The 71,079-nt window shown below is 48.4% G+C and overlaps 1 protein-coding gene across 2 annotated transcripts; it reads left to right on the top strand.

Moving 5' to 3' along the window:
- The first annotated feature begins 28,361 nt into the window (after window positions 1-28,361).
- On the top strand, window positions 28,362-68,130 carry MARCO (macrophage receptor with collagenous structure). 2 transcript variants are annotated; one of them, XM_030327664.1, is made up of 16 exons: window positions 28,362-28,582; window positions 41,958-42,051; window positions 43,141-43,362; window positions 44,693-44,728; window positions 49,752-49,796; window positions 50,119-50,163; window positions 50,444-50,551; window positions 53,964-54,062; window positions 54,159-54,194; window positions 54,682-54,780; window positions 54,873-54,935; window positions 63,258-63,302; window positions 64,285-64,383; window positions 64,981-65,025; window positions 65,526-65,702; window positions 67,857-68,130. In XM_030327664.1, exons 1-16 carry the CDS (start codon window positions 28,469-28,471, stop codon window positions 67,985-67,987), a joined length of 1,458 nt encoding a protein of 485 aa, XP_030183524.1. In that variant the 5' UTR covers window positions 28,362-28,468; the 3' UTR covers window positions 67,988-68,130. The 2 variants fall into 2 exon arrangements, with proteins under 2 accessions (XP_030183524.1, XP_030183523.1); XM_030327663.1 differs by having other exon boundaries at window positions 28,364-28,577; window positions 41,951-42,051.
- Window positions 68,131-71,079: the final 2,949 nt, after the last annotated feature.

The following is a 71,079-nucleotide window of genomic DNA, read 5'->3' as shown; positions in this document are numbered from 1 at the left end:
CCGGGGTTGGGGGGTGGGGGTGGGCAGAGTCAAAGTCATTTCCCCACCTTGGCCTGGCAACTCCTGGAGGAAGGCGCTTGCTTTTTGAGAGCACCACACAATGGATAGCCATTGTAACTTTTTATCATTGTTGCAATGACCATATTTCCCTCCGAGGGAAGGGGCTGGAGGACACTGAGTAGCAATTCTAGAGCTTCCTGGAACAGTTGCAGAGCACCCAGCAAAACCCCATCTGGTGGTGTTACTTCTCTGCCTGACTCCCTGCCTCCTCCCTGGCTGGACTAGGCCAGGGACCGAGTGGGATACATCCCCACCATCTCTCGGTGGAGATGATGAATGAGTGCTTGTTGAATGAGAGCGGAGGCCTCTGGGCGCCCAAGGGAGAGGGGCCTTGACTCTCTCTCCCAGGAGCTTCAGAGGACAGGACACTATGCAGATTATTTAGAAATAGTGACCATATGATTTATCATCGAAACCAGGACACTTTTAAGAGTAAAGGGGGATATTATGGCACAACAGGCATAAATCAGACTCTCCTTTCTACATGGCTGGTGAGGTCCACCTGTGGGGCTGCCTTTTCAGCCATCGCTCAGTCCCCATCCAGCTCACACAGCCCAAGTTTGCTAAGGTCTGGGAGGAGATGGTTAGTGGCCTGAGGGGTATGACTCAGTGAGGTCACCACCAAGTTCTTGACAGACACAATCAGGAAGCCCCCAGACCCAACACTTCCTGGGGAACGCATATTTATTTCTTGCCTTCACAGAGCCCCAGTCTGATGGGGGGGACAATGACCTTGAGCTAAGTGAGTCCCGAGTCTAATGGGGGCAACACTGACCCTTGCTTTGGGGAGTTCACATCTGCCCTGAGTCCGCACAGACCTTGACCGACCTTCAATCTTGTAAGCTCCTTCCCCAGGTCTAACCACTGGAATCAGTTTCTTGTGCCTCATCCTGTAAGTAGACATCGCAAATGCAAGGTTACCCAATTTTACACTTTTGGGGTTGTATCGTTGTAGGATTGTTTGCCTCAGTACCCGGGATTCATTGTCTCGTGGCTTTGACGAATGAAGAGGTAGACACAAAATACAATGGGTGGCAGGCAAAACTTGATTAGAGCGTAAGACCAGAAAGCAAGAATAGCGGGAAAGCTCTCCTTACAGTGAATGCCCGTGACTATAGGCAAGGGACTTTGTTTCATAGGGTTTTGGTTGGTCCCCCACACCTGTTGCTTCTCAGGCTCTACTCTCACTGGTTAGGTAACTCTAAACGCCTAGTCATTCCCTTTTGATTGGCTCGTTTCCATTGTATTAGGGGTGGTCTCTATCGATCCTTGTGGGTCATATGTCTTATGGTCTACTGTTTATTTTTAGTTAGGTCTTCTTGTCAATTTCCTCAGGGGAACCTAGGGGGGAGTAGGTAGTATCTGGTACATTCTTAGAGGAACCTTACACCCCAGGGGGGTTTGCTGTGGTCAGAAGCTCCCAGCATTGTTCCAAAATATGGGTTTTTCCCCACCTGGGACCTCGGGTCCTAACCTTTCCCTCTCTGCCTATTTTATCCTACCTTTCTCCCTATGACAGTATCTCCTGCAGAGTGATCAGCTCCCGGCCCTGAGCACCCCCACTGGTATTCTTTGAGATTGGCTGGCCCACAAAGGGCCGGCACCTTCTGTGTCTGTGCTCCAGAGATTGCCAATGCCTTCAGAATCAAGGTCTGGCTTTTTGTCTTAAGCCCAAGCATTTCTGTGTCCAGGTCTGATCTAGGGCTACTTCCAGAGCTCCTTGGGGTCTCTTGGGTGCTTTCTCCACATCACACTGGGATTTTGGGGTCTGAGGACTGCCCTCAGGTTTACCTACCCCTCAGGTATGGCCTCCAGTCATTCCCAAACCAAAGGGGGCATGACATTATGCTAACATCTTGTCACGTCCATAGGACTATCTTGGAAAAGCAGGACAAGAGCCCCAAGATGATGATCAGATTTCCCTCCCTCACCCTCCATCTTATCTTCGTGCTCCCTTCATGAAAGGGGAGCCGGACTTACCCCTTGAATGATGAGGGAGCATAAGGCAAGGTGAAACCCTGCAACCCCACCCCCACGCCCACCCCCAGGTGGGATACGTGTGACATTCCTCAGGCACTCTTGGCTGCCCTAAAGCTAAGAGAAGCTAACAAACTGTTAGCTGACAGAGGTCACAGTTATGCAGGACCTGAGTCTCCATCAGTTTCCAAATATTTGTCATAGTAAATGAATGACAAGGAAAAGGCAATCTTATCAATGGCCTCATCTCCAGAGACCCACAGACTCGGTTTTCTGGAGCCCCAACATCACCCTCTCCTCCATAGTGATGTGGGAACAAAGGCAAGAAGAAAATGGCAGGTAAAGTTAAATTTCCTTCTAACCTGCAGCCCGTTGACAAATACCTGAGGTAAATACAGAGTAGAACATTTCTCAAGGAACCCCCTACCGTCCTGTCCTAATGTTAATGCCTTCCTAGAGGGAAAACAACCTCAGCTAGATGATAGCAAGCCCTCAGGTATCTTCGGCGTCCTCTTTAGCACATCAAAGTCCTTCAGGAGGCCCCCCTTTTGTGTTACCTCCCCCAACTCCATAGTATACAACCACAAGCCCAGTGCAGCTCTTTCTGCCCACGGGTCGTGTCCTTGTGCTTTAATAAAATCACCTTTTTGCACCAAAGACGTCTTTAAGAATTCTTTCTTGGCTGGGGACTCTGGACCTCCATCCAGCCCACCCCCACCCCCCACCCCGCCACCAGCTACTCCGAACGCCATCACCCTACCCAGTTACTCCCTCCTCCTACCCAGCACCTTCTTTGTGGCTGCTTGGTTGCTGGCCGTGTCACCCCTCAGTCATTCCTTTTATGTCATTTCACTGTCTTTTACTCTGTGTCCTATCTTCCAAACTTTTGTTCAGGAAATATGAGAATCCGGCTCTGGGAGCTCTGAGAAGTCCCTTTTCTATTTCAGGAATGGCGAACTTTCAAGAGCATGGCTTCACCCTGAACCTTATTAAGGTCCAGAAGTCAAAGCTGAAAAATGACTTCTGTGCTCTAGGTTGTATTAGCCTTCCCTACCCTTAGGCAGTATAAGCTCCTCTCACACGAGCCCTCCCGGCCTCACCTTAATGGCCCAAGCACAGAGAAAGGAAAAAAGGAAAAGAAAAAAAAAAATTAGCAAACAGGAAAATAAATACACTGGGTGATATTCCAAAATCATTATTGTGCTACAGTAGGGCTCCCCCGTATGAATGGATCATAATTTATTTAACCGACTCCTTAATGAGGGACATTCAGGTTGTTTTGAGTCTTTTACTTACAAACGTGGTTTCCATGAATATCCTTGTGCATATGTGCAAGAATATCTGTGAAATAAATACTTAGAAGTGGCTTTACTGAGTCAAAACAGAGCTATCTTAATAGAAATTGCATTTGCTTCTGGAAGAAGGGGCAGTGACTTACACGCCCATCAATTTTGCATGAGAGTGATGATAACGACACTACTTTTCATAATAATGTTTCTTCAAATTTATTGATATTTGCCAATGTGACATTTTAAAAATGGAAGGATGACTTGCATTATCATTTGTTTATGACTCATTTTCCACCTACAAAGTGCTTGTTCATGTGCTTTGTCCTTTCGCCTATTAGTATATTTTATTTATTTGTAGACTCTTTACGTATTTAGGAAACTAACTCTTTGTGAAATGTGCTTTAAATATTTTTCTTGACTTTATCATTTTAAAATGAAATTTTTTTTACCGTATTTTCTCCCCATGTAGCTAACTGTAACCTTTATGTGGTAAAATTTACAGTTCCTGTGTTTTGGTTTTGCTTGGAAAGTTCTTCTCTACTCTAAGAATGTTAAAAATATACTAAAACAGATCACTCTTCGTTCTGGTAACGCCAGTTTTTTTAAAAAATATTTTTTTACACTTAAATCTTTGATTTCTCAGCATTTCATTTTTTGGTAAGGAGTTGCTAGCCAGCTGTCTCAACATAATTTTTCAAATAGCTCACCGTTTTTTTTTTTTTTTTCTGATGTGAAATTACCCTTTTCTGTACCCTGAATTTTAGTGTATGTTTTCAATAGTTGTGGACTCTCTCTTCTCTTCCACTGCTATGAAGATATTTATTCAAGTCTCTTAAAAATGCACTTCAGTAGAATTTCAAAGTGTTTTTCACTCAGAGCCTCAGCATTCTTTTTTTTTTTTTTTTTGAATATTGATTCCTAGGCATTTCATCCCTTGGTTTGCCGTATGTATGAGATATTTTCTCATAATATGTTTATTTTATTTCCCCACTGAGAGTAGTTTATGTAGGGAAAGCTATGGTTGCAGGGGCCCCCGGGTAGCTTGTCGGGTTAAGCGTCTGACTCTTGGTTTCAGCTCAGGTCACGATCTCACAGTTTCATGAGTTCAAGCCCTGCGTGGGTCTCTGCGCTGATGGTGCAGAACCTGCTTAGGATCCTCTCTCTCTCTGCTTCCCCAACTCGTGCTGTCTCTGTCTCTCTCAAAATAAGTAAATAAACTTAAAAAAATAAAGGAACCCACGGCTGCACGTGCCTTTTGCTACCAGCCACCTTATCGGCTTTTTTAAACGTTTTTATTATTGTATTTGACCGGTCTGAGTTTTCCAGGGATGAAATCTTCAAATAATAGTAATGTCTGTGGAAAATTTTAATGATTTCAGACACAAGGCATCATCCAAACTGTCTTCTCCCCCGCCCCCAAATCCATCTGTAATGGCCTTGGGGCTACTTTTTCAACGTCTGTTCTCTTTTCTTCTAAGAGGTACCTCAAGTTATACTTCACCACCACCACGTCTGCGCAGTGCCTGTGCTTTCAGGGAAGTTGTTGTCCCTTGCCTTGGGTGGCCAGACATGCGGCTCACACTTAAAATAATCGATAATCCTATCCTAGGGCTGGAGACCTCTGTGCATGCAGAGGTAGACATGTGGTCCACTTTGGCATGCGAAGGGGCCCGCAGCGAGGAGTCCCCCTCTTGCGCTGAGCTGTGAGGAAAGGTAGGCAGAGCCCTCATGCAAGCCAGGAAGGACTCATGCCAGGAAACAACCGACAGCAGAGAAACTGACCTTGGTACCATCACTGAGCTGTGGTCTATGCACAACCATCAACAATCACTCAAGCTCATCACGCTAAAAGATCGTCTTGGGTGTGGGGGCACCTGGGTGGCTCAGGTGGTTGAGCATCTGACTTCGGCTCAGGTCATGATCTTGCGGTTGGTGGGTTCCAGCCCCGTATCGGGCTCACTGCTGTCAGCACAGAGGCGTCTTCAGATCCGATGCTCTCTCTCTGTTCCCCTCTCTCTCTGCCCCTCCATCCCCAGCTTGTGCTCTCTCTCTCTCTCTCTCTCTCAAAAATAAATAAGCATTGAAAAATTTTTTTAAAAAGATTGTCATGGGTATGAAGTCAGGATCACTTGAAAGGGTCCTAGGCTTCTCAATTTCTCTAAATGGATTACAGACTTTAATTCAAGATCTCAAAGCTATAAAATTTCTAAAAGAAAACATAGGAGAAAACCTTTGTGACCTAAGGTTTGGCAAAACCTTCTTATATATGATGCTGCAAACATTGTCTATAAAAGAGAAAAAGTGTATAAATTGGCCTTCATCAAAACTAAAACTTGTGCTCATCAAAAGATACTCTCAAGAAAAATGAAAAGATAAGTCATAGACTAGAAAAAAAATCTTGGACACCACGTCCAGAGAGTGAAAGAACTCTCAAAACTTGGTATTAAATAAGCAAAAGATTTGAAAAAGCATTTTATTAAATTGCAAACCCAGTACTGTCTTGATTGCTGTAACAATCACTTAAGATGAGTCAAAGTCAGATAGTGTCTAAGTCCTCTAACTCTGTTTTTCTTTTCAAGTACTTTTGGCTATTTTAGATCCTTTCCATTTCCATATAAATTTTAGAATCAGCCTATTAATTTTGATTGAGATTGCACTGAATCTTTAGATCAAATTTAAGAATTGAAGAAGAAATTTCTTCAGAGGCACCCAAGCGGCTCTGTCAGTTAAGCGTCTGACTCTTGGTTTTGGCTCAGGTGACGATCTCACGTTTCATGAGTTTGAGCCCTGCCTCGGGCTCCGTGCTGACAGTGTGGAGCTTACTTTTGATTCTCTCTCTCTCTCACTCTCTCTCTGCCCCTCCCTCCCTCACTCTCTCTGTCTCTCTGTCTCTCTCGAAATGAATAAATAAACTTAAAAAAATTTTTTTAAGAAGAAATTTCTTCAAATTTAAGAAGATATGCTATCTTAACTATGAGTTTTCTGACCCATGACCATCATATTAAGTTTGGAGTCTTACTTAATTTCTGTCAACAATAATGTGTAAATTGTAACCTATAGGTCTTGTACATCTCCTGTCAGACTTATCCCTAGTCATTTCATGTATGTGAATGCTTTACCCATTGTGTGATTAAACATTTTTTAATTATTGATTGTTTGTTTCTAGCATACAGAAATTTAATTGCTTACTTATCTTGTAATCTGCACCCTTGCTAAATTCATTTTTCAGTTCTAGTAACATTTGGGTAGATACTTTTGGGTTTTCTACATAGATGATCATATTGTTTGTGAATAAAGACAGTATTACTTTTCCCTTTCCAATCAAGCTTCCTTGATTCCCTTTCCAATCAAGGTTCCTTTTATATTTTTTTTCTTGCCTTATCGAATAGCTAGACCCTCCAGTATAGTGTTGCATAGAATCAGTGAGGACAGACATACTTGCCTTGTTCCTGATGTTAGAAGGAAAGCATTCAGTCTATTATCATTAAATATGATATTTAATTTAAAATTTTTATAGGTGCTTCCCATCAGGTCAAAAAAGTCCCCTTATATTCCGAGCAGGTTGAGAGTTTTTATCCGTAATTGATGTCACATGGTTTCAAATGCTCTTTATTTTCTGCATCTGAAATGACCGTGTGGCTTTTCTTTTATGGTTTTCCTTTTTTAACTCTTTTCTTTTTTAATTTTTTTAACGTTTTATTTATTTTTGAGACAGAGAGAGACAGAGCATGAACGGGGGAGGGGCAGAGAGAGAGGGAGACACAGAATCGGAAGCAGGCTCCAGGCTCTGAGCCATCAGCCCAGAGCCCGACGCGGGGCTCGAACTCACGGACCACGAGATCGTGACCTGAGCTGAAGTCAGATGCTTAACTGACTGAGCCACCCAGGCGCCCCCTTTTTTAACTCTTAAAAGAATGAAAAACTAGCCAAGTTTGGGAGAAAAGCTTTGCCAACCATATGTCTGATAAAAGACTTGTGGTGGTAAAATATAAAGAACTCTCAAAACTCAACAACAAGGAAACCAAACCCTCAATTTAAACATGGTGGATAGTTTGAAGAGACTCTTTACCGAAGATCTCTGGGTAGCAAATAAGCACTTTAAAAGATACTCAATATTATTAATCATTAGGGAAATGAAAATTAAAAATTTTTTTTCAACGTTTTTTATTTATTTTTGGGACAGAGAGAGACAGAGCATGAACAGGGGAGGGGCAGAGAGAGAGGGAGACACAGAATCGGAAACAGGCTCCAGGCTCTGAGCCATCAGCCCAGAGCCCGACGCGGGGCTCGAACTCACGGACCGCGAGATCGTGACCTGGCTGAAGTCGGACGCTTAACCGACTGCGCCACCCAGGCGCCCCAAGGGAAATGAAAATTTAAACTGCAATGAAATATTATAATATACCTATTAGAATGGCTAAAATCAGTGAGTGTCCATAACAAGTATGTTGGTGTATGAGTTCCGGTTCCCCAGAGAAACAGGACCACTGGGCTATATATATTACATATATGATGGTATGTATTTTAGGAATTGGCCCATGCAGTTCTGGAGGCTGGAAAGTTCTACAATCTGCCATCTGCAAGCTGGAGAATGAGGAAAGCCTGTAGTCTAATTCAGTCTGAGCCTAAAGGCCTGAGAACCAGGAGCTCCAAAGTCCAAGGGCTCAAGAATATGGATGTCCCAACTGAAGAAAAGAGAGAGAGAATTAGCCCTTCCTTCACCTCTTTGTTCCACCACCACCCCCCCCCCCCATCCTCAATGGATTGGAAACATCCTGGATTGGATTGGAATCCAATCCAATCCATTGGAATCCAATGGATTGGAAACACCTGTCCTTGGTGAGGGGAGAGCAGATCTTCTTTACTCAGTCTCCCGAATCAAATACTAATCTCTTCTGGAAACATCCTCACAGGCACACCCAGAAATTATGTTTTACCAGCTGTCTGGGCGTCTCTTGGCCCTGTCAAGTTGACACATAAAATTAACCATCACATGTACCTACTGTGTGACCCAGCTATTCCACTCCTAGATATTCACCCAGAGAAAAAGAAATATGTGTTCATACAAAGACTTGCACGCAAATGTTTATAAAAGCTTTATTTGTAATATCCCCAAGCTGAAAACAACCCAAATGAATGTCAAGAGGTGAATAGATAAACGAGTTGTGGTATATCCATACAACGGAAAACTACTAAGTTAAAAAAAAAAAGAATAAATCATGGATATATGCAATAATGTAGATGAGTTTCAAAATAAGTATGCTAAACAAAAGAAGTCAAATAAATGGTGTACCTGCCGTATGATTCCATTTATATAAACTCTAGAAAATCCAAACTAATCTATAGTGATAGAAGGTAGATCAGTTGTTGCTTGGGGATGTGGTCTACAAAGACAGGTCTACAAATGAAGGCATTACAAAGGGGTCCAAGGAGGCTTTGTGGGGTAATGGACATCTTGACTGTACTAACTGTTTCACAGATGTATACACATGCCAAATGTATCAAATTGCACACATTCAATACGTGCAGTTTATCATATGTCCGTTACACCTCAATAAAATGGCTTTAAACCCTTAGTTAGTATTTTTAATGCAATATAAGCACATGGCTTAAAAAATTCAAACAGTATAAAAAACCACTTGATTGAGACCTCCAGGAGTGAGTTCTCTCAGAAAAAATGGAATTCATAGAATATCGAATGTAGTTGATCCTGGAAAACTAGTTATGATTGTCTCTAAGCAGATCTGATGGAACATTTAGAAAAAATTAAGAATGGATTCAAGGGAAACTAAAGCAATGAAAAAAAAAAAAAAAAGCCAAGTATTAACTTAAGAAAGACCAAAAACGAAAACAACAACAAAAAACCCCAAGGCCAGGCAATTACAGCTGATGACTTAGCTAAGATGTGAACATATGCATGTGGTCATGGAGATTCAAACATTGACTATAGACTCAGTTAAATCTGGGAACAGCAGGATTGGAGGAAGTAAGGGCTAAGAGTGCTAAATCCTTATCTTCCATAAAGTCAAAAGATTAGTCTAGAATTAGTAAATCAAAAATGGCAGCACTGGGGTGCCTGGGTGGCTCAGTCGGTTAAGTGCCGGATGTGATTTCAGCTCAGGTCATGATTTTGTGGTCCGGGAGTTTGAGCCCCAGGTTGGCTCCGAGCTGAAAGCATGGAGCCTGCTTGGGAGTCTCGTTCTCTCTGCCCCTCCCCCACTTGCACATGAGCACGCAGTCTCTCTCAAAAACAAATAAATAAACTTAAAAAAGATAGCAGCATACACATAAGGGAATAATAATAAGAAGTAATAGCTAGAAAAATTTGAAAATTTTGCCCTAAAGAGGTAGTGTGGGTCAGTGGACTGCTCCTTTTTAGAAATAAGCCTTGTATCAATTTTCCTTTGTGATTGATGTGCACGTATGACACTGTTCTAGAAGGCAGTGTAGTGCTGTGGTTATGAGCCTACACTCTGGAGCCAGAGTGCCTGAGCTCAAACCCCTACTCTGTCAATTAACAGCTAGGAGGTCTTTGGGCACATTACTTAACTTCTCTGAACCAGATTTCCTTATGTACAAAACGGGCTGGTGATACCAATTTCGTGGCGTTATTATCACGTGGATCAAACACCTTAAAATACATGAAGAGCTTAGGACAGTGTAAGGAGGATATACACAGAGCATAAAGCTTAAGAATTTTTGTTATGAAATGATGACTAACCATGATTTAAAAATTCTATCCCTCCCACTCCCGATCTTTTTTCTCAAAGACAGGCACTGCTGAAAAGTCTTTGTGTATTGTTCTACTTCTAAAAACTTATAAATGACCGGTCATACAGTGTGCCTAAGCATGCATTTCTTCATTTGCGTCTCTGGAATCAAGCTATTCATTTGTTCTGCCCCCTTTTTTCCCCTCCTTAATGGGAAGTCTTGCAATGCCCTCCTAATTAACGTCATCAGATCTACCTCGTTCTTGTTGGTGGCCATGTTGTATTCTCTGATGTATTGCTTGTGCTCCCTACGGAAGGCCATTCAGACAACTTCCAGTTCTTTGCTATAACAGACTATGCTGTGGTGTGTTTGGATCACAGTGCATTCTGTGAGCATGTCCTTAGGATAAATTTCAGCCGAGGACACAGTCTCTTTCAGAGGGACAGCAAGCACCCTAAGCAGGGGAAAGGACATACTTCGCTCTCTTCTTGTGGGCTCACCAGCATTTGGTTCTTGGTATTTCCTACAGTGGATGGCACCAACTCCACTGTTTCAGACAAAAACCTTCTAACGAAGGCACCATTTAAAACACTCTGGCCCCCCTGAGTGCTCGGGGAGTCCAGGAATCAGTGGACGTGAGTTCCAGAGTCAGACAGCCCGATTGTGTGACCTTCGGCATGTGCTTTTATTGGCCCTGGGTCTCAGTTTCTTCATCTGTAGAAAAAGAAAACCGACATTTACAATGAAAGAGAATTGTTGTGAAGAATGAGCCTATGTAAGTGCCTGACTGTGCTAGGTCCGCAGTGGGAACTAAAATGTTCTGGGTACATTCTGGGGAAATGATTCTATGAAATCTACCATTCTGGAAGCGAGTCTACGGAAATGCAATCAATTTAACTCCTCTCCACCCAGCCCTTAAAACCTCTGCATCAGGACTTTGCTTCCCTTCTTATTGGTGTCCAGTTTGTAGAGTCACCGCTAGTTAACTCCTTTCTGTGATCAGAAATGACACAAGAGAAATAATAATAGACTGGGAATTTTGTAGACCAATAGTAGAACTCCTTGTACTTATGTTTTAGATGGTTTCACCATACCCAGCACCATGCTGAGAATCACGAGTCCCCAGATTGCAGCCTCATCTAGAGGAAAGGGCCGAGTCAGAACAAATGATGAAGGAGTCAGTGCTGTGTTGCTTTTTTGCGTACCTTCCCACGGAAAAAAGGTGAAAAGGAGGGAGGGGCAGAGTTTGGCTTCGGATGGCTAGAAATGCCTTTGTGCATACCCTTTGTTTCCCAGCGAGGACAGGGCAGAGAGGACATACAGCCTCAGCAAAAGCCCTCAGCCCCCAGTATTACCCCTGTGCAGAAATTTAACCCATTGATGTGTAGGGTCCTTGTTAAGGTGTCCAATTCTCAGAAAGACCAATACCCAGGGTCAATAGCTGACACCCAGGGACTGAGGTTAAGGACCCTAAAGAAAAAAATCTCAGACAGAATTGGCCATAAAATTCCTTACAGTCCTTGTAAGAGAAGCTTTGTGCTGGCTAAAAAGAGCCATAGGTCCCCACAAGGCCTTTCTTGATCACCATTCTTTGAGATCAAATCTAACAGAGTCTCTAGGAAAATAACAGGGGCTCTGGCCTGCTCTCTTCTCCCCTCTTTCCACCTGTCGCCGGGGGGCACAGCTCCTGGTGCCGTGGACACGCTGCATGGGCGTTGCCTCCTCAGTGTCTGGGTAGCTCCCAATCACCCTTTCACTTCTTTCTTCCTGCTCAAACTGGAGTTCAGGCGATGGTAATGTGTGGTTTCTGCTCTTGGGGAACTCACAGTTTAGGGAGGAGAGCAATAAAAAAAAAAAAAACAACCACCACTGGTGCAGTTAATTTGTGTTATTGAGGAATCAGTGTGCAGAATATACATTGAAGGCCGCCTGGGTGACTCAGTCAGTTGAGCATCCAACTCTTGATTTCAGCTCAGGTCATGATCTCATAGTTCGTGGGATTGAGCACCACGTCGGCTCACGTGGGATTGAGCGCCACATCCCTGCTTGGGATTCTCTCTCTCTTTCTCTCTCTGTCCCTCCCCCGCATGCTCTCTCTCTCTCTTGTTCTCTCAAAATAAATAAACATTAAAAAAAAAAGAACATACTTGGAAAAGGTGAGTCAGAAGTGTGAGGGATCATCAGTTCTACTTGGCAACGGTATTCATAGGGAACATGTCCCTAGATTGAGTGACAGTCATTCATCAGTGGGGATTTGGGAGTAGGAAAATCTCCTCAAACTGAAGGAACAGCCTTGATAAACTGTAGTAATTCAAGATGACCAGAGAAAGATGGGTGGGTGGAGGAGACAGCAGTAAGAACCTGGAGGGGGGGCGCCTGGGTGGCTCAATCCGCTGAGCGTCTGACTGTGGCCTGGGAAAATGCCATAGACCCCATCCCGTGAGCACGCACCTGCTGCTGCCTATGCTGCCCCTTCCCTTCTATTGGCCCACAGTCAGTCACCCCAAACTGCAATTCACTAACCCCCTACTTCCCTTTCCTGCTTCTCCCTGGGAGGAATGTGGAAGGTGTGTCCGGTTAGCCACATGCCTATGCCTCCCTGCAAGCAAGCCTGGGAACTCAAGCAACTAGACTGTCCGTCCTCACTAGCGGACACGCTTTTCCTCCCATTAAATGTCCAAAAGTGGGGAAGACCCCAAACACTGAAAGGGGCGCGAATGCAGGTCAGCCGTAACTAAACACAAAAGTGGCCTTTGGGGTCTTCTCAACTCGATACCAAGTCAGGAACTCCAAGAAGGAGAGGCCTTCCTTTGGCCTGGGCCTTTCCTGAGGGACTTTTGGGGAGGGATGGTCCACTCACTGCCAGTTGGTGATTGTTTCTGGGTCGCTGTTGTCCAACAAGTTTGTCTGTTATTTTACTATTGAAAATATTGTTTCCTCCGGAAATCGGTCACATTGAGAACTGCCAAAAAAGGATCAATAATTATTCTATCTATATCTGAACACGGGGCAGGGGGGAAGAGAGGCAAGCCAGAAAACAGACTCTTAACTATAGAGAACGAAAAGGGTTGCTGGAGAGGAGGTGGCCGGGGGGGGATCGGTTTTATGGGCGATGGATACTGAGAAGGGCACTTGTGATGAACACCGATGAATCACTAAATTCTACTCCTGAAACCAGGGTCGCCCTGTATGTTAACTGACTGGAATTTAAGTAAAAACATAAAGAAAGGAAAAAAAAAATCAGGGAGTGAATTAGGTTATTGGAGAATGAATCAACCACATCATTTCTGAAATCTGTGAGCCTACCCTCCCCTGGACTGAGTTCGAGCTCGTTGAGTCCCACAAAGCTTAGGCTGAGAAAGAAGGTACCTTACCCAAAACAGTGGGAACCCAGAATCACGGGGCACACAGACCTGAGAGGAAAGCAGAATGAGGGTCAGAAGAAGGCCTGGAAGCCCTTTGTGCAGAGCTAGGGGAGTCTGGGTTCTTTAGCTCTATGCAGTAGAAAGCAAATCTAGCCAACTTAGCAAGAGGAAACTTAGGGGAAGAAGGTAGAGGACTTCGAGATGTGACAGGAAGAACTGGGCTTAGAAAAGAGAGAAACTGAGGCAGTTTGAAAAGGGTGCAGACAGGGCAGGGCTAAGATCAGGTAGCCGTTGACCTGCTTGGGACAACACTGCTAGGAAGGAGCAGAGCCCCAACTATTTTTGAGCTATTTTCTCTCTGCTTATGAATTAAATACCAGTAGGGGATCGTGCCATTGGCTTAGCTTTGTTTGCTTGCCTACCCCTTGGCTGAGTTACTGCAGTGGACTGAATGACAATAAGGAAGAGGTGATATTGATAAAGGACGTTGGGGTGCTCGAGGAAGGGAAAATGGATGCTGGACAGCTCCAAACCCCCAAACGAATGTGCAGTTGAGCAATCCTGAGCACGTGTGTGGCCCAGCTCCAATAGTTCTGGAAGACTGGTGTCACCTCAGAAACCACCCCCCCCACCCCCCGTCCACTTGCATCTGAGCTTAGCTCGGGTCCAACAGTCAAATGAGCACCGATTTCACCCCTCCTGACTGTATTACCCTGTCCCCCGGGGGCACCTGGGCCCCGGCTGCAGCCAGCATGGAGATGGTGTGATACAGAATTCTGTTTGGATCTGTGCAACCAGCTGTCCACCATGATGCAGCAATCAGGTATCAGCTATCTGCCCATCGGTCAGTTACCTCAAACTGCAACTCACTACTCCCCTCTTTCCCAAAGCTCCTGATGTGCTCTCCGGAAGGCCATGAGGTTACCACGAAACATTCTTCACCCTGTGTCTCCAGACCACATGACCATTCAGCCCCTCTAAATGTCAGAGGTCCAAGGCTGGTGATGTCCAGAACTGAAAGTCAGAAGAAGAGAAACCTAAGCAATAATCCCAGCCCTGGAGCTTCTTTCACAAGCACCCACTTCTGTTTTTAGGTTCAGATCACTCCATTCATTCCTGCAGTCATATGACACTGAATAGCTAGCGAATAAATCGTGATTCTCCCCAAAGGCGGTGTCCCTCTGAACCCAGACTTCTTGGGGACAGTGGGGCAGGAACAAGGCTTGACGCTGGAGAGGAGGGGAAAATAGATGCCCATCCTTCAGGTTTACTGTGTGGAAGGCCTGTTATCCAGCAGGGGTGGAATTAGGCCATATAACCAATATGGCTTACATGTTTTTTTATTGTGGTAAAAATATACATAATATAACATTTCTTTTAACCATTCATAAGTGTACATAAGTTTTAGTATGCTTTGCTTTTGGTTTCATTCACCTCTAAGGGCTTTCTAATTTCCCTTCTGATTTCTTCTTTGACCCATTGGTTATTTAACGGTACGTTGTTTAATTTCTTTATACTGGGGCACCTGGGTGGCTTGGTCAGTTAAGCGTCCGACTTCGGCTCAGGTCATGATCTCACGGTCCGTGAGTTCGAGGCCCACATCGGGCTCTGTGCTGACAGCTCAGAGCCTGGAGCCTGTTTCAGATTCTGTGTCTCCCTCTCTCTCTGCCCCTCCCCTGTTCATGCTCTCTCTGTGTCTCAAAAATAAATAAAAAGTTAAAAAAATTTTAATTTCTTTGTACTTATGAATTTTTCAGTATTCGTTCTGTCATTGATTTCTTTTTTATTTTTTTGATATGAAATTTATTTTCAAGCTGGTTTCCATACAACACCCAGTGCTCATCCCAACATGTGCCCTCCTCAGTGCCCATCACCCACTTTCCCCTCCCTCCACCCCCCTGTCATTGGTTTCTAACTTCATTTCACCATGGTTGGAGAAAATGCTTTGTATGATATATATTTTTCCTATCTACTTTCTATCTATCGAGACTTGTTTAATGGCCTAGTATATGATGCATCCTCAAGAAGTTCCCACATGCACTTGAGATGAACGTTGGGTGTTGCTGTTGGATATAGTCTCTGCATATCTGTTCAATCTAATTGGTGACCATGTTGTCCAAGCCCTTACTTGTCTTTCTTCCATATGGTCTCTCCATTGTGGAAAGTGGGGCGTTGAAATCTCCAACCACTACATCTTTTTTTTTTTTAATTGTTTTTTTTCCAACGTTTTTTATTTATTTTTGGGACAGAGAGAGACAGAGCATGAACGGGGGAGGGGCAGAGAGAGAGGGAGACACAGAATCAGAAACAGGCTCCAGGCTCCGAGCCATCAGCCCAGAGCCCGACGCGGGGCTCAAACTCACGGACCACGAGATCGTGACCTGGCTGAAGTCGGACGCTTAACCGACTGCGCCACCCAGGCGCCCCAGCCAACCACTACATCTTGTAGAACTATTTCTCCCTTCAATTCTGCCACTTTTTGTCTCATACATTTTGCAAGTCTGTTATTAGGTCTGTAAATGCCTGTTACTGTTATATGTTTTTGTTGGATTGAAACTCTTATTAATATATAACGTCCTACCCTGTCTCTTGTAATTTTTTCAAAAGATTTTATTTTTAAGCATTCTCTGCACACAACGTGGGGCTTGAACTCACAACCCCAAGATCAAGAGTCAGATGGTCCACTGACAGAGCCAGCCAGACACGCCTCTTATAATCTTTTTGAATTTATAGTCTATTTTGTCTAATATTGGTATGCCCACGGCACTTCTCTCCTGGTTACTATTTACATCAAATGTCTTCTTCCAGCCTTTCACTTTCAATCTGTTTGGGTCTTTGAATCTAAAATAAGTCTCTTGTAGACAGCATATAGTGGAATTGTGGGTTTTTAAACTCCATCCTGCCAAACTCTGTCTTCTGAATGGAGACTTCAACCCGTTGGCATTTAAAGTTATTACTGATAAGGAGGAATTTATTGCTGCCAATTTGCTATTTGTTTTCTACATGAGTTATAGCCTTTGGTTGCCCCTCATTTCCTCCATTACTGCTTGCTTTGCATTTAGTTGATTTTTTGTAGTGAAACATTTTGATTCTTTCATTATTTCCTACTGTGTAAATTTTATTGATATTTCTTTCGTGGTTACTGTGGGGATTACATTTAACATCCTAAAGTTATAACAACGTAATTTGAATTTACACTAACTTCACTTCAATAGCACACAAAAGCTCTATTCCTGTGATGCGCTGTCCCCTCTTTCTGTTATCAGTGTCACAGATTACGTCTCTCACGTTGTGTGCTCAACAACAGAGTTTACTCAATTTTATGCCTTTGTCATTACATAGAAAATGTAAAGTGGAGATATAAAGTAAAACTACAACAATACTAATTTAAAAAAATTTTTTTTCAATGTTTATTTATTTTTGGGACAGAGAGAGACAGAGCATGAACGGGGGAGGGGCAGAGAGAGGGAGACACAGAATCAGAAACAGGCTCCAGGCTCTGAGCCATCAGCCCAGAGCCTGACGCGGGGCTCGAACTCACGGACCGTGAGATCGTGACCTGGCTGAAGTCGGACGCTTAACCGACTGCGCCACCCAGGCGCCCCCAACAATACTAATTTTTATAATAGCCCCTGTATTTACTGTATTGGAGATCTTCATCTCTTCATATGGCTTCAAGTTACTGTCTAGCTTCATTTCAACCTGAAGAACTAACTCCCTTTAACGTTTCTTGCAGGACAGGTCTAGTGGCAAAAACATAAACAAAAACAAAAACATCCTCCAGCTTTTGTTTGTCTGTCTATCTGTGAATGTCTTGATTCCTCCCTCATTTCTGCAGTTCAGTTTTGCTGGATGTTGAATTCCCAGTTGATAGTACTTTGAATATACCAACCCACTGCCTTCTAGCATCCAAGGTTTCTGATGAGAAATCAGGTGAAATCTTATTGAGGGTCCCTTGTATGTGACAAGTCACTTCTGCCTTGTTGCCCTTAAGATTCTCTGTCACTTGACAACTTGATTATAATGTTCATCACTATGGGTCTCTTTTGAGTTTATCCCACTTGTTTGTTGACCTTCTTGGATTTGCAGATTCATGAATTTCACCAAATTTGGGAAGTTTTCAGCCATTATTTCTTCAAATATTCTTTCTGTTGTTCCTCTCCTCCTTCTGGGGATTCCCACAATGTGTATATTCATCCACTTGATGGTACCCCACAGATTCCTAAAATGCTGTTTATTTTCTTCCTTCTGTTTTTCTTTCTGTTGAGATTCACTCATCTCAATGATCAGATCTTCAAGTGTTCGGATTCTTTCTTCAGCTTGTTCAAATCTGCTTTTGAACCCTTATAGTGTATTTTTTACTTCATTTATTGTACTCTTCCACTCCAGAATTTATTTTTGGTCTGTTTTTATATTTTCTATCTACTGATATTCACATTTTGTCCATACATTTCTCTCCTATATTTATTTCTGTCTTCCTTCAGCTCTTTGAGCATCTTTAAGACAATTGTTTTAAAGTCTTTCTAGGGGCGCCTGGGTGGCGCAGTCGGTTAAGCGTCCGACTTCAGCCAGGTCACGATCTCGCGGTCCGTGAGTTCGAGCCCCGCGTCGGGCTCTGGGCTGATGGCTCAGAGCCTGGAGCCTGTTTCTGATTCTGTGTCTCCCTCTCTCTCTGCCCCTCCCCCGTTCATGCTCTGTCTCTCTCTGTCCCAAAAATAAAATAAACGTTGAAAAAAAAAATTTAAAAAAATAAAGTCTTTCTATACTAAATTCAACATCTGAACTTCCTCAAGTACATTTTCTGTCCATTTAATTTGTTTCTTTGAAGGACCATTCTTTCCTATTTCACCATATGCCTTGTGATTTTTTGTTGTTGAAAGATAGATATTTGAATCTTATAAGTGGGCAATCTATAAATCAAATTCTCCATCTTCCACAAAATTTTCTGAGTTTTTGTTTATTTGTTTGTTTGTTATTGTCGTAGAGTGTCTCTGTGCTGGAAATCAGCCTAAGGTAAAAGCTAATGTTTTCTCAATTCTTTTCTGAACCTGCCTTTTCCCCTTAGTCCCTTAGTGTGAGTTAATAGGAGATAGATGATAGATAGATAGATAGATAGATAGATGATAGATAGATAGATAGGTAGATAGATAGATAGATAGATAGATATAAAATGGTCTTTGTCCCTGGTTCCTGGCACAGAGCCCCCCAAATCCTTGTAATTTCCTAAGTGATGAGAATGCTAAGAACATCTTTGGTTCTAATATTCGTATTTGATCCCATCCTTGACACAAGACTCCTGAAACCTTTGTAAATTTCTCTTTTTTTAAGTTTTATTTATTTGTTTTAGGAGAAAGAGAGAGGGGGTGCAAGCAGGGGAGGGGCAGAGAGAGAGGGAGGAGAGAATCCCAAACAGGCTCCACGCCATCAGTGCAGAGCCCAACATAGGGCTTGAACCCACAAACCATGAGATGATGATCTGAGCTGAAGCCAAGAGTTGGATGCTCAACCAATTGAGCCACCCAGGCACCCCAAGCCTTTGTAAATTTCCAAGTGATGAGAACACTAGAAGCATCTTTTGTCCTATTGAAGTGATTCTGAAAGTGCTCCTGTATGACTCCTGGATGGGGACCGGTAACCAGAAAGACCAAGCCATGATTAGAAGCTTGGAATTTTCAGCCACAGCCCTCATCCTTCAGAGAGAGGAGTGCTAGAAACAGGCTTAATAACTGACAATGCCCATGTGAGGAAGTCTCCATAAAATACCAAAAGTATGGGGTTCAGAGAGCTTCTAGGTTGGTGAACACATCCACAGCAGAAGAATAATGCACCCCGACCCCCCAGGGATGGGAGCTCCTGTGCTTGGGACTCTCCCATACCCCACCCTATGTATCTCTTCATCTGGCTGTTCATCTGTAACCTTTATCTTTTCCTTTAATAAGCTGGTGAATATAAGTAATCATTTCCCTGGGTTCTGTGAGTTACTCTCGCAAATTAATTAAACCCAAGGAAGGGATCATTGGGTCCTCTGATCTGCCACCAGTTGGTCAGAAGCACAAGTGAGAGCCTGGCCTTGCGAATGGGATCTGAAGTGTCTGTGTGGGGACAGGGGACAGTCTTGTGAGGCTGAGTCCTAAACCTGTGGGATCTGATGTCATCTGCAGGCAGATAGTTTTGGAATGAGTTAAATTGTCGGATACCCAGCTGGTGTCAAATTGTTCAACGTGGTGAATAACCTCCATACATTTGGTGGCCAGAAATGTCATAAGCGAAGGTTTTTGTGTAAGTAGTAAAAGCAAAACATGGGGAAGAGAATGACAATTAGAAAGAATGGGGATTTCCCCTACTCCAGAGGTGGAAAACTGAATGTTTCCCTTTACGCCTGGGTTTACCTTCTAAATTCCACCATACGTAGGGTTATTTTTGAATGCCCAAAACAAGTGATACTCCTTTAAGTCTCTTGGGAGCTGAATCAGTTGGTGGGGAATGAAAAAATGGCATAGCCTCCATGCCTTCCCCTCAGTAGCCTGAAGCAGCAATGCATACTCAGAACACAGAACTCCAATGTTATTTGAAAGACGTGGTCCTTCTTGCCCACTCTGGCTCTAGCAAGTCATGTCAGAAATGTGGGCTGCTGTCCCCACATTTGTCTGCCATGGGGCCGAGAGTGGGTGGGAAATGAGTAGTTGCCACCATACTGATGGCTGAAATCAATAGAAATTAACTGCCATTTATCAACTAAGCTGTTTCCTGGAAATGACAAATATTCAAATAAACTCCACAGTTACAACATAGTCACTTCAGACGGTTTCTACCAGTATAATTGTTGTCCAGCTGGAGAGAGCCATTCCTGCTACTTTCTTCTCCACTGTTTTCCCTAACATCACTCATGATTTATATTGTAAAGTTTATTTATTTATTTTGAGGGGGACAGAGAGAGAGAAGCCCTGTAGTAGGCCTTGCTGTCAGCACAGAGTCCAACGCAGGGCTTGATCTCATAACTGTGAGATCATGACCTGAGCCCAAATCAAGAGTCAGATGCTTAACTGACTGAACCACCCAGACACCCCTCATGATTTATATTTTTAAAGGATAACTCTGGCTACCATATTGAACGTGGGCTCTGTGGTACCAAGGACAGAAGTACAGACACCATTTAAATCGACTGAAGTAATTCAGGTGAGAGATCATGGTGACTTGAATGAGAGTGGTAAAAGGGAGACACTCATAAGTTTCATAGTCTGGGTGTATTTTGAAGGTAAAGGCAAAAGATTTCCAAATAGGTTGAATGTGGCAAGAGAAAGAGGGAGACAACGGGGTGAAGGTTGACTTCAAGATTTTTTACTGAAACAATTGGAGAGACGAAGCTGCCGTCAACTAAGATGGAGGGCAGTGTCAGCAGCCAGCCTGAGATGTCTATAATGACGTATACGCAGGGATATGAGCCTGAAGTTCAAGAGAGAAGTCTGAGCTAGAAATATAAATTTGTGAGTAATCACACATAGGTGGAATTTAAAACCATGAGATGAGGCAGCATCACCAAGGAAGTGAGTGTAAGTGGAAAAGCCAACAAAGGATAGAGCCCTGAGGTGCTCAACACTGAGAGGTGGGGGAAAGAGAAGGAATCACTAAAATAAGCCAAGAGTGACCAGTGAGGCAGAAAAACTATCAGGAGAGTGTCATGTCTTAAAAAGAAAAACCTGAAGACATTTTTCATGGAGAAGAGAGTGAGCATCCCTCTGAAGTGCTTCTGATTAGTATGATAAGGACGAAAACTTGACCGTAGGATGGCACGATGTAGAGTCCATTGGTGAGGTTAACAAAGGTAGTTTTAGTTGAGCACCGGGAATAAAAGCCTCATTGGAGTGGATTTACAAGAACGTGGGAGGAGAAGGATTACAGACAGAGGGTACAGACAATAATTTTGAGGAAGTTTGCTACAAAAGAAAGCAAAAAATTGGGCAGTAGGTTGTAAGGAAGTGGGTCGAGTGCCAATGTTTTTGAAGGGGAAAAATAACAGTTTATGGGAGAAACAATGGTTACATAGGTTCAGCAGTTGAGGATAATCCAGGAGACACAATACAATCGATGCTATAAAAAGAGAAGGAAGAATGACCCCGGGGAAGGTACCCTTGAGCAGGTGAGTGGCGACCGGATTCAGTGAACAGGTTGAAGGCTTGGCTCTTGACAGGGGCTTGGAAAGTTCATTTATGTCACAGGAACACAGGCTGGATCTTGGGAGCAGATGCTAGTGATGGAAGTCTGGAGAATTTCTCTCCAGGTTGCTCACGTTTTCTTACTAAAGAGGGGAGCAAAGTCATGAGCTGAGAGTGATGATGGAGACAAAGCCAAGGTGAGTGAAGACAAGCATGGAAGAGTTGGTTGGGAGACTGGGGAATGGGAGAGGAGGTTGAATAAGGTTGAAATGGGGGTTGAATGGGAGAGGAGGTTGAAAAGTATACTGCAGACAAACAAACAAACGAACTGTACTACAATGGCCAGATGGGATTAAGGTTCATTTTCAGTGCGTGTTAAAAGATTTAAAAAAAGACCATAAGCATCCTTTTCTCCAGTCACGTTCGGTTGTGCGAAGGGTTGGATCCAATCCACATTGGGGTTTTTGTCAAGTGAGTACAGTGAAGCAAGAGTAGGTTGGGGATTGAGCATGTGGGCGAGGGGGTGCTTCTAAGGAACATAAATTTAAGTTGATTGAGTAGGAGAGAGAGGACAGGAAAGGGGTAAGGGACAATGGAAGATGGCAGAACAACAGAGCAGAAGTACTTGAGGCAAAGGATTATTGGAAGTACTCTCTTAGAGGAATGAGCTACAAAGACAGGAGGGATTCTGAAGGATTTACAATCATGAAAAATGACAAGGTAGAGATGCCCCCAGGAGCATGTGACCCTGGGAGGGTGAAGACCGAGCTCATCAGGGAAGATAGGGCTCTCTTTTCTTTTCCCACCAGCATAGAGCTTGGGACAAGTAGGCATTGAATAATCATCAGTTGAATGAATGGGGGGTGACTACCAACTGGCTTCCACAGCAGTTCTGATGTGTTTCCTACCTTCTCTGTTCCATCCCATTTGCTCTTAGCCCCGGATTGCTCGGGCACAATTTGTCTCAGATCGATGAGAATTAGCACAGGTGACCCTTGGCACAACTATGACACCAAAATTCCTAACAGTGGCTCTTCTCTTTCAGTGCATATTTAACATCTTCTTATTCAGAGACTTCCAGGGACCTGGGTGGTCCCACTGTTTCCTGTTGCTGCATCACCTCCAACCCCCAAAACCTGCTCTGGGAACAGAATAATATTGCCTGTTTATACCTCAGAATGGATAAGTAAATGTTTCCTCTCTTGGGAGGACACATTGAAGTTATTTTTAATGTTAATTTATTTATTTTGAGAGAGAGAGAGAGAGAGCATGGGCAGGGAGGGCAGAGATAGAGGGAGAGAGAGAATCCCAAATAAGCTTTATGCATCAGGACAGAGTCCAACGCGGGTCTCGATCTCATGAACTGTGAGATCATGACCCGAGCTGAAATCAAGAGTCAGACACTTAATCGACTGAGCCACCCAGGCACCCCTGGAAGGACACATTAAAAAAAAATTTTTTTAATGTTTGTTTATTTTTGAGAGAGAGACAGAGACAGTGTAAGGAGGGGAGGGGCAGAGAGAGAGGGAGACACAGAATCGGAAGCAGGCTCTAGGCTCCGAACTGTCAGCACAGAGCCCGACGCGGGGCTCGAACCCACGAGCTGTGAGATCATGACCTGAGCCAAAGTTGGACGCTTAACCGACTGAGCCACCCAGGCGCCCCTGAAAGGACACATTTTAATGGGGCAAGGGAATAAAAGATTTGGCCTCTGTGAAAACTGCAGATGTCAGGAAAGTAAACCACGGGGTCTGGGGTCAGGAGAACTCATGTTCTTGAAATCAGACCTTTGCCCTGGGTGGGCTGTGGGTGGGGGGAGTAGCATTGGGTCAGTGGGAAAATCTCACCATAGACCTGTTTACTTCACTTTTTTTTTCTTTGTTCTGAAAGCACAGGCTGCAGTCCCGACATGGCAGTCCCAAAGCGTGGGTAAGTTTCCCCACTCAGGGAGGAGAGGGTGTGGGTGGCTCAGTGAGGCCTTTAATTGCTATTTTAATTAACTTTACGGAGGTATAATTTATATACTATATCCAATTAGCTTTATTGAGGTATATTTTGGAAACTGTATACACCTTTCAAGCATGAAGTTCAGTATGTTTTGGAAGTAATGTGCCAATCAAGATACAGAATATTGCTATCACCCCAGAAATTCCTCTGTGCTCCTGTACAATCAGTTGCCCCCTAGCCCCTACCCAGGAAACCATGGTTCTGTTTTTTGACACCACAGATGAATGTTGCTTGTTATGAAGCCTAATATAAATGCAGTCCTACAAGATGTCCTCTTTCAGGTCTGGCTTCTTTTGCTCATACTTTTGCTTATTATTTTCCACTGCTGATTAATATCCCATTGAATGGGCATACCACAATCTATGTACCTATTCACCCAATGATGGCCGTTTGTGTTGCTGGGTTGTTTTTTTTTTTTTTTTTTTTTAATTAATCAGCAGTTATTTTAAAATGTTTTTTTAATGTTTTTGTTTTTTGTTTTTTTGAGAGAGAGAGAAAGAGAAAGAGAGTGTGCGTATAGGGGAAGAGAGAGAGACAGAGAATCCCAAGCAGGCTCCACGCCAGCCGCGCAGAGACCGACACGGGGCTCAAACTCATAAACCGTGAGATCATGACCTGAGCCGAAATCAAGACTCGGATGCTCACCCATTTGAGCCCCCCAGGAGCCCGATTTGCAATCAGCAGTTACCAAGCTTCACTAAGCACCAGGCGATGAGCTAGGCGGGGGGGGGGGAGGAACCCCGACCACCACCATCCCACACAGCTAGAAAGAAAAATAAAGTCAAAGAACTTTTAACATTTTTCTTTGGTATGCTTTATACATTGCCTGGATCCCCCTTTCCATTGTCTCTGCTAATGAGCTCAGGCAGACGACAGAACAAGTGGTCAAACAGCCAGGGAGGTACGACGGAAACTCTGGGACCACCACTGGAGACTGGGCTTGCCTGCTTGCTGTGGGGTTTTGTCTGCCTGTTTTGAACACTTGGGTTTGTGCTGGCGATTTTTACATCATGCATTAACATGGTTGCCCCAGGGTTCAGCTGGAACGAGGCTGCTCAGGAGTTCTTGATCTGCCGGCTGACTCACCAGCTAAACTAGTTGGGGATCCACTAGTTCATAGAAAGCCCAGCTGTACAGAGACCACCAGGCATGGGGTCCCACTTGCCTGGGACTCCAGCCGCATTACCCCTGTCTGATAAAAGCACCGTGAGCCACTTGGCTGTCACTTTGGAGAACAACAGAACTTGAGGTAACTACATCAGAGCCACTCTGAACACACATTTAAATTCTCCAATCCTTGTTAAAAAAAAAAAGGGGAGGGGCGCCTGGGTGGCTCAGTCGGTTGAGCGTCCGACTTCGGCTCAAGTCATGATCTCACGGTCTGTGAGTTCGAGCCCCGCATCGGGCTCTGTGCTGACAGCTCAGGGCCTGGAGCCTGCTTCCGATCCTGGGTCTCCCTCTCTCTCTGCCCCTCCCCTGCTCTCACTTTGTCTCACTCTGTCTCCCCAAAATAAATAAATGTAAAAAAAAAAAAAATTCTCCGATCCAATTATACGCACTGGAAAAATAAAGCCAAACCCTGCATTTCTTGAACACGGTCCCAAAGGCAAGTTAACCATTTCATCTGGTGCTCGAGAGAAAAAAACAGCCCGATCCTTGTTCCCAAAGATAAAAGTGTCTGAGTGGAAGACACTTAAGAAGAGACTGTACAGTATTTCCCAAATTGTGTGTTTTGTACTTTACGGGAGACATAAGGGATTTTTAAGGGTCATATTAACAGTGCAAGAGTTTCACATCACATGCTGGCTTGACAGGAGATGCCACTCTCCTGAGGGCCCTTCCATTGATAAACAAGCTTACGCTATTATTGTTCTGTCGGACCCTCATGCCCACCCTGTGGGCAAACAGGGCAACTACCGGTGTCCCCTTTTGCAAATGAGGTCGCCGAAACTTAAGTAAAGAGCAGTGCTGGGACCAGGGAGAGTAAGCGATGGATCATTGCAAATGCAGCGTGGGATCCTGTCTTTTTTTTTAAGATGCTGACATTTTGTTCATCACGGGCTTTTTGCATTTAAGTGACTTTTAAAATATCGTGTTAAAATGTTAACGACCTTGATTACTGAATCTCTTTGCACCTGAAGCTGGTGCCTCAATGACCTTATTCCAGGCCCCGCCCTGCAGGCCGAGAGGATTAGCTTGAATCCTATGAAGTATCCATTTACTACGTGTCAGAAAGGGCTGAATAGCAACAATTTCGTATGGGTCCCCCAATGGATGCTTCCAGGAAGGAGTCCTACGCGTCTCTGTGCTACGTGTGACTGTTTTATTTTTGGGCGTGCAAAGGTCCTCAGCCTGGCTGCACATAGATCCAGCCATGGGGCTTGTGTTATAACCAGAATCTCAGGCTGGGGGGGTGGGTGGTGGGTGGGGAGAAACGGTATGTGTGTTCCCAAAAAACTCCTCCAGCGTGGACTACTGGATTACAGCTTCTGGATCAAACTCGGTCTAGACCAGGCTAGAGAGAGAGAGAATACCCTGGATTCCAATTCTGGTGGCCTCACTTTCTAACCACAAGAGTTGAGGCTAGCTGCACGTCGTAGAGAGTGTTGAGTAACACATGTGTTTAGCGCAGTGCTGGGCCCTGAGAAGCCCTGGACACCCGTTAATGGTTCGATGCACTATTACTTGGTGCTGAGGCCCAGAGAAGTGGAAGTCACCCAAGGTCACCCGGCAAGTTCATGAAAGAGTTGGGTTTGTGGCCCAGGTCTTTCTGGCCCCGTATCTAGAGCCAAAAGAACCACGTTTGAGATCCACTAAATGCTCCCTCCAAGGATGATGCACTCGGCAACTAGCCCACCGGGAATGAGGGTTACGCCTGGCCAGAGAGGAGCTGACCAGGCAGGGGGAGCCGAAATGAGCAGGTTCCTGTCCCTGGAGGATTGCCCTCCTGCAGGGGAAACCCCCCCCCCCCAACCCCCCGCAGCCTCTACTATCTTCCGTGGCCCAGACTTCTGACTAGAGCTGACAGCTGCTTCCCTTTCCTCGCCTTTAACCTTTCCTGTGCTGGCTTCAGCTCCCCACACCTCAGCCCCAGCCAGGGACTTCCTGATTACTGAAACCGCGGGCACCACTGGGGACCTCTGCCTTGCGGGCACTGCCAGTAACTCACTTTCCTGAGTTCCTTTCCCGTTTGGCTTTCTGTCACACGCCACAGGCCAAAGAAAGTGACTCGGCGGGGCCCAGCCTCATCTCCGTACACCTCTCCTCCTCACCTCTCGGGTTCCAAGCAGCCCCAAAGTCTTGTGGCGCCTCAGCCCTGAGGCCGCCCTGCCTGTGCGCTGTACTCGCCACCCTTCTGACCTGGGAACCCCCCACCCATCTCGCTCTCCAGGCAAAGACCCGGTCAGCCCTCGAACCCTGAGCTGATCAGCAAGCTCTCTGGTGGCCCCGCTGCCTCCAGGCCATTCTGTCAGGGGCTTCAGTGACTGCCTCCTTTCACAGCAGTTTTCTAGAATTCGGTTGTATCCACTTTCTCCCCGCATACCGGACTGTGAGCTCCTTTTGAGGCAAAAGCCGTTCCCTTCATCTCCCCGGAAACCAGGAAGCTCACGTCTCTAGCGATCATAGCCATGCCCCCTGAGCACCCACTGCCTGCCAGGTGCCATCCTGGCCGTTATTCACGGTCTCATCCTTTTAGCCAACAGCCAAACGAATATCACCATCCTACTTAGTTTACGATCGAGGAAAGCGAGGCGCTCGGAGCCCGTGTGATGTCCCCGTGGTCATACAGCTCCTCTGCGGAGCAGGTGGAATTCGAGCCCGAACACTTGAACTTGTAGGGTCTGTGGCTTCACTGCCCGGCTATCCATCCAGGAAGGATGGGGAATGCCTGACAAGAGGGAGCTAGGGAAGGGGTTTCTCCCTTCTAGGAGTCCAGGTCTTACTGGGGCCAGAGCAAGCACACAGGCGGACCCACACAGAGCATGGGAAGATACGAGGGGAAGCAGAATCAAAACCCACAATGTGTGCTACAGAGAAGTGCTTCTCCAGCGTGTATGTACCTCACCCGGAAATCTAGTGAAACTGTAGATGTGGATTCACATGGGGACGGGACCTAAGACTGCATTTCTTTTTTTTTTTTAATTTTTTTTTCAACGTTTATTTATTTTTGGGACAGAGAGAGACAGAGCATGAATGGGGGAGGGGCAGAGAGAGAGGGAGACACAGAATCGGAAACAGGCTCCAGGCTCTGAGCCATCAGCCCAGAGCCTGACGCGGGGCTCGAACTCACGGACCGCGAGATCGTGACCTGGCTGAAGTCAGACGCTTAACCGACTGCGCCACCCAGGCGCCCCAAGACTGCATTTCTAACAAGTTCCCAGGTGATGCTGATGCTGCTGGTCCCGGGTCCACACTTTAAGGAGCAAAGATGAACCCTGAGGCCAAAGTAGGCCAAAGGAGGGAGATTTCAGTGTAAGCTACAGAGGTCCTGGGACAGTGTCCTGGGTCTGCGATGATGGCGGGGCTCTGGTGGGCGGAGGGAAGGGAGGGAAACACCCTCCTTGGGGTCATCGACCACCCTGCTCTCAGGAGCCTGGAGCGAGGGGTGGTTCCAAGCACCTGTGACTTATGCCCTAAAGCCACCTTGACACCCCACCCCCCCTTAACGAGCAGCTGCACGGAGCAGGAGCTCCACGTGTGAATAGCCTGTTTTTGAGAAATGTCCCATTCTGATCACGTCAGGAAACATTTTGCAGATTCAGAAGTCAGAGCCAAAGGGAAGTGCCGTGTGTCCTACAATTAGCTGCAATAATTAAATAGGAACAATCTTTCCCCCAAGTGGTTCCTCTTGAGGGGAACGTTTCTGCTGGCTCCAGGACTTTTTGGCCATCTATAAAGCTTCACAATGGAAAATAAAGAAATTCTCAAGGAGGACGAGTTCTTGGCTAGCACCGGAGAAAGAGAAACTATCAACCAAACCATGTTCCCTGCAACGGAGACCTTTGAAATCAACGGTAAAGTACTCCTTCCCAGTAATGACATTGCCTGGTGATGTACTTTTTCTGTTGGCAACATGAGAATGGACAAGGTGATAGGAAGCCTAGGTTTGTACCATCGACTCTCACTAATCCATTTCTGGAATGCTTCAATCTGGAATTTGTAGAATGCTAGTAATAGATGCTGTATCGTTAGCATATAGTCGGGGTTGCTTTTTTTAGCTTCGCAATAAATTGTATTCAAATAATTTCCCCAGATTAATGCAGTTACCATATGCTCCTCCTTTTTATTAGCGTCTTATTTGGACACACAGATTGTGCGATGAAATGGCAAAACAAAACAAGAGGGATGAAAAGTTTCCACAAAACTAAAGCCAGTGCCACGTAGTTATTTAATGTAATTCCTTTAAAATTCTTTAAGGTGACTTCCATAATAACTGATGTGTTGATCAGGGAGTGCTTTCTCCATTTCGTGTGGGCTAGGCTATGTTTGTAGCTTCATAATTAGTTTGTCTTAGATTCGCTTCAGGTTTTAAAAATTCAGGCAACTCTGTCGTCTTTATTTTCCCCCTCATTGTTATACAGGTGGTGCATTTTTTAAATCTTCTAGACTTTAAAGTCACCAGGGAGTGTTTTCCACAGGGGATCTCTGGTTTTCCATTCCAGAATATCCTTTCGGAATTGCCTTCTGAACTAATGAGTCATTCCCGCTCCCAGTCTTTTCTGGAAGTTGTATGTTCAGAGCAAGCGAAGTTCTGTCCCCTGGCCTGATTTGTCTCTCCCATCCAGCATTTGTTCGTGTGGTCACCGGCTGGGATTTAAGGGGGTACAAAGATGAGGGGTTGGGTGTTCTGACTTTAGGAATTTACAGTGTGGTAACAGAGAATGCATGCACGCAAATGCCTTTAATAATTGTTGGCTATTCAGAACTTGGGGGAATGCAGCATTGCCGATATGTGCCTTTTAAGGTACTGAAAATGTGCAAGCTAAGTCAGCTGATCAAACATATTCAGCACCTGCTGGGCACTGTTCTTGGCACCGAGGGAACAAGCAAGAGTAAATGGGGAGTCCTCAGTCACGTTGGTGGTGGCAGGAGGATGGCAGGATGAGGCCACCCGTAAACTATTTCTGAACAATTTGTCACCAGCACAGGACAGATCTATGGACAGATCCAACCTGGTCTCATGTGAAGGTCAGAGGTGGGAACTCTTCTAAAGTTTAAAGAATAAAGGGAATTAGTGACAGAAGATGCTGGCTGGAGCAGGAATAGAGGACCACAAGTTTATGATCTACTCATAGGGGATATTTAGAGAAATACAAATGGTTCCATGAGGTGGGGTCAACACTGAGTGGGGAAGTTCAGAGGGGACTGAGACTAGGACCAATTAATTTAGACTTTGTCCTGAAGGCAATGGGGAGCGTTGAACGTTTGGCATTGGGCAAAGAGGCATTGGTTTGCATTTGAGATTACTTGATGTAAACACAGGACGAGCTACAAAGAGTAACTCTGAGGACAGAGAGAAGCATGGCAATAAGAGACAATAAGAGGCAATGGTTATGAGGAAGGGAAAGAGAGAATGCTCTGGAAAGATATTAGAAGTCACATCAGTAGGACTCTAATGGCGGGGCAACGCAAGTGAGGGGGGAGGCCAGCTTCAAGGAGGGATTCCAGCTTTCTGACTTGGTTTACGGAGGCCGCTAACTAAAATTCTGACCAAAAACCGAACGAACAACCGAAACCCTCCAGCTTCGTTGGAAGGAACATTTTTCTAAATGCATTGACAACTTCCTGTCTTCTCATACAAAGATCGCGGGCCATATGGAACTTTCCAGATGAATGCCGTTATGAACAGTAATCACTGTGAGGCTCTGTAACATAGTGACCCCCTCAGGGCTTACTGAAATGAATAAAACTCCTTGCTTCAGCACTAAATGGCTCCAAGCATCTTCCTTTCTTTCTTCCTCCCTCGCTCCCTCCCTTTCCTTATGTCTCCTGAAGATGGCTTTCGTTTTCTGAAGAGACTCAACCTACCGCTCGTCTTGCTGCGCAGAAGGCCCACCAAAACCCCCGGTGTTTCCTCGGGGACCAGTACGAGCCTCCCCCTCCCCAACGGCAGAGCGTCTGGCCTTGAATAAGAAACTCTCCCCTTGTCCCCTGTGTCCGTATCCTTCTGGGATGCGCCCCTGTGCACCTTTTGGAAAATTACGGACATTTTTCTTTATTGAGCTTCCTGTCTTTCCCCCAGCGTGTCTGGTTTCTCAAGAAGGAGATCTGTTAGCACATCAGGAAGCTCTTGCGGTCCGTGGGATGGAATCTGTCTGGACCTCTCACCCGGAGCCCTCCACTATTTCGGGCCTCACGTCTTGCTTCTCGTACGCCTTCCCACCAATTTCAGAACATACTTCTTGACAGAGAAAACCCCCACACATGGGTGGAAAAGTTGTTTGTTCTGCTTAACAGGAAGCACCCGCCCCTCCCCAGCGGTGGGTTTTAGCTGTCTCTTCTTCCTGCTCTAAAGATGATTTTAAATATTCTCCAAATAGACCTGAACACCGGGCTCTATTTGGGGTCAGCCCTGCTGATGAGATTGCTGTCACTCCGGGTCCTTGTTCTGACTTTGGTTTTTGTCACGTCACTATTTCTCAGCATCTTTTAGACATCCAGCTCCACCCTTGAGTTCTTTTTTTCCTAGCTTTTTATTATGAAACCATTACAGACTCACGAAAAGTTGCAAAAACATGTGTAGGGAAGTCTCTGTGACCCCCCACCCAGTTTCTCCCCGTGAGAACATCTTGCGTAGCTACAATATCACAACCGGGAAATGGATATTGGTACAACTTATAGAGCTCAGGCATTCATGTGTGTGTGTGTGTGTGTGTGTGTGTGTGAATAGTTCTCTACGAGTTTATCCTATGTGCATATTTGTGTAACGATCACCAGCATCAGAATACTGAACTGTTGCATCACAAGACTCTGTGTCATGTTATCTTTTTTTTTTTTTTAATTTATTTTTGGGACAGAGAGAGACAGAGCATGAACGGGGGAGGGGCAGAGAGAGAGGGAGACACAGAATCGGAAACAGGCTCCAGGCTCCGAGCCATCAGCCCAGAGCCCGACGCGGGGCTCGAACTCACGGACCGCGAGATCGTGACCTGGCTGATGTCGGACGCTTAACCGACTGCGCCACCCAGGCGCCCCCGTCATGTTATCTTTATAGCCACACATACATACCCCTCACCGCCCCCCCACCGGCGATCCGCGTCCCCTGGCAATCATCAATCAGTTCCCCAATTCTACAGTTTTGCCGTTTAAAGAATGGTGTATAAACGGAATCACACAGTATGTAACTTTTTTAAGATTGGCTTTTTTTCCACCTAGCATGATTCCCTCGAGATCCATCCAAGTTGGTGTATGTATCAACAGCTCTTTTTATTAAGGGGTGTTTTTCGTGAGTATTACTCCATGATATGAATGTACCGCAGCGTGTCTCACCACACACCCCTTGAAAGACATAACACACTGTTGCCAGCGTGGAGCTACTACGAATACAGCTGCTATGATCATTTACGAAAAAGTTTTTGTGTAAGCCTGTTTTCATTTCTCCGGGATAAACGCCTCCAAGTGCAGCGGCTGCATTCTAAGTGTGGTTTGGTTTTTTAAGGAAGCGGCTGATCTATTCTTCCAGCGTGGCTGTGCCATGTTACGTTCCCACCAGTGACGTACAGCTGACTCAGTTTCTCTGAGTCCTTGCTGGCAATTGGTATTTTTACTATTTTTATTTTAGCCATTCCGATGGGTGCCTGATCGCGATATCCTATTGTAATTTTGATTTGCATTTTCCTAAGGGCTGCTAATGTCTGCAAAATATTCTCTCCCAATCTGTAACGCGTCTTTTCATCCTCTTAACAGTCTTTTACAAAGCAAAGTATTTAATTCTATGGGGGAGGGCCCTACCTAGCAATTTTCCTTTTACAGATTTACAGGTCTAATTTCCCCTTTTGCAGATTTACGATTTATAGATTTACAGATTTACAGTCCTAAGCCCTCTTCACCGGGCCTGAGGGCCCACAAGTTTTCTCTTATGTTTAATTCTAAAGTTTTATAGGGGAGGTGGGTGAGGGGATGGGCTACACAAGTGATAAGTATTAAGGAGGGCACTTTTGGGGATGGGCACTGGGTGTTATATGTAAGTGATGAATCACTAAATTCTACTCCGGTAACCAATACTACACCATACTTGTCGATGTCGAAACATCAAGTAGCTATTCCTCACATTTTGTTCTTTTTCAAGGTGATTTAGCTATTCTACAGTTTGTACCTTTCCATGTAAATTTTAGCATAAGCTTACTGATACCTACAAAAAAAAAACCTTTCTGGGATTTTATCGGATTGTGTTACACTTCCAGATCAGTTTTGGAGAATTGACATCTTAACTATGTTTAGTCTTACAATCCGTGAACACAGTGCATCTCCACATTTATTTAGGTCTCTGTTTTTGTTTTTTTGGTTTTGTTTTTTAATCAGGGTATTCAAATTTTCAGCCTACACCTCCTGTATACACTCTTTGGAGCGACTGTAAATGCCATTATGTTTTAATTGCGATTTCCACCTATTTGTCACGCGTATATCAGCATGTGACTGAATAAGAGAGTGAGAACAGACATCCGTGCCTTCTTCCCAATCTTCAGAGCAAATGATCCTGTTTCATTATTATGTATCATGTTAGCTTTAGATATTTTTAGATGCTCCTTTTTTTTCAAGTTTATTTATTTATTTTTGAGAGAGAGAGAAAGAAGCACACGCGTGCACACAGGAGGGGCAGAGAGACAGGAAGAGAGAGAATCCCAAGCAGGCCTTTGCACTGTCAGAGTGGAGCCCAAAGTGGGGCTTGAACTCACAAACTGTGAGACGATGACCTGAGCCCTAATCAAGAGTTGATTCATGGAACCAGTGTTTGTTCTTTTGATGCTCTTTCGTTTTCCTATTTAAATCTCATTGATTCTGCTCTGATCTCTGTTATTAGTTGTTTGTTTGTTTCTGTTGCTTAGGGTTTATTTGCTGCTCTCTTCCAATTTCTTGAGCTAGGACCTTAGCTTATTGGATTGAGACCATTCCTTATTTGTAATGTCAGCCTTAGTGCTGCTATGAATTTCCTTCTCAGTGCTACTTTAGCTGAATCCAATAATTTGATATGTTTATTCTCACTTTCAATCAGTTGTATTTTTAAAAATTTTTATTTAAGGGGTACCTGGGGGCTCAGTCAGTTAAGCATCCAACTCCTGATTTTGGTTCATGGCATGATTTCACAGGTCATCGGTTCAAGCCCCATGTCAGGCTTTGCACTGACAGCATGGTGCCTGCATGGGGTTCTATGTCTCCCCCTCTCTCTGTCCTTCCTCTGCTCTCCTTCTCTCTCTCTCAAAAAAAAAATTTATGACTTTATAGCTCATACATTATTTATTTATTTATTTTTTTATTTTTTTTTTAATTTTTTTTTTTCAGCGTTTATTTTTATTTTTGGGACAGAGAGAGACAGAGCATGAATGGGGGAGGGGCAGAGAGAGAGGGAGACACAGAATCGGAAACAGGCTCCAGGCTCTGAGCCATCAGCCCAGAGACTGACGCGGGGCTCGAACTCACGGACCGCGAGATCGTGACCTGGCTGAAGTCGGACGCTTAACCGACTGCGCCACCCAGGCGCCCCGCTCATACATTATTTAATTTTTTAAAAAATTTCCAAGTGTTTAGAGGTTTTTCCTTGTCTGTCTGTTATTGATTTCTGTTTTGATTCGATTGTCAGGAACCATACTCTGTGCAACTTCATTTCTTTTCCATTTTGTTGGGGTTTGTTTTAGGACCCATGAGATAGCCTATCTTGGTGAATATCTCATGTGTGCATGGAAAGAATGTGTATCCTGCTATTGTTGCATGGGACATTCTATAACTGTTCTTTAGATTCTATTGGTTTATGCTGTTGTTCATTTCTTCTATAGCTTTGCTGATTTTTGATCAGTTTCTGAGAGTGGGATGCTAATATCCCCAGTATTATCGTGGATATATTGATTTCTCCTTCAGTTATATCAATTTTTGCTTCATACAAATGGGAGCTCTGTTGTTTACTTTCTTGGAGATAGCATATGGTTGAGTCATGCTTTTTAATCCACTTTGTCATTATCTGCCTTCTCATTGGTTTGTTTGTTTTTTAAAGTTTATTTATTTATTTTGAGAGAGAGAGAGAGAAAGAGAGAGCGCGTGCACACAATCAGGAGAGGGGCAGAGGGAGAGAGAGAAAGAATCACAAGCAGGCTCCATGCTCCATGCTGAGCCTGACATGGGGCTCGATCCCACAACGGTGAGACCAAGACCTGAGCCAAAATCAAGAGTCAGACGCCCAACTGACTAAGCCACCCAGGTGCCTCCTAACTGACATCTTTAAACCATTTATATTAAAGTAATTATTGATGTGTTAGGGCTTAAATCTGCCATGTTATTATGCATTTTCTCTTTGTTCCTCTGTTTCCCATTACCAGTTTTTCTTATCTTACTTTCCTATGAGTTGCTTGAACATGTTTTAGAATTCCATTTTGACTTATTTTTATATTTTTTTTTCATTTTTTTTCAACGTTTATTTATTTTTTTGGGGGGGACAGAGAGAGACAGAGCATGAACGGGGGAGGGGCAGAGAGAGAGGGAGACACAGAATCGGAAACAGGCTCCAGGCTCTGAGCCGGCAGCACAGAGCCTGATGCGGGGCTCGAACTCACGGACCGCGAGATTGTGACCTGGCTGAAGTCGGACGCTTAACCGACTGCGCCACCCAGGCGCCCCGACTTATTTATATTTTTTTTGTTTGTTTAGTTTATCATTTGAAATAGTTTTCTTAATTTTTTTTTCTGAGCACTCCACTGTACATATATAATTTATCACAGTCTACGGACATCAACATTCTACCACCTTCAGTCAAGTGTAGAAATCTTATTTCCATTAATGTCTTTTGAGCCTTTCCAGTTTTGAAATGTAATCATCTTAAACATTTCCTCTACATGCACTAGGTATCACATAATTATGATTTTTTTTTTTCAAACATCAAATGTGATTTTAAAGGGGCGCCCGGGTGGCTCAGTCAGTGAAGCCTCCGACTTCGGCTCAGGTCATAATCTCATAGTTCGTGAGTTCGAGCCCCACATTGGGCTCTGAGCTGACAGCCTGGAGCCTGGAGCCTGCTTCCAGTTCTGTGTCTCCCTCTCTCTCTCTGCCCCTCCAGTGCTCACGCTCTGTCTCTCTCTCTCTGTCAAAAATAAATAAACATTAAAAAAAATTGTTAAGAAATCGATTTAAAAAAATGTGATTTTAAAAAATCATGAGAGGGGCGCCTGGGTGGCTCAGTCGGTTGAGCGGCCGACTTCGGCTCAGGTCATGATCTCGCACTCCGTGAGTTCGAGCCCCGCGTCGGGCTCTGTGCTGACAGCTCAGAGCCTGGAGCCTGTTTCGGATTCTGTGTCTCCCTCTCTCTGACCCTTCCCCGTTCATGCTCTGTCTCTCTCTGTCTCAAAACTAAATAAATGTTAAAAATAAAAATTAAAAAATCATGAGAGAGATGGCCTAAACACATCTCCAGGTTTACTCATTCTTTTTTCTTCTTCTTTCCTTTTGCAAGTGCTATGCTTTCTGCTGTTATCATTGCCCTTCTGTCTGAAGAACTTCCTTCGGCCATTCTTCCTTTCTTTTTTTTTTTTTTTTAAGATTTTATTTTTATTAAAAAAATTTTTTTTAATGTTTATTTTTGAGAGAGAGACAGAGAGAGAGAGAGAGAGAGAGGTAGCACAAGCAGGGTAGGGGCAGAGAGAGAAGGAGACACAGAATCTGAAGCAGGGTCCAGGCTCTGAGCTCTCAGCACAGAGCCTGACGCAGGGCTCAAACTCACAAACTGTGAGATCATGATCTGGGCTGAAGTTGAGTGCTTAAGCAACTGAACCACCCAGGTGCCCCAAGATTTTATTTTTAAGTAATCTCTACACCCAACCCATAACCCTGAGATTAAGAGTCACAAGCTCCACTGACAGCCAGACAGGCGCCCTCTGTTAGCCATTCTGTAAAGGTAGATCTAGCAGCAATAACTTCGTGTAGTTTTCCTTCATCTGAGAATATCTTTATTTCCTGTTCATCCTTAAGGGATATTTTCACTGGATACAGTTGATAATTCATTTTTCGAGCACATGAAAAATGTCATGTCACTTCGGCTTTCAGATGAGAAATCTGCTGTCATTCAAATCGGTATGTCTATAGGTCATGAGTCATTTTTTCTTGGCTCCCTTCAGATTTTTTCTTTTTCTTTAGATTTTAATTTTCTTGGGTACGTAGGGCTGTTTTTTTTCCCCAGCTTTTTTACTTGTGATGTGTCTTGTTATTGAGTGCTTTGAATTTATCATGTTTGGGCTTTGCTCAGCTTCTTGAATTGGTAGGTTTGTGACTTTCGCCAGATTTGAGAAGTTTTCAGCCACCATTATTTCTTTAACTATTTTTTTCGGCTTCACACTCTGGGACTTTAATGATATGAATGTTATGTGTTTTGTTATTGATACATAGGTCTCTAAGTCTCTTTATTTATTCTTTTAGTCAATTTACTCTGTTTTCCAGAAAGGGTAATTTCTATTGTTCTATCATTTAGTTCATTGATTCTTTCCTTTATCACATTTATTGCACTGTTGAGCCCATCCAGTGAGATTCTTTTTTTAATTGGTAGTTTGAAGTTCTACAATTTCCATTTGTTTCTTTTTTATATTCTCTATTTTTTCGTATATTAAAAAATATGTTTGGGGCGCCTGGGTTAAGCATTGGTTAAGCGGCCGACTTCGGCTCAGGTCATGATCTCACAGCTCATGGGTTCGAGCCCCCGCGTCGGGCTCTGTGCTTACAGCTCAGCGCCTGGAGCCTGCTTCAGTTTCTGTGTCTCCCTCTCTCTCTGCCCCTACCCTGCTCATGCTACCTTTCTCTCTCTCTGTCTCTCTTTCTCTCTCAACAAGAAATAAACGCTAAGATTTTCTTTATTTTGTTGTTTCAAGAGTATTTGTAATTGAGCATTAAAGCCTTTTTGGTTTAATAACCCTCTCCCAAGTCCTTATCAAATAAGTCCAATGTTTTTGACACCTGCCAATTATCTTCTCTCATTCAGGTTGCCATTTCTCTGTTCTTGGTATGATGAGTGGTTTTCCATTGTATCGTGGACATGTTGTGTAGTATGTTAGGAGACGCTGGATCCTTTTAAATCTTCTGTTTTGGTAGAAAATCACATCGCTGGTATCACATGCATTCTGACCCATGTTGTGGGCTGCGGTTCCAATATCAACTTAGTTTTCAGAGCCCTCACTACGCTGTTCCGGTCTACGTTGTTCCCCTGATGCTATGGGTATCCTTGCTGGTTCCCTTCTGGTGCCACCTGCAGGGGCAGAAGGTACTTCCTCAGACTGTCCAGTGGTGCTAGGTGGGGGGTGGAGACATCAAGCCAATAGGGCAGAAGCCACTTTCCTGGGCCTGCCCACCAGCAGCCTAGTGCTGGGTTCAAGGCGGGGTGGGGAGGGGACCTTCTGCACCCACCAAAGCCAAATCTGCCACAGCACAAGGAGCTGGAGAGGGCAAGCCTGGGAACCCTAGTCTATGTACGGATTTTTTTTTTTTCTTCGTGGAGATCTTGTATAGAATTGAAATTTTATTTGCCTCTGGAGCCACATTTTCACTGGGAGTCAAACAATAGAGCTGCCACATTTCTGAAAACTGTTTCCCTAAACTCTTCAGCCAGACTCACCACGGTTTGCTCCGGGGAAGCTCTTTCTAGCTCCCCAGCGGCTTCTTTCATTCTCTCATCTCAGCTCTTCCTCGTTGGGGAGATCCAGTCTGGAGGAGAAACTCCTTCGCAGTTTTCTCTACTCCCTTAGAGCTTAAATGATCGGCATAGACGGTAAAGAATTTATCAGATTGGGGCGCTTGGGTGGCTCAGTCGTTAAGTGTCCATCTCTTGATTTCAGCTCAGATCATGACCCCACCGTTCGTGAGTTTCGAGCCCCCCCTTGGGCTCGGCATTGACGGCGCGGAGCCTGCTTGGGATTCTCTCTCTCTCTCTCCCTCCCCCCCTCTCTCTGCCCCTTCCGTAACTCTCTCTCTCACAATAAATAAATAAAACTTTAAGAAGATTCATCCCGAATCTTATTTAAAAAAAAAAGAAAACTTTATCAGATTATCAGCTCTGTACAAAGTCAGAGAAATGCCATTCCCAGTGTCTAAAATACCTTGCCTCTGTGTTACATGATAGCTCTGTCTGGCTTAAAAAAGCACCCTTGTTGGGGCACCTGGGTATCTCAGTTCGTTAAGCGATTAAGTTTCCGACTTCGGCTCTGGTCGTGATCTCACAGCTTGTGGGTTCGAACACCACGTCGGGCTCTGTGTGGACAGCTCAGAGCCTGGAGCCTGCTTCGGATTCTGTCTCCCTCTCTCCGCCCCCCCCCCCATGCTCTGTCTCCTCTTTCTCTCTCTCTCTCTCAAAAATAAGTAAACATTAAAGAAAAAAAAAGCATCCTGGGCCTGAGTGAACACCCCTGAACTACTCCCATCATACTAATCATGTCTGGTTTTCCTTTCATCATCCTTACTCAAATGCCTTCCACCCCTCTGACCATCTGGTTTGAACATACTCGTATTTTCATATGTTAACTAACTTGAATCTAAATATGTTTTAGAGCCATTAAAGAAAGCTATGTGTCCCCTTGCGAATTTAATTATACTAAAATGTGAATTAAAAAAAAGAAAATATCTATATTTTCCATGCTGGCCCTCATTGCACCTCTGACCTCTCTAACACGTGTCTGAAGCACACTATCTTTCTATTCCCATTGTTTCCTTGGCTTTAGTGCTGTCTGGTTTGTGAGTTCGAGCCCCCGCATCGGCTCTGCGCTAACAGTATGGGTCTGCTGCTTGGGATTCTCTCTCTCTCTCTCTCTCTCTCTTCTCTTTCTCTTCTCTCTGCCGCTCCTCTTATATATATCGTTAAAACAAACATTTTTTTACAAGGGCCAGTGCTGTCTACAAGATTGTATTCATAGTTCCGCCATCCCATCCTGTTAAAAAGCGAGGCCCCCCCTTGTGGCGTTGCCCATCCTTGCCACAATGACACGCTTACCTTAGTCTGCAGTGCGTTCCTGATGCTTTCCCAACACTTCTAACCTGGCAGTTGCTCACTCTGCACGTGCTCAGCGCCCAAACCTCTGCGGCCACTCATTCATCCGTTAATATTTTCATCTTCGCACGTCCGCGTGTGGTCTACACCATTGTGGCCAGAAGACAGCCCAAGAAGCTTCCGGGCTATGGGGGGAAACTGAGACATAAACAAGACACGGTTCAGGGAGATGGATGCCTCATCAAGCGGAAACCCAGGGCAATGTGGGGAGCAGAGTGGGATCCCCCTAACCAGGGAAGTCGGAGAATGCGGTCCTGGAGCAGGAGTTTCCGCCGTGCTCCCCAAAGATGAGGGAATTAGTCCGCAGAAGGGAGGAGGCAGGTCCATGTACTCAGAGGAGATACATGGCTGGAATCAGAAGGGTGTCACCACGAGTGGTCCGGCCTGACTCTTGGGTCAGGGTCCATGTGGGTGTGGGTGTGGGAGGTGTAGCCCCGGGGCACTGGCTGGCAGGAGGTGAACAGGACAGTGGGCAGTGAACAGCCATGGAGGGCTGAAGATAGGGAAGCGACTTGGCCAAGTTGTGTGTTAGAGTGCTCACCGAGCCGCGTGTGGGCCCCCCTTTGGGAGGGGCAGTGCGGGGGACACTCTGTGCTAGACGAAGCGTAACCAAGTGCCACTAACTCAAAACCAACCCAATCAAATAACCACTTCCTCTTGCCTCTGCCAGAGCCATCTTGAGACCACCATGCATTAGACGATGCCAACGCAGAGGCATGTGTCTGCAGGTGGCTGGAAGGATCATCAGCAGAATAGTAACGGTTCCACAGGTGGAAACTAGACGACGCGAGGTTCCTCTACACCGTCACCTACCACAAAGCAAAAAAAAAAAAAAATGTGTTCACCACCCCTGCCTCCCTCCCCTGGGAGGCCACCTATGATCCCTTTTGCCTTCACACCTGCCCTTGGAGTTCATTGCAAATGCATTTTTCCAAGGGTGACTGTCAGTGTAGGTTGATGAGGGAAGCTCAGGCCTTGGGGTTAGATGGACCCAGGGACACATGCCTGTTGTGTTGCCCTAACTTCTCTGAACACCAGGTCTGTACAAAGGGATAATCACACCTACCTTGCAGGATTGCGGGAAGCATTAGACATGATAGAGGACAGTGCCTGGCACCGAGTAGGCCAGCTCCCCACCTTTGGATGCCCCAAAATGGGGAGACAGCTGGAATGGGGAAAACACTGGAGTTAGAACCACCGTGGCCCCTTTTTGTAACACCCCAAACTGGAAACAGCTTGTCAACGGGGACGTTATCTGCAAGAATTGTGGCTCTTGTCTTTAAGGAATATCAGGCAGCTGTTAAAAGAATGGCCCAATCTCTCTCTAGAAAAAGACAAAAGACAAACAAACAAAAGACTGGAGGAATCTCCGTAGAAAATCACTCATTGCAGAAAGCAACGTGCTGTATTATATGTAATATGACATCATCTGCGTAAAATCGAAAGAAAAAACAAGTCCATTCAGCAGGGTACGGGTTTGTCAGTTTCCACGAATAAGCAGGGCGAAGGCCACACCCCAGAACGCCAGCAAAGCTTATGTCAGTGGGTTAGGACGCCAAGGAACTCAGGTCCCCTGAAGTCCCCGATGACAAGATCATTAACCTTTGCAATGCTCTCTATATTGTTTGATAAATTATATTAAGCAGGTTGTGTTTTTATAATTACATAATCTAAAGACAAGGAAAGCCAAAGCCTGAACCTGATTTCCAGATCTGCATCTCACGACCTGATAGGTTTTTCAACTTCTCCGAACCTCACCCACAGTTTATAAAGAGGCAACAAGCATCCTCCTCCCAAAGTTTTGAAATTTAAGTATGTTCACTCATTAATTCATCTGCCGAACGTCTCTTGAGAGCCCTCTACTTCCAGGCACTGGAAGGGGCTTTGGCAGTGAGCCTGGTTTAAGGACTGTACTCTTCCAACTGATGACGTGTGGCATGGGTGTTTGTGTGCCCAGCACAACAGTGAGTGACCGATGATGGCATCTCCTGGCTTGTGGGAAGAGGAGGATCGGGGGAAGACTTGGGGGTAGTGAGACATTGTGTCTTTACCCTCGACCTCACGGGGAGCCCTCTGCTCACACAGAGGGGAATCAGACGCAGTTTGGGGCTCCCTGTTCTCTGCCTTCTACAATAGCCACCTTCTACCGGGGTTGTGTTTCAGATCCAAGTCCAGGAAGAGAAAGGCGGTTAACTGCTTCACGGTCATGGTGGCCATCTACCTGGTTCTCCTCACCACAGGTGCCGGGCTGCTGGTGGTAAAAGGTAAAGAGATCTGGTGCTGTCTGGTGCTTCCTGGGCTGACAAAGGGCTCAGGTTTGAGCGAAGAGCCCTGGGGTCACCTGTGGAGAGAGAGTTCTTAGTCCCTGGGCAGCTACATTGATGGAGGGGGTGGGGAGTGGCCAGGGAGGAGTGTGTGTGTGTGTGTGTGTGTGTGTATGTTGAGAGAAAGAGACAGAGACAGATTGAGAGAGAGACAGAGAGAGAAAGCACATGTGAACCTATGTGTGTCTAGAGCGGTGAACAGTGCGATAACTTCACCCAGGATGTCATGTGCATCTTTCATCAAGGGTCCGCAGCGTCTGGGTGTGAAAGGGCTCTATTGAGCGGATTGTTCATTTTATTTTTATTATTTTTTAAATTTTTTAAATGTTTTTATTTATTTTTGAGAGAGAGGCAGAGACAGAGCGTGAGTTGGGAGGGGCAGAGAGAGAGAGAGAGAGAGACACAGAATCCAAAACAGGCTCCAGACTCCAAGCTGTCAGCACAGAGCCCCATGCGGGGCTCAAACTCGTGAACTGCAAGATCATGGCCTGAGCAGAAGTCGGACACTTCATCGACTGAGCCCCCCGGGGGACCCCCGATTGTTCATTTTAACATGATCTTACTTTCAAAGTGTCCCCAATCCAAATGTTAAGGCCATGAAGCAATTCCACCCGCAGACACTGAAGTCACGCAAGAACATCGTGTGCTCAGCTGTCATAAACATGCGTCACTCGCATATTAAGGTCACACATGATTAGATCACACCAGTACATTAGTCATCATACGTTCACACCCAGAGTATCCAGAAAGGCTGAAGGTTGATCGTAATGCTGTGGGTATATCCCTAGGCCACGCAGGAATATTCTATGACATGTAACGTCATGCCCGGTATAAAGCACACATGTGCAAGATATGGAAAGAGCTCTGTGCTCATGTTAGGTCCTCACAGCACATGACATGTGTGTTTAGTATTCAGGACCCACAGAAGCCATGCACATATGACACAGGAATGTCAGGGACATGCTCACATGCCCAGGGCTTTAATGAGGTCCCTAAGAGAGTGTTGTGGGGTGGGGGTGGGGTGTCCAGTTCTGAATCTTCAGGAGCGGCTCTGGGCCCTGGAGATGCACTTCACCAATGGAACGCTGGCCGCCGAGGACAGCCCGTCCTTCTCTCTGCTCCAGTCAATGCCCATCCCGCGCCTCCCTGGGGGCGCGCTGGGGCTGCAAGTCTTACAGGCCCAGATCACCCAGGTCCGCACCAGTCAGGAGCATCTGCTTCGGAAGGTGGACAACTTCACTCGAAACCCAGGTTTGGCCCCCTCCCCTTGCACCGGGACCCTTCAGAGGATGGAAAGTAGGGGCTGGTGGTTCATGGGCAAGGGGATCTTTGGGCCTGAAAGTCCTTCCCCGGCAAAAAGAGCATTCCAGAACCCAGAGTATGAGACCTTGGGACCCAAGACAAGGGGTGAGAGCCAAATGGATGGGCATGAGGTTACAGCCCCATCGGAGGCTGCAGACAGGTGGGTCAAGAACCTAGGTTGCAAGTGCCCTATCCAAGCAGAGTATGACCTTCGAGAGCCAGGGACCAGAGCAATCGGCCCAAGGCCAGGTCTTAGTCACAAAGCCCACAGATGGATCTAGAATGTTTGGGAAGGTGGGTAAAACACAGAGCCTGGGACGATTCCCAAGACCACTCCCGTGCAGCCAACTAATACTGGCACGTGGCTGGAGAGAGCATCACGGAAGGCACCAAGCCGGTCCAGGTCACGTGGGAACCCTGGAGGGAGGGGGCAGTGGGCCTGCTGGGGAAGTGTGGTGGCTTGGAAGATAGGGCTGCACACGGGAGAAAACAGAGCGGACGGTGGAGATGCCAGTGCCCTCCACCTTCCCTCGGTCTTCCCTGGGCCAGGCGAGGCTGTCTGCCATTGCACCTGCCAGCCTCTGGCTGTGCCCGCACAGGAAGAGCTGATCTGGGCCAAACCGGCTCCTAGGTGTGAACATGACTGTTTGCAGGGTTCACACTGTGGCCCGGAGCTCCGGCTCTTCTGTCTCTGGGACGGGCTCGGCCTTGGGGGCTGATTCCATGACGGTGGTTCTGTGCCCAGGGGAGCACGTGCTGAAAGGACTCAGGGTCCAGGTGGGCAAATCCCTCCGAGGCTACATCGTGAGCGCAGACAGAGGCCGAGCCCTGATGTGAGGAGAGGTGACGGCCGTGGTAGATGGGCGGAGTCCAGGCTTAGCCGCTCAGACACCAGGACCAGCCCTCTCTACGTGACATACGAAGGTGGTGATCCGCACGAGGGGCCCTACCTTTAACCTGAGGCTCTTCCTTCATGGGTTTGGCTCCAAGGTCTTCTGACCACACAGGGGAGACTCCGGGGGTCTCAACCTTCTTTCCACACTTCTGCAGCTCCCAGGGATCTACAGCTCTCCGGTGCAGACCACTACCTGCAACCAAACATCCAGCTTTCTCCAAAACATTCATTCCTGGAAAATACCCGAGCGTTGGGCCCCTGTTGTCCAAATCCCCCATTTCCCCGAAGCCCCTGCTCCTCAGCCCCGAGGGCACACAACCTTCCAGGTCTGAGCTGGGTGCGCCCGCCCGGCCCAGCCTACAACCCTCTCTTCTCCCCTTGCAGAGCTGTTCGGGATCAAAGGGGAACGAGGCGCTCCAGGTACGTTTGTTTCCGCTCTGACCCACGTCGCCCGCTCCCCACAGCCTTCCCCCAGGGGCTCCTAGGCCTGTGCCTTTCTGGGCCTCAACCCCAGCTTACCTCCCACTGGCCTCCAGAGCCCCCCTACAAACTCACTGGTCCTCAGTCGGGTCTGCTCTCTGTTCCCTGACCGTGCTGGGACTCCCAGCCTCTGGGCCTCTACCCTGCTCCTTGCCTGAAATGAGAAGTGACCTCTCCATCCACCGAGCCCAGCCGATTCTAAGCCACCTTTCAAGGCCAGCCCACGTGCATCCCCCCTGCTCCTTCTCCTCCTGGCGTCCCTGCTGCCCATGCAGGACTCCCCCTCTGTCTCCCATAAGCACTGTTTCCAGGGCTGATTACCCAACACCTAGCTTGTCTCCCCACCTTGCCGTGATTGTTGACAGGGCTGCACAACTCGCGTCTCCTAGAGCACCGTAATGACATGGGGGAAGGGGTGGACTGTAACGGGAGGGGCAGCCTCTAATCCCAGGTCTGCTGCTTACCAGCTGTGTGACTTGGGGCCAGGTACTTAACTTTTCTGGACCCCCAGCCGCTCACCGGTGTCAAAACTAAGGGAGACAATTGGGCTCACTCCACAGGGATGCTGGAAGATTCACGGGAAGGGGCGGGCCACGAATGTCTGACAATGGCAAGTGCTCTCTGAGGACAACCCCCTCGGCTGCTTTCTCTTTCTCCTTGAACACACGTGGGTTTCGTTGCACACGTGCGCACACGCTTCATTCACGTCCTACTCCTTTCTGTCACCTGAGCGGTTGAAATTCCACCTGGAAGATAAGGGTACATGGTCTTCTTGGGACAGAACTCCTTGGCTTCAGAATTTTTCACATAATGGCCCAGATCACGCTGCTGGCCAGGAAGAGTTGTGTTGTTTATTTTTAGTGTTTATTTATTATTTTTGATAGAGATATTGAGAGAGAGAGAGAGAGAGAGCGTGAGAGCTCGCGCGTGTGCACAGGGGAGAAAGGGAGAGAGAGAATTCCAAGCAGGCTCTGTACCACCAGTGCAGAGCCGGATGCGGGGCTTGAACCCACGAACCGTGAGATCATGACTTGAGCCGAAACCAAGAGTCGGACGCTTAACTATTTGAGCCACCTGGGCGCCCCAGCTGGCCAGGAAGAGTTTTGAGGCAGCAGCACGAGTGTGCATTGTGTGACTATCGCACCGGGACAAACAGTGGCTCCCTCTGGAGCTGGGTGGCCTTGAACCAGTCACTTAACATTCCTGAGTTCTGTGTTCTCCCCTCGCAGCAGGGGATAATCCCAGGACCTCCCTGGATTGGTGCGAGAATTAAAATGACGAAGGTAAACATGCTTAGCCCAACGCCCAGCTCAGAGGAAGCATTCGATAGTGTCATTGCTGTTATCTGTTGTTACTATTTGCTTTGTTATTTTCTGGGCAGATTGAATGCGCTAATTCCGGGGCAGTCCCGGCCTGATTGAACGTCGTCTCCTCCCCTCCAAGGAGATGCTGTTCCAACAGCTTCTACCGCCGTAGCCAACATGATGGGGGCTTACACCTCTGTCAACCCAGTGGGTTTAGTCTGACGTTTAAAATCTGCTCCATCACCCGCCCCAGGCCCAGTGCTCCAGGAACAAGACACAGAGCCCAGCTCACCCTCAGGGTGGAGAGCGGCCTCCCTTCTGTCCCTCTGTCTCCATCTCTCTCTCTCTGTGTGAACGTACACACAGTCGCTGACATACGGTGCTCCAGTTACGATTTCTTGACTTTACCACAGTGCCAAGTGATACACGTTCAGCAGGTACTGTACCTTGAATTTTGGATTGGATCTTTTCCTGGCTAGCGACGGGCAGGACGACGCTCTCTCTCGAAGCTGGGCGGGGCAGCTCCTGGTCGCAAACAACCACGCCGCTGACAACCACTCTGTCCCCAGACAGCCATCCTGACCCCTCACTTTCAGTACCCTAGCAGGAAGTTACATGACAGGGCCGACACTGCGTTATAAAGTGGGCTTGCGTGAGATGACTTTGCCCAACTGTAGGCTGATGTCAGTGTTCTGAGCATGTTTACGGTGCGTGAGGTTGAGCTGTCACGGGCCGTAGCTAGGCGCATTAATGCATTTTCGACTTAGCATATTTCAGTTTACGTTGTGTATATCGGGACCTAAGCCCATTGCGAGTCAAGGAAGACTCTGTACGTGTATGTATGTATATAATCTCCAGTACTCTCTCTCCATGTCTCTCGAAGCCTCTCTCTGTCTCTGACTACCTCTTTGCCCCTTTCTCTCTCTTCTGGAGCCCAGAAACCAGAGGCTGGAAACTGATTCTAGCAGCTGGAGCTCAGCAATGCCCCCACCACCAGTACCTTCCCAGCGTCCCCCACCACCCTGGCCCACCCAGGGGTGGCTGCAATCTCTCTCCCCTCCCCCCTGGCCTGCCTCGCCTGGCTAGGGCTCCCCAAAGGCACATTTTCCTACAAAGGCCCCTGGTGACCAATAGGTGGATCCCAGAGGACGTTTGGGTGCAGGGCTCAGGATGACCGGTTTGGCCCTGAGGCAGCCTGCCGAGAAACTGCACTCTGGCCCAAGCTTCCAGAACAGCGGGGATGGAGAAGGGAGCTGCACCTAAGTCAAGTTTGGGGAAAGGGTGATGTGGAACCCACCCACACCTCTTTCCCTCCCCTGTGTGTTCCGGACTTTCCAACAATTATTTACTGAAAGCCTCTTAAGGACCAGGCAACGTCCAGCCACTGGGAACGCAGACATAAAAAGACAGACAGAACCCCTGCCCCCAGGGAAGCATGATTTGGTTCTAGCCCCTTCTGCTCTGATAGACTGAGACAACTCCCTAGGTAAGGAGGGCACAGAAAGGGCCTAACCCCGGCACGTGAAGGGGTTTCCCAGAGACACCTAGTGGCCTTGACCTGAGTATGAGCAGAAGGTGTCAGGAAATATGGGTTCCAGACAGAGACCCACATGTGCAAAGGCCCTGAGGTAGGAAGGGGGTTTGGTGAGCGTAGGGAGGCAAAGAAGGCAGACCCACGTGCTGGAGTGCAAGAGAGGAGCAGAGTTGGAAGACAGGATGGGAGTGGCGGGGACTAGGCCGGCCTGGGTCAGGGGAGGTGAAGGGGGCACCCCTAGCTACGTATTTTTGTTGACTCCTCACGCTAACCCCAAGTGGCTGCTGCTATTACCCCCGTTTCACAGATGAGGAAGTAGGCTCAGAGGGACGTTGACTTACTCAAGCTAACTCAGGCAAAGTTGGAGGGGCAGAGTCGGACTCCGCAGCCTGAGTCCCGTTCCCGCCCCGGGGGCCAGGCCACCGCAGCAGAGCTGGTACAGCTTGTGTAGCCTGTGGTGGGAAGGAGCCATATTGACGGGCATAGGATCCTAGGGACTCGCCTCGAAAATTCCCCTGAGGGACTGGACCTGTCCTATCAACAAGTGGGGCACTACTCCTAAAGGGCCAGGGGCCAGAGCCTCTGGCCTTGAGCCCTGTACTCGCAGGGTCTCTGGACTTCTTGCCTCTTTCCTTTGGCTGGTAAGTGTAGCCAAAGCTCACTTTCCCTGGGTTTTTACCGTGTCCCATGACCCCATGTGGTCCCCTGAGGACCCTGTGAGGCAGGTGGTGGCATTCCCATGTGACATGGGAAAACAGGCTAGGCCATGTGAAAGGCTGGTCAGTGGAGGCCAGCGGTCAGAGCCTGAGCTGATTCTCCAGTGTTCTTCCCTGAGATTTGTGTGAGAGGGACCCTAGTCCCCTGCTCTACTTCCTTGCTTCTGCCCACCCCACCCCCCGTCTTGTGCACGTAGGAGAGATATGGCATCATGGGTCCCACCAATCAGACTGGGGTTCTACCCTGAAGTAGAAAGCATGTCAGAGGCCTTGTCATCGTGGTGCCCTGACACGGGGATAGGCTTTGCCATCGGGAGACCTGGAATCTGCCGGCCTCTCTCCACATGTGTGAGCTCAGGCAAAGCCACGCCTCTCAGAAAGTCACCCCCCTCGTGGAGATGTGGGGGACGAGCCACGGCCTGAGTGTTTTTCTCTCATGAAAATTCATATGTTGAAAACCTAATATCCGAAGCGACAGTGTTAGGAGGTGGGGTCTTTAGAGGGGGATTCAGTCCTGAAGGCGGGGCCCTCCTGAATGGGATTCGTGCCCTTATCAAAAGGACCCCAACAAACTCCCTCAGCTCCCCATCGTTGCGTGAGGACATAGCGAGAAGTTAGTGGTCTGCAACCCAGAAGAGGGCCCTCTCCAGAACCCGACCACACCAGCTCTTGGATCTAGGACCTTGGGCTTCCCGCCTGCAGGACAGGGAGAAATGAATGTCTGTCGTTTCAAAGCCACCCGCCCTGCGGTATTTTGCTATAGTAGCCGGAACGGACTAGGACAGGACGTCCCGCGCTCCTGGGATGCTGTGCGTCTCGAGCCTGCAACACAGCCCTGGGAAAGGGACAGAACCGCGCGCAAGGTGCAGCAAAAGCAGGTTCCGTTTATCCAGAGCCTGCCTCCGGGACAGCCCTGCAAAGCTGGCATATTAGCCCCATTTCACTGACGAGCAAGCTGAGGCTCAAAATGAGGGAGAGATTCGCGCGAGGTCTGTGTGACGCAGCCTCCCTCGGGTGACGTCATCGATACGCCTGCGTTTCGCCTGTTAGGCCCTGAGCTTCTTGTAGGAAGGAGCCCTGCCTTTCCTTTTCTTGCCCACACCGTTTGGCCCGTTCTCGGTGCTCAGCGACAGTTCATTGAATACATAAAGGTGTGATAAGTGGCCTTGTCACCCCACCTCGTGGGTTGGCCCCTTGGTGTCTGTGCCCCTCTTCTTCAGGTCTTCCAGGTCAAAAGGGGCCCAGGGCACGTCTGGCATCCCCGGCCTGCCAAGGCCACCGGCTGAGAGGGGGACTGAGGGGACCGAGGCATGCCAGGGAGCCGCAGATATGGGCGTCTGTCTACTGGCCCCGTAATCCTTTTTCTCCTCCTTGTACAGGCCACGTTCTGAATTCCTTTTCCTTTCCAGGCCTCCCGGGACTCCAAGGCCCGCCTGGAATCAAGGGAGAGGCAGGTGGGCAGGGGCTGGGTGAGTGCGCGGGCGGGGGGAGTCAGGAGGCAGGGGCCTGGCTCGTTTACACCCTTGTGTCTAACAACTCAGCCTTTTCTTTCCTCTCTCTCTCTCTCTCTCTCTCTCAATCTCTCTTTTTCTTGCTGTTGTGAAGGGTGAATGTTGATACCGTTGGGGTGTCTGTGCGTGTGTGAGAGACAGAGAATGAGACAGACCGAAGCCCCTCCCCTCGTGCTGGGCCCTCGTCCCCTCCTACAGGTTCTAGAACGTCAGCTGACGGAAGAGCCTGGAACACTGTAACTAATTCTTCTTTCCTTCTCCGCAGGCCTCCAAGGACCCAGCGGCGCTCCAGGGAAACAAGGAGCCCCTGGTAACGCGTGTTTCCCCTGCCTGGGCTCAGCCCTGCCTTGGCTGAGGTGCTGAGCCAGTTGCCCAGGTCCCCCCTCCCCACATCCCCACCCACAGCCCCAGAGCCCACAGTCCTCTGCTCTGGAGTCTTATGACCTAACATCCCCTGGACTTCTTCCAGAGGCCCCTTTCTTTTCTTTTCAAAACGCCCCCTGCCCCACTGCTGAACAGCCCGTGGGCGGCTCCTGAGTCCTCCTTGGGAGGGCGGCGGGAGCCCATCTTGTTGGCCATTCTCTGCCCAGGCACCCCAGGACGGCAAGGAGAGAAGGGCAGCAAAGGTGATGGGGGACTCGTTGGCCTGAAAGGCGAACCTGGGGCTAAAGGAGACAAAGGAGACCTGGGCCTCCCAGGTAAGGGCCGGGTGGGGGTGTTGGTGCTTGTGGGGGAGGGGCTGAGGGGGAGCTGAGTCCCGACCCTCTGTAAGCATGTCTGTTTGGTCCCACTGAGGGCAGGGCTGTGCTCTGCTTCCCCCAGGAGCACACGTGTGGTCCCATCCATCCAGGTGAGCAGAGGCCAGGAATGGAGAGCTGAGAGTAGCATGGGTGGGGGGAGACACAACGTGATGCCAGGCACAACCGGTGACAAGTGAGGACACAGGCCATGCGACAAGCTCTGAGGAGAGGACGGCGAGGGGTGGCAGTGGGACGTGAGGTGGGCACAGGGCAGGAGGGGAGACGGCTGGCAGGGAGGGTGAAGGGGTTGATTCCAGAAGCAGGTGCTACGTCAGAACCATTTGGGGCCCTTGCTCAAAGTGCAAGAGTCTGTGTTTCAAAGGCCTGGATGATTCTGACGCCGGAAGTCTGGGGGGCACGCTCTGAGAAGCACTGCCCCAGGGGCTCCGGCCACGACAGAGCACTTTTCGCGCCCCTTGTCGCTTGGCCTCTGGAAGCCCCCTCGGGTGGTTGTGGGGTGCAGTAGGGGGGGATGACGGCCGTGCGGCTAGAAGGCTTGACGTCGCCCCTGCTCTGCACCTGTCCACGTGTGCCTCTAGGCAGGTGACTTAACCAGCGGAGGCTTAGTGTCTTCATTTCCGAAAAGAATGGCCATTAAAATGATAATAATCAGGGGCGCCTGATTGTTGAAGTTGAGCCTCCAACTTCAGCTCAGGTCACGCTCTCACGGTCTGTGAGTTCGAGCCCCTCATCGGGCTGGCTGCCGTCAGCGCAAAGCCTGCTTCGGGTCCTCCGTTCCCCAACCCCCCCACCCCTCCTCCACTCGTGCTCTCTCAGGAATAAATAAACATATATATAATAATGAAATTATGCATACTTTGTAGGGCAGTCCCTAGAGATCATGTGTTCAAACTCTCTGCCACATGGCTAAACACTAAACAAATGATAACCGTCCATATTAATGGTGTTAGGGATCCCTTAAGGTAGAAAGGGAAGGACTTCAGTTCTAAGGTCAGACACATCTGGGTCCTCGTATGGCTCACTAGCTGGGCAACCTTGGGCAAATGACTTGACCTCTCTGATCCACAACTTACTCAGCTGTAAGAGGGGGATAATAAAAGCAACCTTTAATAAGGATTGAGTTACAACTGGAGTAGAAGACATAAGATGCGTGGCACTGTACCTGCGAATAGGAGTTATTCACATTATCAGATACTGGGGTGCATGCATCAGGAAGAGGGCCCTTACAGGCAGGTGTCAGCCATCCTGAAGAATGAGGAGCCGTGATCAAAGGTCTCAGGAGAGCCAGTTGTGCTGAGATGACCGGGAGGGTTGGGAGGGGGGGCATCTGTGCACCCGGCGGATGGTTAGACAGTTGACCTCTGACGGCGATTCCAAAGGCTGCTCTCCGTAGTTCTCTATGTAACAGGAAAGGGAAGCCCAGACTTTCTCAAGGTGGCCCTGCCAGCCCCAGGGGAGGGGGTGACAGCCAGCACTTTTGCCTGTGGAGTCTGCGCCCTACTGTTTTCCCTCCCACACTCATCCAGTGCCCCAGATTTGCAGATACCCGACACCAGGGTGGGGCCCCCCGCCCGCACTCGGCCCGGAAAAGCTGTGGTTGGCGAGGGGAAATGCGAAAGTTTCAATTCTTCAGAAATCAGGACTCCGACCCACCCCTCCTCTTCCCAAATTTCCTCTCCCAAGATCGCAAGGTCTCTTTCACCCGCTGTTTTCCTAAGCCCCTGCTGGCAGACAGGGCTGGCACGAGGGGCCCCGCTCCAGTGGTCCTGAGGCTTTGTGGTCTTTGTCCCCGCCAAGGAGTAATGTCCCTGGGGAAGGGCCAGGGGACAGGTGCGTTTTCCTCACCTTGCCTTGAGCTGTGATGGCAAAGTTCTGACACCAGACGGCAGCTGATGTTCGTCTGGTGGGGCTAGACTCTGGGCCTTTCACCGAGAACGCCCTGCTTCCCCAGGCCGCCCCCTTTGGTGGAGACACGGTAGTCATAGCCACACACAGCCACACACAGACTCGGCCCAGAGCACGCTCCGAAATCCTCGGGCAGCCTAGGGATTCCCATAACGCGGTGGTTCCGGCCGGCCCGGGGCAGTCGGGCACCAACATATTCCTCCAGGGAAGTAATTCCTAGTCCCATCTGCCGAATGCCATTTGTCCCTTCTGCCGAAGCCCACACCTTGAATGAGCAAGGATCGCCTTCTTTGGGGCTTGCCCCTGAGGCCATAAGCGATCTCAGCTAGAACCGAGTTCTTTCTGATTGTTTTGTTTCCCATCAGGGAATAGTCATCCTTCAAGTATCTAAACCACCTGAAAGAATCTGCTTCCTGAGCCTTGCCCCTAACGTCACCCCACGCTTAGACCAGAAAGCTTCGGTTGACCCGTGACTCTCCCCCCCCCACCTCCCGTCCCCCGCTGCTTCAGATCTCTCTGTCTCCTTTCCCAACGCACAGGAGGGAAGGCTGCTATCCCTCTGAGTCCTCCCAGCTCTGATATCGGGAAGATAGTGGAGTGGAGCCTTTTAACCAAATTCCATCCCAATAAGCCTGTCCCAGGGCTGAGGGAGCTGCCAGGATGGGACTTTGACTAGCTCTGGGAACACCAGCCAAGCCAGGGGGCCGCGGATGAACAGACCCAGCCTGGCACGGCTAGCGAGGGTGTGCAGCCCGCTCGGGAGCCAAGCCCGCAGACTGGGAAGAGGTTGGCAGCCCCCATGTGAGGAGCCTCCCTCAATTGATATGCGCCATGCAGCCGCAGAAAGGAGGAGGGAGCAATGGAGGACCGAGGAGAGGACAGGCTGGGACAAGCCTCGAATGCTGATGACAAGTGGAAAATTTGAAACCTTGGGCACCAGGAAAGGCTGTGGCTGGAGCACTGGCAGGAGTCCGAGCTGCTGCAATGTTTTCCTCTCCACTCATGCCTTCACGTTTCTATTCTCGGCACTTGGGATCGGCATTCTGGAATATTCAGGTTTCAGTTGGGGAGGCTTGAAAAAAAAAAAAAAATTCCCCAAATGCAGACACTAAAATGAGCCGGGCAGCGCTTAGCTCCGCCTGGGCTGTGGTCCCTCCCAAGGGGACCAGCGTGCTGACCAGGGTCCTGAGAGCCTGGCTTCTGTGCCTTCGGCTGCACGCCAGCCGGGCCCCGTGACTTCGTCTATTTCTCACGCGTTTCCATCTGGTCTCTGGGGCAAGATGGTGTGCTCCTTGAGGCCAACCACTGTATCTTCCACTTCTGGGAACCAGGTAGGCGGAGCCCAAGGAGTTTGAGTTTGGATTTTGGGTGGGACAGCGTCATTGGGACCTGGCGGCCGGCTGTGTCCTCCTCCGTGCCTGACCACAACTCCCTGGTTTTTCAGGAAGCAAGGGAGACGTGGGCATGAAAGGAGATACAGGGGTCATGGGGCCCCCCGGAGCCCAGGGGAGCAAAGGTGACTCAGGGAAGCCAGGCCCCCCAGGTAAGAGGCCGTCCACCCGCCTGTTCACATTCCCTTTTTCTCTGGCAGGCTGAGCTAGAGGGGAACAAAATCCCTAACAGTCCTTCTTCATTTTAGGTGCGGCTGGATCTCCTGGAATGAAAGGAGACCAAGGTAAGAACTCTGGGGATCCAGACATCATTCGAGCTGCTACTGTCCCTGGGCAAAGTCAAGTCCGGGACACGACTCCACGGTCTTTAGATTCATTGTAGCGTTAACCCAGAGCGCGTGGGGGCTCTCTGAAAACCGGGCCCCACCTGGGAGGAACAGGCTTGATTGGCATTCCCCTTAGACTACTTCGCCGCAGTCCGCCACGCAGGGGTGTGGAGCCCACACCCACGACCGGGGTGTCTAGGGAGTCCGAGAGCCCCAGGCACTGCAGAGTGATGGCAACGGTGAACACATGGGTCAGGCTGTAACTTTTCTCCTACTAACTGGGCTCGCTCGTGGCTTCTAAAGGGAGATGTGGAAAGCTGCCCAGGGAGCATGCACGCTGATAGGAGGTACACGTGTCACAGCCGAGAAGACAGACGAGCCGAGGGGCGGGCAGCCAGCCCTCTGCCGACCACCCCCAACCTTGCAACTGTCACTTAACTTGCAGGACAACCTGGAGCGCAGGGTCTTCCCGGCTCTCCGGGCGCAGCGGGATCCCCAGGTGCCAAGGGTGAGCCCGGCAGCGCTGGCCCCCCCGGGCTGACAGGTGAGGTCCTCGGCCCTGCCGTGGGCATGGGGAGTGGTGTCTGAAGAGCCACAGAGCCCAGCCCTCATGCTCTCCGGGCATCTGTTGTACAGGACCACCAGGGATACCCGGGATGCCAGGAGCCGACGGCATGAAGGGAAGCAAGGGGGACTCAGGTAACGGAGGGTGTGGGTAGGGGGTGGACGGGGTGCTGGGTGCATAGGGAGGAGCACTGCCTCAGGGGGCCCCCCAGAAGGAGGCACAGAGTCTCCTGTGCTCTGGCCCCTGAGGCACCCCGGTTAAGGACACTTCCCTCTGTCGGGGCCCTTTTAGCTCAGAGCCCTAGGGCTGTCCTCTCTCTGCCCAGCATCCCTGAAAGGCCTCAATGCCATGACCAAACCTCCACCATTAAAGAGAAGAGAAGGGCAGCTGGCCCTCGTTGTCCCCTGGCCTGCCTTCCGGCTGTGTGCATAGTTTCTATTCTCTCCTGCTGACCTGCAGGGGGGCCCCCAGGGTCAGGGCTCTGAATGTGGGCAGGGGGTGTCAAGAAACCCCTTCCTGCACGTTGTCCCAGAGGGACTCGGGCTGGGAGGAGGGACCCGCGTAACCAAACTCACAGTGACTACAGGATGAACCTTCATGCCAAATTCGTCTAGGTTACAAAGCATCAAACCAGTGTGGTCTGCTTTGCGAACCCCCACGCCAATTTTGTCGCGTCCCTAAGTCTGAGCGCCTACAGTGGTCTAGAAAGTGTGGGCCACTGTGTTGGGCGCTGGGTCACCATGATGCGTAAGACCTGCTTCCTGCCCTCACACATACAGGCTGGGGCAGGAGACAGGCACACAGACTGTTGCCAGGTTGTGCCAGGCACACTGTGTTGTGGGCTTTTGCATGGAGAAGTGAGACGTGACAAATGCCCTTTAGAAAGCCAAGCGCAGCCTGGAATGTGGTAGCAGCTCAAGGTTATGGCTGTGGACAGCCTTCCGTGGCTCCATCCTCCGCCCGAGCAGAAGGTCCTGCCGGGTTAGACAGCCCGATGCCCTCAGGCAGAGTGGTGTACAGACCCACACCAGGGGCACGTCCTCTCCGTGCTCGCTGATCAAGTGGTTGACTGATGAATGGATTGATTCCTTAAACAAATGTGACTTCACTCAGCTAACTGCTTCAGTCTCACAGTGTCCCCTGTCTGGCAGGGGTGGTGAAAGGCAGCGTGGTCCGGGAGTGATGTAAGAGCTTGAGCTGAGTCTCATGGAATGAGTGGAGATTGGCCATGGTGAGGAGGGCATGGGAAATCTAGAGAGCGGGAACAGAGCAGGCGAAGTCACAGAAGAATGAGGGAGGGCTCTGTAGGCTGATGTCCCTGGCATTTAGGGTTGAGATGTGAGAGAGGGTCAGGAGCTCTGGCCAGAGGGATTAGCGGCACCACCTCCTGGCTGGCCCTGGACTCTGGGCCTTCAACCATCTGGGCTTTTCTGAAGATTAATAGGAGCCGTGGCGCAGGCCGCTGTAACACCCACTGCCCTTCCAGTCCATCCAGCCCCGGAGTCAATTTCTTGTTTCTGGACTATGTGTCAGTGTGGACAGGGGACCTGCTCCAGGATGCCACCTGAAGGCAGCCAGCAAGGTTTCACCTTCTGGAAAGGCTCCATCTGGGTGTGGGGGTCAGATGCCCCTGACTTGTTGGCTGTTTCCTCCTGATCATATATATTTTCATCTTCCCTGGTCCCAGATTTTAGGGGGTCTGAATTTAGGGCCTGAGGCTGCCCTATCCCTGAGGTTTTTGTTTGGCTTCATAGTGATGATGGCTTTTATCCCTTGGCTATAAGCAATGAGTCTCTGTCCCCACCTGTCCACACCCTTCCCCCACTGCCAGACCAACGGTTCTTAACTAAGCAAGGGTATTAGGGGTAAAGCATGGTTTTACGCACAGGGAACACTGCCCACTCCCCAGCCCCCAACTTGTGTCTCCCACTGTCTGAGGGTAGGGAATTCTGCCCTGTAGTCCCCGTCCTGGGAGGGTTTACATAGTAAAAGCACCTCTTGATAATGAGATTTTGCATGACAACGCAGTGGGAGCGGCACTCTTGTGAGTGCGATTTCACAGGAACTTGCTCAGACTCGAGGGGCCAGGAGAAGACACAGCCAGGGCCAGAACCCAAGCCTGGCAAATCCAACGCCCATGGACTTACCCACTGTACTCCATCATGCTGTCTCCCTGCCCCGGCAGCCTGAACGTGCCCCTTGCCCCCCATCAGGCGCTCTGATGAGCAACACCTTCTCTCTCCATCCCAGTCCAGGGAAGATTAGAGCTGAGGCTCCAGCAGCTTCTTCCACTCTGAGAAGGAAACATGAAGTTCTCAGGCCCTGTTACGGCTCTTCGTTATACACCCCCAAACCCACCTCCCTTACGGCACAGAGACGGTTGGCCCTTAGCCTGGGGATCATTTTAACCCCATTATCAAGTTCCTGTATTTTTGCTGAGCACCTTTTTGGGGATTTCCATCGATCAGGCCTACTGGTGAATACCAACCTGGCAAATTCTAAGGGTTCTTCCTTAGTTCTGGCTTCCCAAGTAAACATGGTGATTATGTTTCCAAAGCAGAGCATGTGATAATTACAGCTTATGTAAAATTGCACAGATTTCCCACACAAATCCAAATGCTTGTCTTGATCTAGGAGCTAATGGCCCACATGAACATCTCAGGAGGGAATTGCCATAGGTCCACAGTCTGGCGGCCCATAGGCAGGTCTCCATACCATCCCGGGGTCAGAGGTTAATGAATTCTTGGAGAAGTTAGATTTCTGAAGTAGGAAAAGGAAGGCTGGGCTCCCACCCAGGGGCCAGGCCTTCTCACCATGGAAGATAACGCATGCTTTTCCATGTGAGGACATCGGTATTCCCCAGACCGGAGGCACCACAGTGTTTGTCCAGTTTTGATTCTATCAAGCCAGTTTATCAAACCAATGCATTTCCCATTTTGTAAATAAAATCATTAATCTCTCAAGAGAATATCTAGCCTCCCGAGATGAAAACAGAGAAATTACAGTGCCTTCGCTTGACCTAAGTAACAGCTGGATCCCATTATCATGCATTAATTATATATAATATACATTTATATATATTATATATAATATAATATATTAACATATAATATTATATATAATATAATATACATATATAATATTATTATATATTAATATATAATATTAATGTATATATGTATAATGTGTATATGTATATATGTAATATATGCATGTATATATACATGTATGTATATGTATACGTATATACATGTATATACATGTATATATGTACATACATATATACATATGTATACATATGTGTATATACATGTACATACATGTATATATGTATATATAATATTATTATATATTAATATATAATATTAAATTATATATATAATAAATCTGTTTATGATTAACAATGCCTCTGGGCCAAGCACTGTGCTTGGGATTTACTCCCATCATCTTAGTTCCCCTGCCCACACTCCTGAGTTTCGCTACCTTACAGCAGGAGAAGCAAAGACTCCCCGAAGGCAAAACCTCTCCTGGGGTAGGCAGGCGGGGGGCTTACAGTTAATATACTCTGAATCCAGGAGTTGATACCAAAGTCAGATTCCAAAGTTACGCTGTTCCAGATTTTGTCACATAGAATAACATAGTGTAGAACTCCAGAGAAGTCAGAATCACCTGTATTCCCATTCCACAGCAGATGGGTAAATCCTGGCCCCATCACCAGATCCCCCTGCCGCTGTGAACAGCCACTAACCACACCCCAACCCATCCAAGTGAAATGTTTCCCCTCATTGACACCTCTTGTGAGAAAGGAGCCGTCTCAGATTAAAGACAGTGAGGAGGAAGTTCTTTTCCTTCTGCTGGGAAGGGAAGGTGCACAGTTTATTAAGTAGGGCATTATCACTCAGCAGAACTTTCTCTAACGGTCCTTTCCTTCACCCATTCACCGAACGGCATTTTACAAAACTCCCCAAACTTGGTTTTTTTCTAACCTTTGATGTTTATTTGAGAGAGGCAGAGGGCGAGCAGGGAAGGGTCGGAGAGAGAGGGAGACACAGAATCTGAAGCAGGCTGCGAGCTCTGAGATGTCAGCACAGAGCCTGATGCGGGGCTTGAACTCACAAAACACCAGATCATGACCTGAGCCGAAGTCGGACGCTTAACCGCCTAAGCCACCCAGGTGCCCCTGTGTTTTTCTAACCTTTGAGCTTTCAAAGGATTACAAAATCACTTGACTTTGAAGTGGGGAGAATTGCAAAACACGAAAACCCCACACAAAAATTAATTTTAGCTCAAAATCCCTTAGCCATTTTGAAGTTTGTTTGGACACGAGGAAGAACTCACTTCGTCTTGTGATCGTGGCATTTCTCTTTCTATCATTCCACCTCATAAAATGATGTTAGAACCAGCCAAAACCTTTAAGCTCCAAAACACCAATCGGATCAGAAGTTCTGCATCTCAGCAGCCTTCCTGTCTAAAATATAACAAGCATCTGAATTTTCTACGTTCTTTGATTTTCCTCTTGAGGCAAAGCCAAAATGCAAATAACCTGCAATCCATTTTCTCATCTGTGTTTTAGGACATTTTACTTTGAAGGTAAGCAACAAAGAATTCGTCATAATAGCAATTAAGCCCTATATTGTGAATATAATTTCTCACTTCATTCCAGCCGCCATATCTAAGGACTGGGTTAGCCCCAGAACTTATTAAATTCTACCAAATCACATTACTAAATTGTCACTTGTAAAACTTTTTTCATTTTCCTCTAAATTTCTCAGAGGTATCTGTAGAATTCTACATGCATCCAAGTTTTTGGTCCCCTTCTTGCTACACAGCTCAATCTGTCAGTTATTAAACTTATCCTCAACCTGCCAGGCTGCACTTAGTCTGTATGTCAGAAAAGTATTGAAGGAAGTTTCCTAATGTACTGGAAATTTCTACAGTAAATCAGAGTCGGGAGACTTGCTCCCCAACTTGCCCCGGGCCCGAGTTTCCTCCCCTGTGGAATGCGAGGAATCGTCTAGAATAGTATCCAGATCCCTGCTAGTTTGATAACTCTGGGTTTGAAGTTGGCAGTTTCCCCTCAAAGCAGGAACCTAAGCATTTAGGCAAAATACTAGCTAAGCGCTGACCAATAAGACGACGTGTGCTTTCTAACTACACGATTTTCTTGGGAGAAAATCATTTCTCTAAATAAACACCTTGCAAATAAATATTTTGGGGTCCCCTCAGCTTGAGATGTGTGCAATATCCAGGAAGACTCAGGAAGCCGTGGTTAAGAGGAGAAACCCAGCATTTATTTGCCTCAGAGACAGGAAGGCTGTTTGGAGAAGGTGGGCCGTGAGTTTAAGGGTTGTTTAAGGCCTTGCTCCTCAAAGTGTGGCCTCTGGACCAGCAGCCTTAAAATCACCTGGGAGCTTGCTAGAAATGCAGAGTCTCAGATCCCCATCCCCGATCCACTGAATCAGCAATCCCGGAATAGAGCCTAACAAGCTGCTTTGTTTGGCAAGCCCTGTGCTGGTGATTCCGATGCACCCCGAGTTTGACTACTCCTTTAGGGGAACGAGATGGCCCCCGGTGGGGCCGGGAGTGTCTTTGGAACCAGGTAGGCAGCCCGAGAGGGAAACTTCAGGAAGGTGTGAGCTGCCTTGCGAACAGGACACAGGGAGCTACGGCACCCAGTGGGAGGCCAAACCTGGGTTACAACTCAAGTTCACCGCTCACTCCCTGCGTGACCTTGGATAAATCACCTAGCGTCTGTGACTGTGGACTTCCTCCTCCCCTGTAAGAAGGAAAATGGCACTACCTTGCAGGGCAGCTGAAAGACGGAATGAGGCGGTGTCTGTGAAGCCCCTGGCGCTGTGCCTGGCAGAGAGCAGGCAGCCGCAGAGACAGAGTCCCCGGGGGGTGACAGGCTGGGAAGGAGGGTGTGAGAAATGAGCCGGCGGTGGGGGGGGGGGGGGCAGGCCACAGGGACCATAGGTCTAGAGAAGAGGGGATTCCCTATGGTTCCTGTCTGTACAGGGTGTTTGTCATTTGGTGCTTTGGGAACAGCTGGAGATGGGCACTTCTTCAGGAGGGGACAATTAGGGGAGGTCACAAGGCCCGGGGTCCCTGAACTTTGCTTCCAGGGACAGACTCTTAAGGTAGAGAGTTTTGCCATACGGTGCCCTCTAGGATGCAAAGAGCCAAGAGTCAATGTATGACCCGTTTTCCTATTTAATAACGTGTTTCTGAGCGTGGCTTCTCCTCTCTCATCTGGACGCATGCAATTCAGCTGTAGGTGAGAGGACAGGAAGCATCTGCCACCTCTGCTGGGTGACCTCAGGTCACCAGCAAACATTTATGGGACTTGTTGGGCAGTGAGCCCGGAACTCACGTGGGCCAGCGTCCGAGGCACTCCCCACAGAGAGGGGAGACAGACACGTGCAAACGGGGTCTGTGGGGTCCCTGTGACAGGGTCTACTGAGCCCACGCCAGACATGAGGCTCAGCACATGACACAGACGACTCCGTTTCAGTCTCCCAAGTGCCCCCGAGGCAGCCAGGAGACTCAGAGGAGGAAAGTGAGGTTCCCAGAGGGCAGCACCTAGCTCAAGGTCACAGAGGCGGATGTAAGCCCAGGCTCTCTGACTCTGGCCACTTTGCCGCCTTGAAAGGAAGTATGCCATCCATGGGCGAGGTCAGAGAAAGCTTTGCAGTCGGGGACATCTGACATCTTAGCAGATTTCATAGGCTTGATCCGAGTTCTCTGGGGGATGAAGGGAGTGGGGCATTCTACAAAGGGGGCTGGGGCATGAGCAAATGACCCCGGAGTGAGCTGGGGTCTGCCTGCCAGGGTCTGACTTCTGAGGTTCCTTTAGCCCTTAGAAGAAGCTTCCTGAGCCTCAGTTCTGTCCCATCCCTAACACGAAGAGCTGAACTAGTTGCCCTCTCAGATCGTTCCGGGGCTTCCTGCCTCTGTGGTGCCAAGGTCTGAGCTCCTGGGGCTTCTGATCTACCTCCAGGCAGCTCCCGGCCTCAGGAGAATCATCTGAAGGGCTGCTGGGAGCCAGGAATTCCCTTGCTCATTATTCCAGAAAGGGGTCCCAAAGAGGCCCGCCGGACCCATTGCCTGCCCTCCATTGACCAGCACACAGTAGGTGCTTAGGAAAGTCAGAAATTGAAGTCAGAAGCAGGAAGTTCCCCAGGTAGGAACTCCCCGCAGGCCGTGGGCAAGCTGGGGAACTGAGTTTCCTGTGGCTGCTGAGGATTGCCACCGGTGGGCTTGTGCCATGGCAAGGACACCAGTCGAGGGTGTGGTGGTGAGCACAGTGTTCCTCTGGTTACCCTCTAGTAACTGGTACTTCACAGTCAATACTGAGCTTTCGTTTCCCCAAGTTTGTGGGTCTTGGAGAGTCTTGTTTCTCTGAAATCAAATCGGTACAGGCACTTAAAATCCAGAAACCACAATGTTGCAGGGCGCGTGGGTGGCTCAGTCGGTTAAGCGTCCGACTCTTGATATCAGCTCGGGTCACGATCTCACGATTTGGGGGCTGAGCCCCTCATCCGGCTCTGCACTGACAGCATGGAGTCTGCTTGGGATTCTCATGCTCTCCCTCTCTCTCTCTCTGCCTCTCCCCTGCTGGCTTGCTCTCTCTCTCTCTTAAAATAAATAAACTTTAAAAAAAGTTTATACAAAAAAAAAAAAAAAAAAAGAAACCACAATGTTGCTAAATCAACAAAGTATTATCTCCCTGTGACCCAGCATGGTGCTGGGGACAGTGGGCCTTCCATGAGTCAGTGAATAACGGGGTGAGTGGGTGGAAGGAAGGAAGGAAGGAAGGAAGGAAGGAAGGAAAGGAGGGAGGGAGGAAAGGAGGGGGGAAGGAAGGATCTTTCACATTAGAACCACAAATATGACCATCACCAATGATTGCAGTGATAATTCTTCCATCTTCTGGACACGAGACCCTTTAGCCACATAAATCTTTAGCCACATTAGGGCCACAATGAAATGAACCCACCAATTCTGTGGAGCATCTGCTATGGGTGAGAGCCCCCAAGCACTCCTGGCGGCCAGTGAGTCCCCTCCACGGGCTTTTGGAAATAAAGAGAGCTTTGTTTTCAAAATATCCCTCAACTTCTTTCCAATCAAACGCATCAGGAAGAAACGGGATTGGAGTTAGCCATCAAGTCAGGTTATAATCGGACAAAGAAGGCCAGCCAGTAAATCCAGAGTCTGTCTGTCTGTCTAACGCAGACTTTCCTCCACTCCATCTCTATTTGTCCCCAACACGTGTCCCCATTTATCTGCAGTCTGTCTCCTTTTATGCTCTGCTCAGGAGGCTTTAAACAATCGTGGAGAACCAATGTATCTTTCCGTCTGCATTAATCAGACAAAAGGTAGAGGTTGTCTAAGATTAAAAGTGTCTAATATCTAAGTTTTATTATCTTCCCCTCTTTTTTGTATTTCGATCTTAGGACTTCAAGGACAGAAAGGAACAAAAGGAGAATCAGGATTTCCAGGTAAAGGGCCGGCTTCGTTTTAATTTCTCAGAATGATGTCTGGAAAACCTCGTGCTTGGAGGACAGGTTTTGTTGACTTTGAACATGCTGCTGTGACCTTCCCCCAAAGGGGCTAGGGCCCAAGCCTGTTTGAGGCTAAGACTCCAGGGCTCTGTCCTTCGAGTCTCAGATTCCTACCCCTGGAAAACCTGGAGAGCGACAGAACTCAGTGACCTGGGCGGGTAGGGAGAGGGGCTGCGCTGAGGGTAGAGAAGGGGTAAAGAAGCGCCTGGAGAGCCGGGGCCGGCTGGTGGCTGCAGGCCGTGCGCCCACCATGGAGCTGTGCGGCCTTCCTCTCCACCTCCCCAGTGGGCTGTGAGGCCTCGTCTGCTTCCCCATACCTGCACTGGTCCATCTCTGTCTTCCCTTTGGCCCCTCAAGCTCTTCCCCTCCTCCTGCTGCTGCCCGCTAGCCTATTATGATCACCTCCCAAGCCCAAGCGCGTGGTCGGTCACTGCGCATGGCACTTCCCACAGAGCACTCGCTTCTAGCCTTCTCCACAGCCCCCGCCCCAAAGGGCGCCAACGCAAAACTTCTCAGACACATCTCTTGAACCCTCTTTCTGCCTCACGATCTGGGTATTCGGTTCCTGTTTGAACTTACTAAAGGCGAACTCGAGACCTAGAAACACGACGGCAAGTTCTCTCAGAATGGCCACACCTTCCACACAATTATGTCGCTCGGTGAGGCCCTCCAGGATCCCGTCCGCTGTTTTTACCTGTGTGTTCCCAGCCGGCATTCGTAGGAGAGTCGGTGGGGAGATCAGAACAACACCCTGAACCCTACTGTCCCTCCAAGGTGGACCAAAGACATGGGCTGAACATCCTAGCAGCCCATTCATGGAGGTGGGCGAGGACAACTCAGTCATTGAGGACCAAGGCCCTTGGCCCCCCTCGGAAAGCAGAGCAAAGCATCTGACTAACGTGGTTTCTCTCCTCTCCAGGCCCTGCAGGCATGAAGGGAAGCCAGGGAAGCCCAGGCCTGGCAGGCCTCACGGGTGCACCGGGACTAAAAGGCCAAAAGGGAGAGCCAGGAGTGAAAGGTCAGGCCTCGGTCTCTGATTTGTGGGTTCTGAGGAGAGTCCCTGTTGTCAGGGGTTTGGGAGTTTCCAGAACCAGAGGTGTAGAGGTTTACTGGCTTCCCCCCGCTCCACCCCGGACAAGTTCTGTGCTGGGATTGCCCTTGGCCCTGAGCACACAGAAGTGAAGAAGGCACGTTGTGGGCGTTTCAGAGAGGCAAACATGTGAACGTGTGTTCGCGTGACGCCCAGCCAATGCCCCGGCCGCTGCACCTTTCCACAAAGGAGATGCCTCCCCTGTCTGTCACATGTACTTCCCACATGTCACATGATGGGGTCACATGTTTCTCACCTGTTAAATGCTCCTCTCTGGTCGAGCTCAAATCCCTCATGCTGTAGTGTAAGCCTATTTGGTCTGGCTCAACCATGGGTGCCCGTGGTCCATCCAGCCCTCATGATGCCAGGTCACCTGCAAACCTGGAGGAGACCATCTGACCTCCCCACCCTCCTCCCAGTGCTGGCAAAGAGGCGTGAGGGGATCTTGGCTTCTTGGTTTCCTTCAAATTGTGTGTGTTGGGGGGGGGGCTTTTTTTTTTTTTTTTTTTTTTGTCCTTTTGACAGGATCCTCTGGACAGCAAGGAATACAGGGACAAAAAGGTCAAAAAGGTAATCGCTATTTCTAGTCTCTTTAATTTGTGGTTTAGAGGAAACTCTGTACTTGAAAACTGCAGGTGCGGTAGGGAGAGGCCCTGGTTCTCGGAGAAATCCCTCGGTTTGGGAAAAGCTAACAGGCTTATCCCTCAGCTAGGCCTGCCCATGGCGGAGAGCCACAGCTCCCGTCCTCTCCCCCCGACTCCTTCTCTTTCTCTCTTCTTCCCCCCTTCCCTTTGTCTCCCCCTCCCTTCTCTCCCTCCCTCCCGTTACCCCCTCAACTTTTCCTTTTCTTCTCCCCACAAGGCCAGGCCAGGCCAGCTGCCGGTGCATGGAGGCTGCCGGCCGGGTCGTACCTGTGCCGTATGTGGGATCTTCCCGGCTCTGGTGACGGCCAAGCGGGGGGCTGGCTGTTCCCTAGCGACAGAACTTCCAAGAGCGGAAAGGCAGAGCACGCATCCATGCAAAGCCCTAGACTGCTCTCCTCACCTCTCCCACGTATGTCTTTCACCCAGGTGAATCCCTGGTGTCCGTCAGGATTATCGGCACTAGCAGCCGAGGCCGGGCTGAAGTTTATTATAACGGCATCTGGGGGACAATTTGTGACGACGACTGGGACCATTCAGATGCCACTGTCTTCTGCCGCATGCTGGGCTACTCCAGGGGAAGGGCCCTTGTCAATGTGACACCTGGTGAGTGCGTCTTTCCTTGAGGCCTTCCCTTCGGTTGCAAGTGACTCAACGAGTTTGGGTTAAAAGAGAAGGATTGGTTTAAGCATCTGAAAAGTGCCCCTGGCTGCCAGCCTTCCAGGTTGGCGGCCCCAGGAGAGAGAGGACTTGTCTTCCACAACGGTGATGGCAAAGGCTTGGTCGGGGCTCTGGCTGACCTGGCCTGGATCGCGGTCCGCGCCTCCCTGAAGCCAGGTCGCTTTGTGGCCGAGGCATGGCTCTCTGAAGGACAGCTGAGGCGCTGGCCCCGGAAGGACAGAGAAGTTGCAGGACGGGCAAACACAGGGGTTCCTCTCAGTCTTCTGGGAACTAGACACCAGGACATTCCATATTGTGACCGTCTTTAAGGAGAAGGTGCAAAAGGAAGAGAAAATAAATTGGGGCAGGGACTTCCTAAAGTTCGTTTTGGAAAGATGTCCTGTGTCTTTCAGCAAAAGGTCCAAACTTTCAACAAAGGAGTGAAGAATCCAGGCTGAGATCATTTCTTTGGCCACAAGAGCTGACCTGGCAGGGACACTAGGCTGGCTTCTCCTGACCACACTTCCAAATACTCTCTGCCCTTACTCTACTCCAAAATGCCTCCTCTTTTTTTTTTAATGTTTATTCATTTTTTGAGAGAGAGAGGGATCGTGAATGGGGGAGGAGCAGAGAGAGAGCGAGACACAGAATCTGAAGCAGGCTTTAGTTTCTGAGCTGTCAGCACAGAGCCCGACGCGGGGCTCGAACCCACGAGACGTGAGATCATGACCTGAGCCGGAGTCGGACGCTCAACCGACTGAGATCCTCAGGCGCCCCAGCACCCACCTGCTTTTTAATCTGAGTTCCAGTTGGATTGTGACACTACTTTAAAGGATATATTTTCCTCATATAGATTACCCTTATATAGATGGCCACACTGTAGTATAAATTACTGTAACTGAATACACATCTTCTCCGATTTACGATGGGGTTACATCTCAATACACTCATCCTAATTTGAAAACATTGTGCAGAAAATGCAACTAATACACCTCACTTACACATCATAGCCTAGCCTCATCTACCTTACGCATACTCAGAACACTTACAGGAGCCCACAGTTGGGCAGAATTATTTAACACGAAACCTACTTATATGTAATGTTGTCAACTTTCCCCTGTAATTGATTGACTACCATACTGAAAGTGACAAACGGAATGGCCGTCTCGGTACTGAAGGGCTCTAAATGTATCGGTTGTCGACTCTCGTGGTCGCCTAGCTGACTGAGAGCTCGTGCTGGCCCGCACCACAAGAGCACCGTCCCGCATGTCTCTAGCCTAGGAACAGATCACAATTCACAATTCTCAAGTATGATTTCTACTGAACGTGGGTCACTCTTGACCCATCGTGAAGTTGAAAAGTCATAAATCAGACCATCGTAAGTGGGGACGGTCATCCTGCTGTTTTTCCCTGTGCTATTGATCTGAAATCAATTATATCAGAAGTTAGGGGTTTTTGAAGAATGATGCTTTCCAGCCAGAGAATGGCCTGGTAATAAAAGGCCATTTGAAGAAGGTAGGTATGGCTGCTGTGAATCAGCAGGAAAGTGGTAAACACTGGGAGCCCCTAGGAGGAAATTTCAAATGGTGCATAGCTTAAGTAATAATAATTAATAATAGATTGAATATCATAATGTATCTTAATCTATCTCATTTAATCTTTGGGTGAGACCTTTGCCAAAGGGTAGAAAGCAGAATAGAAGCGGAGTTAACATAAGAGAGTGGATGAGAGGTGCCTGGGTGGCTTAGTCGGTTAAGCGTCTGACTTCGGCTCTGGTCATGATCTCATGGTTCGTGAGTTCGAGCCCCGCATTGGGCTGTGTGCTGACAGCTCAGAACCTGGAGCCTGTTTCGGATTCTGTGTCTCCCTCTCTCTCTCTTTCTGTCCCTCCCCCACTCGCCCTGTGTCTCTTTCTCAAAAATAAATAAACATTTAAAAAAAAGTAAAAAAAAAAAAAGAGAGAGAGAGAGAGAGAGAGAATAGACCAGCTGTCAGCACCCTCGGCCTGAGTGGATGCGAGGGAAATTGGCAGTCTACCCCCAAATGGAAGTTTGACCCTAATTGTGCTTTCCTCTCTCTCCTCGCCTTCCGTATCTCCAGGCACTGGGCAGATCTGGCTGGATAACGTTGCATGTCAAGGGACAGAAGGGACCCTGTGGAATTGCAACAAGAATAGCTGGGGCTCTCACAACTGCAACCACAATGAGGATGCAGGCGTGGAATGCAGCTGACGCCCCACAGCCCCTCCACTTCCGCTCCCAAAGTGTTTGCAGGCATGGGCACTCAGCTCACCTGGGGGAGGGCCACTGCTCTCCGAGGGGTCCCTCTGGGGTGGGGTCACTAATAAAGCTCAAAGCACTAGCTGGTAATGTCATTGGCTGGGGCTGAAATCACTCGTTCCTACCTCTCATCCCTTACGGATGAGCCCACTCCACGCACACATTTCACTGAGTTCTCCCGGGGAGACGGTGTCGTCTCAACTCGGGGGATCTAAACGCAAAGTGGAAACCGAAGAGTGCCCGAAGTCAGTGTGAGGCATGACCATCATTCAGCCCCAGCACTGGGGCCGTTCGCCAGCGAGTGAGGACGTTGGCATGTGGTTGACGCCATGGTGCATGATAAATAGGAACGGTGCCTTTAAGCATGAAAATTAGTTTCCTTGGGATGTGAGCTCCATAAATAAAAGGACTTTTGTCTGTTTTATTCACCCATGTAGGGACTCAGTAAACATGTACTGAATGAACTGAATTAAACCAAGAGGGTGGAACGGCTCATGCTTTGCACAACTTGGCTTCTGACTCCCTTTTCAGGCTTCCCCTGGGTTATATATTTTCTGAGTGCACTCTCGCGAGTATTTTCTCTCTCTCTCTCTCTCCATTATAAATGCTTTGGGTAAATGGTAAATCTGGGAGAGTGAGATGCATGTGTGATAGGACTCTGAGGTATCATCATTTGTGCCAGACCCACGGGGAGCTCAGCCTCAGGGCATTCGGAAAAAACGCCCAGGGTCACTTGTAAACAGGGGAGCCAAGGTTAGAACCCACAGAGGGGCAATGGAAGGCCCGGGCCTAGGAGTTACCCACCGCGAATAAACACATAGGTGGATCTCTGCGGGATGGAGAAGTTGGAATTTGGTGAGATGTGAGCCGAACTTTCCGAAACCGAAAAAGGAACGAATCAGAAACACCCACTGTGTTGGTCAGTTATTGCTGCACGACAAATCACACCAAGTATGGGTAGGTTAGAATTCTTATTTTTACTCATTCGTGCATCTGCAGGTCGGCTGGAGACTGCCCCATCCAGGCTGGGCTCCTCGAGGGGGCGCTGCTTCAAGCTGCAGGGCCAGCTGGGTTTGGCTCTTCACTGAGGGTCAGGTTCAGCCGTGCCACCTAGATGCCCTCTACAACTTGTCTCCTGGTGAAGGCAGCAGCATAAAAATGTAAGCAGGCACACACGATGCTCCTTAAGGCCTAGGCTCACAGTCACTTCCCATCCATGGCCTTGGTTTCCATCCCTGAGCTATTGACTCCCTAGCTTATACTCCAAGTGCAGAGCTCTCTCCCGAGCCCTAGTCATACAGATCTGCCTACCAGCACCCTCCATGTGGGTGTCTCAAGGTCAGGAAGCTAAGGTCTGACTCATCGTCTGCCACTCCTGCGTCCCCATCTCAGCCAATGGCTCCCTCCATCAGGGCCCAAGACAGAAACTGAATGCCAAAGCCCATGCCTCCCCATCCCTTACCCCTCAAGCACCAGGCACCCAGTCCCACTAATTCTACCGCCCTGCCTCCAAAACATCTCTCCAGCCCATCCAGCTGGCTCCTTCTCTGCAACCACGACGGTTCAGGCCACAGCACCAATAGTCCAGATGCTTGGGACATCTCCTAATCAGTCTCTTCCCTGCACCACACCCCATCAGCCACCTCTTCATTCTCCGGGCAGCAGCCTGAGAGATCTTTAGAAATGACAAAGAAACCATGCTGATGCCCACCTAAGGCCTTCAAAGGCTCCCCATTCCCCGAGGCAGTGGGCCACAAGCATCACATGGCTTACAAGGAAGTGCCCCTGACAATCGATCTATCTCCGACACATCACACGACGGGCTCTTGCTGTTTTCTGATCAACTGCCTGAAGGAAGGAAGGAAGAAGGCAGGCTAAACCCAACACTCAGCTTTTTCTGCCCTGGGATGGCGTCACCGTCTTCCCTCAAATGTTGTGCATCGTACTCTAATTATTGTGACAGAGGACCTCCCCACTGAAACCCCTTCCCAAGGAAAGGAAGGAACGGCTTTCTCCAAAGGTGAGTCTAATCCTCGGTCGTTTACATTTTATAAGGGTAGCTTTCAAAACAAACTCATGGAGCTCATGGTTTACTAGGTGCGTTGTACATTTTAAAACTTCCTATCTCCCTGCGGCATCAACATCCCCACAAAACACGCTGTGAGCACCCAGCCCAGGGGACCAGGTGTACCGGTATGGTAAGGTGGCCCCCTGCCACAGGTGCCCCTTCCCACCTCCCACGACTATGACCTGGTGATAGTCAAACACCAAAGGGGACCCGTGAAGACCCCTCACGCCCTTTGCTTGTGCACCCGCCCTGACCCCCCATAAAGGCCCTTGCCCGTGGGTCCTCGGTCTCTCTGCTCCCCACCTGCATGGCTCAACCTGTTCCCTGAACCTGAACACTCCCCGCCATGTGGCGGCCCCTCGGCCTGCGGTGACTCTGTCTCACTAGGACCTGTGAGCGTAGCACACTTCCTTTCCCTGCACCTCTCCTGTGCCCCGTTTTGTGGCAGCACGTGAGTGACATCCCCGAAAAGGACAGGGAGCCGAGAGCATCACGCGATGCAAGTGATACTATTCTCATCTTATAAACCCGCGGCACGTGGCTCCCAATTCATCGCCCTTCCATCCGTGGCCTTCACAACGTGACCCTGCAGCTCGTCAACAGAGGCCAGGTCTCTTCTCTTACACACACTCTCTCTCTCTCTCTCTCTGGGAATTCTCATCATGTGATGAAAACTAGTCCAAGTTAGCCCACTGGGGGATGAATGAGCATGTGGAGCAGGGTCCGGTCACCCCGGCTGGGGCCAGCTTCCACCAGCCAGCCTACAGCTGGCCCCAGTCACATGAGGGAGTCCAGCCAAGGCTGGCTGGTCAAGCCTGGCCCACGCTGGAGGGACTAACTGTCCAACCAAGCCATAAACGCATGGGCAATCACAGATGGCTGTGGCTTAAAGCCACTGACTTTGGGGGTGGTTTGCTATGTAGCAGTAACCCCCTAACACAATTAACTCGACTAAGGACACCCAGCCAGTAAGAGG

Source organism: Lynx canadensis, chromosome C1 (genome assembly GCF_007474595.2).
Source record: "Lynx canadensis isolate LIC74 chromosome C1, mLynCan4.pri.v2, whole genome shotgun sequence".
Lineage (NCBI taxonomy): Eukaryota > Metazoa > Chordata > Mammalia > Carnivora > Felidae > Lynx > Lynx canadensis.
The sequence above is the reverse complement of the archived record's forward strand: the minus strand, read 5'-3'. Positions and strand labels throughout refer to the sequence as shown.

What these genes read in the sequence shown, in the direction of transcription:
- MARCO (XM_030327664.1), top strand. Translation starts at nt 28,469, where the DNA reads ATGGAAAATAAAGAAATTCTCAAGGAGGACGAGTTCTTGGCTAGCACC. An exon ending in AGGGAAACAAGGAGCCCCTG is followed by an intron (nt 50,164 to 50,443) that starts GTAACGCGTGTT and finishes TTCTCTGCCCAG; the next exon opens with GCACCCCAGGACGGCAAGGA. An exon ending in GGGAAGCAAGGGGGACTCAG is followed by an intron (nt 54,936 to 63,257) that starts GTAACGGAGGGT and finishes TTTCGATCTTAG; the next exon opens with GACTTCAAGGACAGAAAGGA.